General features: G+C 43.0%; 2 protein-coding genes across 4 annotated transcripts in view; one reads left to right on the forward strand and one right to left on the reverse strand.

Annotated features, from left to right (window-relative positions):
• The first annotated feature begins 42119 nt into the window (after positions 1-42119).
• LOC109865365 (calcium-binding protein 39) lies at positions 42120-57010 on the forward strand. Of its 2 annotated transcripts, none has more exons than XM_020453489.2 (8): positions 42120-42334; positions 46464-46641; positions 46940-47104; positions 47339-47457; positions 50583-50751; positions 52566-52691; positions 52867-53010; positions 53362-57010. In XM_020453489.2, exons 2-8 carry the CDS (start codon positions 46525-46527, stop codon positions 53551-53553), a joined length of 1032 nt encoding a protein of 343 aa, XP_020309078.1. In that variant the 5' UTR covers positions 42120-42334; positions 46464-46524; the 3' UTR covers positions 53554-57010. The 2 variants fall into 2 exon arrangements, with proteins under 2 accessions (XP_020309078.1, XP_031649392.1); XM_031793532.1 differs by having other exon boundaries at positions 46502-46641.
• A 14230-nt stretch (positions 57011-71240) lies between these two features.
• The window catches only part of LOC109865378 (protein FAM122A-like), a 13073-nt gene continuing 12224 nt past the window's right edge, over positions 71241-72089 (reverse strand). For both annotated transcript variants that reach the window (XM_020453509.2, XM_020453518.2), the window contains exon 11: positions 71241-72089. This exon is cut by the window's right edge and continues 1257 nt beyond it. The gene's annotated coding sequence lies outside the window, so the exon portion shown is untranslated.

Raw genomic sequence — 72089 nt, forward strand, 5'->3', positions numbered from 1 at the left:
TTACTTTATTACATTGAGTAGCAAGCTACAGTGAGGACGTACTCCATCGACTCCGCGGCTTGAGCATGCCTTGGTGCACAGTCGCTAGCGTGCTGGACCTCGGGCAGAAGGTTGAGGCTTCGAAACCTGCTCCCTGCTTGTTTCATTTGTAGTCTTGCACAATTATAAGTTTATTATTTGGTTCATATTGCCCATTCATTGTCAGTTAGAGACACAGTCGTGCATTGGGACCCAAAAGCATAATCAGTGCTCTAACTCCCCCTTGGTCATTAGGGAAAATCTGGTATGTGATAGGTATGTGAAAAGTTTTTCACACTTAGCTCGGCATTTAGACTATTCTTTAGAAAAGGTTGAATAGTTTATTGTTCAGCTATTATCCCCCCTCCCCATCTTGCAACAAACGGATGTATTTTTGTCGAGAGCAAAACCTTTTTACTTTCAAGTGAAAAAAATCTGAAAGCAACTTTTTTTTCAATCAAAAATAATTGTTCTGAAAGCAAAAACTAGGCTTCAAAGTAAAACACTTTTTTCAATCAAATATTTTGTAATAGAGCACAAAACTTTACGCATTTTATTCCCCAAAAATATTTCAGAACAAATAATGTATTTGAAAACAAAACTCCAATTTAATTACACTATCAACCACCCTCCATTTGGCCATTTTTTGAGTGTCAGTTTGGCTACAACCAATACTGTTCAGCCTTTCTTTCCGACACAAAGGAAGTCATAGCGTACACCAACGAAGAAGGACTGTGTGATGATGGTATCTCAGGTAAACAGCACTGGGCGTTCTTCCGTCCAACTTTTACCAACAATTCAGTGTCGGTTCATAACATTGTACTACAGTGCATTGCGAAAGTATTCAGCCCCCTTGGCATTTTTCCTATTTTGTTGCATTACAACCTGAAATTAAAATATATTTTTTTGGGGGGGGGTTGTATCATTTGATTTACACAACATGACTATCACTTTGAAGATGCAAAATATTTTTTTCTGTGAAGCAAACAAGAAATTGACAAAAAAAATGTTAAACTTGAGCGTGCAAAACTATTCACCCCCCCAGAGTCAATAGTTTGTAGAGCCACCTTTTGCAGCAACTACAGCTGCAAGTATCTTGGGGTATGTCTCTATAAGATTGGCACATCTAGCCACTGGGATTTTTTCCCAATCTTCAAGGCAAACCTGCTCCAGCTCCTTCAAGTTGGATGGGTTCTGCTGGTGTACAGCAATCTCCAAGTCATACCACAGATTCTCAATTGGATTGAGATCTGGGCTTTGACTAGGCCAATCCAAGACATTTAAATGTTTCCCCTTAACCCACTCAAGTGTTGCTTTAGCAGTATGCTTAGGGTCATTGTCCTGCTGGAAGGTGAACCTCCGTCGCAGTCTCAAATCTCTGGAATACTGAAACAGGTTTCCCTCAATAATTTCCCTGTATTTAGCACCATCCATCATTCCTTCAATTCTGACCAGTTTCCCAGTCCCTGCCGATGAAAAACATCCCCATGCTTTAACCACCATGCTTTTCTGTGGAGATGGTATTATCGGTGTGATGAGAGGTGTTGGGTTTGCACCAGACATAGTGTTTTCCTTGATGCCCAAAAAGCTACATTTTAGACTCATCTGAGAGTGCCTTCTTCCATATGTTTGGGGAGTCTCCCACATGCCTTTTGGCGAACACCAAAAGTGTTTGCTTATTTTTTTCTTCAAGCAGTGGCTTTTTTCTGGACACTCTTCCATAAAGCCCAGCTCTGTGCTGTGTATGGCTTAAAGTGGTCCTATGGACAGATTCTCTAATCTCTGCTGTGGAACTCTGCAGCTCCTTTAGAGTTATCTTTGGCTTCTTTGTTGCCTCTCTGATTAATGCCCTTCTTGCCTTGTCTGTGAGTTTTGGTAGGTGGCCCTCTCATAGCAGGTTTGTTGTGATGTCATATTCTTAAAATGTTTTAATAATGGATTTAAAGTTACTCTGTGGGATGTTTAAAGTTTCTGATATTTTTTTATAACCCAACCCTGATCTGTACTTCTCCACATCTTTGTTCCTGACCTGTTTGGAGAGCTCCTTGGTCTTCATGGTGCCGCTTGCTTTGTGATGCCATTTGCTCAGTGGTGTTGCGGACTCTGTGGTCTTTCAGAACAGGTGTATATATATACTGAGATCATGTGACAGATCATCTGACACTTAGATAGCAGAGAGGTAGACTTGATTTAACCTTTGAATGTAATTGGTTGCACCAGATCTTATTTAAGGTCTTCATAACAAAGGGGGTGAATACACATGCACGCACCACTTTTCCGTTAATTTGTTTTTAGATGTTTTTTTCACCATTTGGGACTATTTTGTATATGCCCATTACATGAAATAAAAATAAAAATCAATTTAAATTACAGGTTGTAATGCATAAAAAAATAGGAAAAATGCTAAGGGGCTGAATACTTTTGCAAGGCATTGAATATTACATACATACATACATACATACATACATACATACATACATACATACATACATACATACATACATACATACATACATACAATAGAATGATAAATCATGCAATTATTATTATCAAGCTAACCAATTGCATTTAGCTATGAATGCCTATTCTCTCCATTTTCAGTTGAATTAATCTACATTTATTTCATGGCAACTCATAAGCAGGCCATGTCCTATTTGTTTCATAGTCGATATGTAATCATATTGCATGACAGTGTAACGTTTAGCTTTTTTTACAGAAGAATGGGAAAACACTGTCTGTCTGGGAATGCTTTTCTGATATGTCAGATGAAGAGTTAAGACTAGAAAGTCAGTGCCATTAAGGCAAGCCCATGCGGGCTTTAGAATGGTCAAATTAAAGCAATGGGCCATCGTGTACAATGGTGATGAGTTAGGGAGTCTTTGCAGCGTGTAGATGGTACCAGGTATCATTGCCAGAATGATCCAGCTTCGTTGCGTTGCTTGGCAAAAATACTCTGTTCCTGCTCCCCTGTCTCTCGTCCACATTGATACAAAACATAAATTGATAAGGTACGAAGATGTATAATGTCTCCATCAAATCTAATACGTTTTTAAACTTTTTTATTTGTACTTATTCCTAGACAGATTTTCAACGATAAAACGTATAAAATTGGAGTTGTTCTTCATCAACTGGTAATGCATAAATAATGAAGCAGGGTAATAAGTTAAACATTTAACTTTTAATTCCAATTCTTTTTTTCAAGATACAACAGGTAAGTATATTATTTTGTATAAATATAGCATATTTCCCATCACCTAATGAACAACCACAAGCTTTCTGTGCTGTATTGACATATCCTTAAAATTACATCTGCTGCTTTAGATTGAACGGTCATTTCTCAGTTATTGTTTTCTTAACTACAAAAAAGAAGCTGATCAAGGGGTAGAAAATGTAGATTTTGCCAGATCGGAATGCTCCAAACACCTGTGCACATTTTTGCTTTTGCTTTTCCTTAGCACTACACAGCTGTTTCAAATGATCAAGTCATCATCAAGCGCCAAGTGGTATTTATGTCTAATAATGACATTATCCTTTATTGTTTGTCCTCATGTGTCTGTTTTTCAGCATAAAGTACTTTTTAGCCACTTAGTGTGGATACCAGGTGAGACCACATACACACAATAACAGTCTCTCTCCTTCACTTCATCCCTCTCACCCTTCTCCCTAAATCCTCTAGGTTATATCAGCTGTGTTGGTGAACCCATCCCGCATCTGAACTCGCTGACACAGCATGATCATGGGTGAGAGGTCAGGTCAACAGGAAGTATTATTAAAGAGATGCTTTACATTGAAATACAGAGAGATGTAGTAGTCACAGAGTTAACGTCTTATGGCTGCAATCCCATTAACGGGATAATTTTCATCAACAACCGCTGAATTACATTCAAATAATATTACAAAAAATATTTATATTCATGAAATCACAAGTGCAATATAGCAAAACACAGCTTAGCCTTTTGTTAATCCACCTGTCGTATCAGATTTTGAAAATATGCTTTACAGCGAAAGCAATCCAAGCGTGTGTGTAAGTTTATCGATCGCTCGACAAAACATTATGAACACCTAGCATCAAAGTAGCTTGGTCACGAATATCAGAAAAGCAATCAAATCAATCGTTTACCTTTGATGATCTTCGGATGTTTTCACTCACGAGACTCCCAGTTACACAATAAATGTTCCTTTTGTTCCATAAAGATCATTTTTATATCCAAAATACCTCCGTTTGTTTGGCACGTTATGTTCAGAAATCCACAGCAAAGAGCGGTCACGACAACGCAGACAAATTCCAAATAGTATCCGTAATGTCCACAGAAACATGTCAAATGTTTTTTATAATCAATCCTTAGGTTGTTTTTAAAATATATAATCGATAATATATCAACCGCAACTGTCTTTTTCAGTAGGAGAGGGAAAGGCAATGGCTGCCCAAACTCTGTTGCGCATACAAAATGCTGCTGTCACCCAGCCATACAATGACACAATGTTATCTTTCTCACTCATTTTTCTAAATAAAGCCTGAAGCTATGTCTAAAGACTGTTGACACCTTGAGGAAGCGATAGGAAAAGGAATCTGGTTGATATCCCTTTAAATGGAGCAAAGGCAGGCTATGGAACATGGAGTTTTCAAAATAGAAGCCACTTCCTGGTTTGATTTTCCTCTGTGTTTCGCCTGCAATATCAGTTCTGTTATACTCACAGACAATATTTTGACAGTTTTGGAAAGTTTAGAGTGTTTTCTATCCAATACTAATAATAATATGCATATATTAGCAACTGAGACTGAGGAGCAGGCCGTTTACTTTCGGCAACTTATTCATCCAAGCTACTCAATACTGCCCCCCAGCCAGAATAAGTTAATGATCCATGGTCAGTTTTGCATTTCACCTCCTGATGATTATAATGACTGACCGTTTAATTTTTTTTAAAACAAGGCTTACTCATGTTCTCTCTCTATCCATCTGTCTCTCGTTTGCAGGTATGTTTTGATGTGAGAGAGGAAGCCAGTCCCGCCATCGCCACCTCAGCCGCTCTTAAGATAACCTTCGGGTCAACTTGGGGCCCAAGGCTGGTTAGGAGACACCGCTAGAGACACTGTAATTGTGATGAACTGAGAAAATATTAGAGTAGCACTGTAATTCATTAATCATATGCTGTCTGCATACACATCCAAGTGTATTTGACCCAATTATGAAAGACAAGCATTTTAATTTTGAATTCTGTAAAGTCAGTGTGGAAGAGGTGAAATAAATTGTTATTGTCTATCAACAATGACAATCCACCGGGGTCTGTCAACTTGGATGGAAAATTACTGAGGATAATAGCGGACGATATTGCCGCTCCTATTTGCCATATCTTCAATTTAAGGCTACTAGAAAGTGTCTGCCCTCAGGCCTGTATGGGGGAAAAAAAGTAATTGCCCTATTTTACTTTAAATAAATTGACAACAGACTTTCAACACGCTAATAGGGAAGGACATTCAACAAGCATGGCACTTACTGATGACTGATGATTGGCTGAGAGAAATTGATGATAAAAATATTGTGGGAGCTGTTTTGTTAGACTTCAGTGCGGCTTATGACATTATCTATCATAATCTGCTGCTGGAAAAACGTATGTCTTATGGCTTTACAACTCCTGCTATATTGTGGGTAAAGATTTACCTGTCTAACATTACACAGAGGGTGTTATTTAATGGAAGCCTTTCCAACATAATCCAGGTTGAATCAGGAATTCACCAGGGCAGCTGTATAGGCCACTTACTTTTTTCAATCTTTACTAATGACATGCCCCCGGCTTTGAATGAAGCCAGTGTGTCTATGTATGCAAATTACTTATCACTATACACATCAGCTACTACGGCGAGTGAAATGACTGCAACACTTAACAAAGAGCTGCAGTTAGTTTCAGAATCGGTGGCAAGGAATAAATTTGTCCTAAATTTTTCAAAAACTTAAAGCATTGTATTTGAGACAAATCAATCACTAAACCCTAAACCTGAAAAATGTAGAAATTGAGGAAATTGAGGTGACTAAAATGCTTGGAGTACCCTGGATTGTAATCTGTCATGGTCAAAACATGTTGATACAACAGTAGCTAGGTTGGGGAGAAATCTGTCCATCAAAAAGCGTTGCTCTGCCATTTTAACAACACTATCCACAAGGCAGGTCCTACATGCTCTAGTTTTGTCACTCCTGGACTACTGTTCAGTCATGTGGTCAGGTGCCACAAAGAGGGACCTCGGGAAATTACAATTGGCTCAGAACAGTGCAACACGGTTGGCCCATAAATGTACACGGAGAGCTAACATTGCATACCCCACAAGACATGCCACCAGAGATCTATTCACAATCCTCAAGTCAAGAACAGACTATGGGAGGTGCACAGTACTACATAGAGTTGGAATGTAGTTGAGTTGTAATTATATTCCACATCAGATAACTGATGCAAACAGAAGAACCAGATAAAGAAACATATAAAAAAATACACCTTATGGAACAGCGGGGACTGTGAAGAGATACACAGGAACTGAGACACGCATACGCGCACACTCGATAGCGCTCGCACTATACACACATTGTGATATTGTTGTATGGTGGTAATGTGTGGTGTTAGCCTAATCTGACAAATGTTCAAACTTAGATGTCAAACAGTATCAAGGTTCTGGTCTAATTTAAAAAAAAATGTTAGGCACAACCATGTTCATGGAGCTCTCAACTAGCCTTACACCTCACAGATTAGGATGGTTTTTCTGTTAGTGGTATCGTAGATATGTAGTGGTGTAACAATGTTATTATTTTTATTTATTTAACTAGGCAAGTCAGTTAAGAACAAATTCTTATTTACAATGACTGCTTACCCCAGGCTAACCCAGACGACGCTGGGCCAATTGTACGCCACCCTATGGGACTCCCAATCACGGCTGGTTGTAATACAGACTGCAATCGAACCAGGGTCTGTATTGACACCTCTAGCACTAAGATGCAGTGCCTTAGATCGCTGCGCCACTTGAGAGCCGTGTACTGTTTCTGTCACACCCTGACCTTAGAGAGCCTGTTTATTTCTCTATTTGGTTAGGTCAGGGTGTGATTTGGGTGGGCATTCTAGTTTTCTATTTCTGTGTTGGCCGGGTATGGTTTCCAATCAGAGATCAGAGGCAGCTGTCTATCGTTGTCTCTGATTGGGAATCATACTTAGGCAGCCTGTTTTCCACCTGAGTTTGTGGGATCTTGTTTTTGCACAGTAGCTGTATAGCCCTGCAGAACTGATCTTTTGTTGTTTTTTGTTGTTCATTTTAAATAAAGAAGATGTACACTTTCCACAGTGCGCTTTGGTCTCATTCTGACGACGGACGTAACAGAAGATCCCACCAAAAACGGACCGGATGGAGAAGGACCCTGGACACAGACCAGAGTATCGCCGTCCAAGGTAGCAGATGGAGACAGCGAGAGAGGAACGGCGACAATACGAGGAGTTAAGTCCACGATGCAAGCACAAGAGGCAGCCCCCCCCAAAAGCATTTTTGGGGGACACGGATTTGGCGGCAGCGCCGAGGGGTGAACCAGAGCCAGTCAGGGAGTCGAGTGAGTCGAGTGAGGAGCTCGACGCAAGATTCTGGAGAGAGGTGCTGGCGTTAAGAGCGCTGCAGAGCGGGCATGCTGAGGAGCGTGACACCAGTCTGGTGCGTCCTGTGTCTCCTCAGCGCACTCACCCTAGGGTGTGTGTCACCATTCAGGCACCATGTTATGCAGTTCTACAGTCCGGAACCTCCTGAGGCGGTCCACAGTCCGGAACCTCCTGAGGCGGTCCACAGTCCAGAACCTTCTGAGGCGGTCCACAGTCCGGAACCTCCTGAGGCGGTCCATAGTCCGGAACCTCCTGAGACGGTCCACGGTCCGGAACCTCCTGAGACGATCCACGGCACGAAGCCTGCAGTGACGATCCATGGCATGAAGCCTCCAGAGACGGCCTGCAACGAGGGTGTCCGGTCCGGGGCCCGCAACGAGGGTCCCCGCACAAGAGGTGCCACCAAAGTGGGGTGAGCCAGTGGGGGAGCGGAGCCGCCACCGAGGATAGATGCCAACCCAGACCCTCTCCTATAGGTTCAGGTTTTGCGGCCGGAGTCCGCACCTTTGGGGGGGGGCCCTGATCTTAGAGATCCTTTTTGTCGCGCCCTGACCTTAGAGATCCTTTTTATGTCTCTATTTGGTTTGGTCAGGGTGTGATTTGGGGTGGGTATTCTATGTTCTACTTTTTATATTTCTATGTTTTGGCCAGATAGGATTCTCAATCAGGGACAGCGGTCTATCGTTGTCTCTGATTGAGAACCATACTTAGGTAGTTTGTAGTTTGGCTTTTCTGACACTACAAAAGAGCACATTTCACCAGTCTTAGCAACTTAACTTCATATGGTAGCAGGGGCAGTATTGAGTAGCTTGGATGTCCATTGGATGTCCATTGTGAACGGCCAGCTCCTCAGTCTCAGTTGCTAATATATGCATATTATTCGTAGTATTGGATAGAAAACACTCTAAAGTTTCCAAAACTGTCAAAATACTGTGTGTGAGTATAACAGAACTGATATTGCAGGCGAAACCCTGAGGAAAATCAAAAACAGGAAGTGGCCTCTATTTTGAAAACTCCATGTTCCATAGCCTTCCTTTGCTGGATTTAAAGGGATATGAACCAGATTCCTTTTCCTATCGCTTCCTCAAGGTGTTAACCGTCTTCAGACATAGTTTCAGGCTTTTATTTTGAAAAATGAGCCAGAACGATAACATCGCGTCAAGTGGTCACATGAGTTTTGCTTGCGCAACAGAATTTGGACAGCCATTGTTTTCCCCTCTCCTACTGTGAAAGACATTTGCGGTTGATATATTATCGATTATATATTTTAAAAACAACCTGAGGATTGATTATAAAAAACGTTTGACATTTTCTGTGGACATTATGGAAACTATTTGGAATTTTATCTGCGATGTCATGACCGCTCTTTCCTGTGAATTTCTGAACGTAACGCGACAAAAAAACTGAGGTATTTTGGACATAAAAATCATCTTTATGGAACAAACGGAACATTTGTTGTGTAACTGGGAGTCTTGTGAGTGAAATCATCCGAAGATCAAAGGTAAACGATTAATTTGTTTGCTTTTCTGATTTTCGTGACCTGATGCTAAGTGTACTTAATGTTTTATCGTGCGATCGATAAACTTATACAAACGCTTGGCTTGCTTTCAAAATCTGACTTAACAAAAGGCTAAGCTGTGTTTTGCTATATTGCACTTGTGATTTCATGAATATAAATATTTATAGTAATATTTATTGTATGGAGCGCTATGCTATTCAGCGGTTGTTGATGACACTTTTCCCGATAGGGGTATTGCAGCCATAACAAGTTAAAAGTATCTCATTAATTGTGATTTGAGCCACCAATCTAGAGCCAGCGGCCTTTATTGCCTTGCACAAAGCAGGCAGGGGGAAGGGAGGGGTGTGGTCGACATGAGGCATGGAAATAATCACAGGCATTTCAAGGCACTAAGTGAAGTCTTATCAACACTGTGGCAAAGAGGCACATTCTTCATCTTCCAACCCCCCCCTCCAGCCCAGAAGAGGAAGGCAGGGGGAGAGATTTTAGGGTTCTATTACTGCACTAGACAGGGAAGGTGGCTGGGAGTTACTGTCAGCATCCCAAATGGTACCCTATTCCCTTTATAGTGCATTACTTTAGTGTACTATAGTATTTCACAGATCTCATTGGCTTATACAACCAACTAACTGCTGAGTCAGACTGGGAGAGTACTATTAGAACCCTTGGCTGGTTGTCATGGAAATGGAGGGGCAGTTAGTAAGTGGGGGGCCTTGGCCTTGATGACAGCTGAGACTTAGTAAGTGTGATGAACTGGTCCTGCAGCCCTACACAACAACCCTGATCAACCTCAGAGAGTGCTCTTATCCCTCCCTACACTGTCAGAAAGGTCCAGGCAAGAGGGACCTAATGGATGGTAAGGTGTTTTGTAGCAGGCTTCACCTGGACTATGTTAACACCAGGTGCAGGTAGAACATTTGTTTGCTGTCTCTGTGAAAGTGCGGCTCTACAGTAACCTAAGTCAAAAGAAGAAATCTATGGGCTGAGCTGGCGCTTATAACCTGACAGTGTGTGCAGGCCAGGCCCAGGGGTAGGCCAGTGCCCAACAGCAACAGCCTGTTTTGACTGACCTGAGCATACACATATATATATGAAAGAACACACATGCACGCACGTATGCATACACACACACACAAACTGACACACAAACACACACACCCCACCTGGATGATGTGTTTGAGTTTTTTTTGAAAGAGCTGCCTTGCTCTTTTTGGTGTTTCATAAGCCACATGATTAGTACAGTAAACAGAACATTTGACCACACTCCAGAACCCATCTCCCAATATGAAGCTCTATGGCCATCTAGTGTTAATAAGATGAGCAATCCAATCAGAATGAGTTTTCCCCATAAAAAGGCTTTATTGCAGACATAAATACTCCTCAGCACCACGCCCTCCTCCCTCTGACGATCCTGCAAGGAAAAATGGTTAATTAACATTAAGTTATTTGGAAACGGCTACATGTTGCGTTTATGTTTTTATTCAGCTTAGAAACAAATCACCTATAACTGAATGTTCATAAATTAATAATTGTATATTACGTGTAATATACGATATGATGCATGATCATACTTTATACCTCATACTTCATACCCCAATCTATCATACAGCCAATCCTGCAGAGGTGTAGGTGGTATGTGTAGGAGGGGAAGAGAAAGGCTATCTCTAACAGTCTGGCTGAGGAGTCATAGCTTTGTCCATGCATATGGATGTTTTGGGGAGAGAAGGGGGAGGAGGATGAGGAGTGAATCTCAAGGTTGGAACTCTCACAATTGGCACCCTTTTCCCTTTATAGCGCACTACTTTTGACCATAGGTTATAGAGTAAAAGTGCCAAAAGTGGTGCAATATAGGGAATAGAGTGTAATTTGGGACATAGCCAAGGTTTGAACTCTTCCTCTGTGTTCTATTGTACTGAAACATTCTCCCAGATGCTGCCGTGTTTTCTGCTACACATGGCTTTAACCCTTTATGAGCCAATCTCTGATGCTGTCAGCACGTCAACATGGGAGAATGACTCCACACACGTAACCAGACAGGTATGTTTAGACAGGAAATCAGAGTTGGCGTGTAACAGATTACATGTAATCTGTTACATGTAAGGGATTACAAAAAATGGTAACTTTAATCTGTCATGTTACCAGTAAAATTATTGTAATCAGATCACAGAAACCTTTGAAAAACTAAATGATTACTTCGAGGATTACTTTTCAATTCAGAAAGTTGTTTGCAAAAAAAACTTTGAAACTGCATCGCAGTGCTAGCTGTGCCACCAGAGACTCTGGGTTCGAGCCCAGGCTCTGTCGCAGCCGGCCGCGACCGGGAGGTCCATAGGGCGACGCAGGCTATGGAACATGGACACGTCCGGGTTAGGGAGGGTCTGGCCGGTAGGTATAGCCTTGTCTCATCGTGCACTAGTGACTCCTGTGGCAGTGCATGCTGACCAGGTCGCTAGGTGTACAGTGTTTCCTCCGACACATTGGTGTGCCTGGCTTCCTGGTTGGATGCACGCTGTGTTAACCTGGATGCGCGCTATGATGAAACTGGCTCTCATGAGGATCACCACAGGAACGTAAGACCCAGAGTTACCTCTACTGCAGAGGATAAGTTCATTAGAGGTAACTGCACCTCAGATTGCAGCCCAAATAAATGCTTCACAGAGTTCAAATAACAGACACATCTTAACATCAACTGTTCATAATGAAAATAATGATGACCTCTAAACCTTCAAGCTGCATACTGGACCCTATTCCAACTAAACTACTGAAAGAGCTGCTTCCTGTGCTTGGCCCTCCTATGTTGAACATAATAAACGGCTCTCTATCCACCGGATGTGTACCAAACTCACTAAAAGTGGCAGTAATAAAGCCTCTCTTGAAAAAGCCAATCCTTGACCCAGAAAATATAAAAAACTATCGGCCTATATCGAATCTTCCATTCCTAATTCCAAATTTAGAAAAGGCTGTTGCGCAGCAACTCACTGCCTTCCTGAAGACAAACAATGTATACGAAAAGCTTCAGTCTGGTTTTAGACCCCATCATAGCACTGAGACTGCACTTGTGAAGGTGGTAAATGACCTTTTAATGGCATCAGACCGAGGCTCTGCATCTGTCCTCGTGCTCCTAGACCTTAGTGCTGCTTTTGATACCATCGATCACCACATTCTTTTGGAGAGATTGGAAACCCAAATTGGTCTACACGGACAAGTTCTGGCCTGGTTTAGATCTTATCTGTTGGAAATATATCAGTTTGTCTCTGTGAATGGTTTATCCTCTGACAAATCAACTGTAAATTTCCGTGTTCCTCAAGGTTCCGTTTTAGGACCACTATTGTTTTCACTATATATTTTACATCTTGGGGATGTCATTCGAAAACATAATGTTAACTTTCACTGCTATGCGGATGACACACAGCTGTACATTTCAATGAAACATGGTGAAGCCCCAAAATTGCCCTCGCTAGAAGCCTGTGTTTCAGACATAAGGAAGTGGATGGCTGCAAACGTTCTACTTTTAAACTCAGACAAAACAGAGATGCTTGTTCTAGGTCCCAAGAAACAAAGAGATCTTCTGTTGAATCTGACAATTAATCTTAATGGTTGTACAGTCGTCTCAAATAAAACTGTGAAAGACCTCGGCGTTGCAGAAAAATGAATCCATGCTTTTGTCACTTCTAGGTTAGACTACTGCAATGCTCTACTTTCTGGCTACCCGGATAAAGCACTAAATAAACTTCAGTTAGTGCTAAATACGGCTGCTAGAATCCTGACTAGAACCAAAAAATGTGATCATATTACTCCAGTGCTAGCCTCCCTACACTGGCTTCCTGTCAAGGCAAGGGCTGATTTCAAGGTTTTACTGCTAACCTACAAAGCATTACATGGGCTTGCTCCTACCTATCTCTCTGATTTGGTCCTGCCGTACATACCTACACGTACGCTACGGTCACAAGACGCAGGCCTCCTAATTATCCCTAGAATTTCTAAGCAAACAGCTGGAGGCAGGGCTTTCTCCTATAGAGCTCAATTTTTATGAATGATCTGCCTACCCATGTAAGAGACGCAAACTCGGTCTCAACCTTTAAGTCTTTAAGACTCATCTCTTCAGTGGGTCATATGATTGAGTGTAGTCTGGCCCAGGAGTGGGAAGGTGAACGGAAAGGCTCTGGAGCAACGAACCGCCCTTGCTGTCTCTGCCTGGCCGGTTCCCCTCTTTCCACTGGGATTCTCTGCCTCTAACCCTATTACAGGGGCTGAGTCACTGGCTTACTGGGACTCTTTCATACCGTCCCTAGGAGGGGTGCGTCACTTGAGTGGGTTGAATCACTGATGTGATCTTCCTGTCTGGGTTGGCGCCCACCCTTGGGTTGTGCCGTGGCGGAGATCTTCGTGGGCTATACTCGGCCTTGTCTCAGGATGGTAAGTTGGTGGTTGAAGATATCCCTCTTGTGGTATGCGGGCTGTGCTTTGGCAAAGTGGGTGGGGTTATATCCTTCCTGTTTGGTCCTGTTCGGGGGTATCATCGGATGGGGCCACAGTGTCTCCTGACCCCTCCTGTCTCAGCCTCCAGTATTTATGCTGCAGTAGTTTATGTGTCGGGGGGCTAGGGTCAGTTTGTTATATCTGGAGTACTTCTCCTGTCTTATCCGGTGTCCTGTGTGAATTTAAGTATGCTCTCTCTAATTCTCTCTTTCTCTCTTTCTTTCGCTCTCTCTGAGGACCTGAGCCCTAGGACCATGCCTCAGGACTACCTGGCATGATGACTCCTTGCTGTCCCCAGTCCACCTGGCCGTGCTGCTGCTCCAGTTTCAACTGTTCTGCCTGTGATTATTATTATTTGTCCATGCTGGTAATTTATGAACATTTGAACATCTTGGCCATGTTCTGTTATAATCTCCACCCGGCACAGCCAGAAGAGGACTGGCCACCCCTCATAGCCTGGTACCTCTCTAGGTTTCTTCCTAGGTTTTGGCCTTTCTAGGGAGTTTTTCCTAGCCACTGTGCTTCTACACCTGCATTGCTTGCTGTTTGGGGTTTTAGGCTGGGTTTCTGGACAGCACTTTGAGATATCAGCTGATGTACGAAGGGCTATATAAATACATTTGATTTGATTTGATTCTTGATTCTGATACCCCACGGCTGTCAGCCAATCAGCATTCAGAGCTCGAACCACTCAGTTAATAATAGTGGTATGTATCACAATATCTGCCATGCATGTAGCACCCTTTCAATGCCCCTGGATGCATTTATACAGCCATTGTTGTTGAGATGAAAATATTTGTAATTTTAAGTTACGCATGCGAGAAGGACAAGTTTGAAAGAATCATAAATAAAATAACACAAACCACATTGTAATAATTTTGAAAAGGTCATTTTACAGGGGTGAATACCTGTACAAAAACAAAGTTATGACCCCTCCCTCTTTGCCCCCTCTTTGCCTAATATGAACACGATTTGACTTAGCATTTCAAAACTTACCATAATACAGGGGCTGCCTGACGCCATGTCCGTAACATCGTTTTGACCACGACCCGCTTCTTTCCAGACAAAATTCTTGTTTTTCTGCTTTCTGTCACCGAACAAGTTTCACCTCTTTGACCGCACAGCACCTACCTAGCTATGTACAGTAGATTTTTTGTAAAACCTTTCATAGAGTCAATGATGTATGTTGCGTCCACATCCTAGTTGGATGGGAAATCCTGATGCACCGCCCATTTTCGATAGAGTCTATCATCACCATAAAATCAATGTAGACACTGCATGATATTCCCATATCACTTTGAATATGGACAATGTCAAAGTCGATTGGATTAAGTCAATAAAAATATCGCTGCGAGCAGCAATGAACAGGGTTCATAGGATGACAGAAAGGGCACAAGATCAGTTGGACAACAAAGCAAGCACTCTATAATGGTACCATGGGCCTACATTCCATTACATGTGGTGTCATTTGGTCCTATGGTTCATGAGAAGAATATTTGTCAAGTATTTGTAGTATATTTTAGCATATATTAGCGTTTGTGCTATCTTTGAATGCATCAGTGTTCTTTTTTCAAACTCTTTAGGGACTATTGTGATGAGTCCAAAGACCAAATTTTGGGTAAATCTGACTTTTAGTCCATTAGAAGATTTTTTATTATTATTTTAAGCATTAGTGTTGCATAGTAAAATTTTTTAATTGTTAATAGTTTCCATATTAATATATATCATATATCAATGCCAAACTTAAAGGTAGACTCAGCGAAATGACGTTGCCACGAGCAGCACTGCAAATATTACGATGAGTGAGATGCAAGACTTTGCTCCCACACAGTCATGATTCATGTGGGGGTTTTATGACACCTCACGTCGATTGTAAATTGTAATGCAGCTCCTTTCTGGTCTCTAGTATGGGTGAATGCAATGTCTCTGTGTTACAGAAGAGTTTGCCGCCCAAAACATCAACATCCAACAATGAACACTGGGACAATATATTTCAACATTCAAATGTTGGGAATGATGAGAGATGGAATATGGAAAATGAACGTCTATTTTGTGATGTCATTCAAATTGGTATGAAGACGTTATAACGAAAACATTGTAACATGAAGAGCTCTTACACTGTGTATATCAGGTTTACATCCTTTACATTGTGTAGAAAATATCAAGGATAAAGAGAATGTTTTAGTTCTCTAAGATCACAGTAACCCTAATACCATGCCCAGAACTGCCACTCTTTAGGGTATTTACGTGTTGAAGGTATTCGTCGGGTATCTCTGTTGGGCCCAGGCCTTCATGGAAAGGGTTCCACTTCGTGAGAAGGCTTCGATTGGACCTTCTTTTTCGGATGGCCTTCTCTGATGTAAGTTCTGTTTGTCCACAAGAGGTCACAATGTCCTTCTTCTTAGTTGTGTGTTTACTTTGATTCGTTCTAGAAGAGTGGTCTTCTGAGGACGGCTAATCAGCCATGTTGATGATCCCCAGAGTGGTGATGAGACAGTGTAGACGACGATGATTTGAAGAGAATAACCGGATGGTCCTACTTAAATTCATATTCTTAGATAGGGTACAGCTACTCAACCGTAGCATTGATTGTTAGAGGTTCCTTTGTCTTCTTCAACCATGTGTGGAGTTCCAGGGTCGTGACTAATGTATACCTAGCTGCAGCTTGTGGTCCGTTTAGTCTGATATGTCCATTCTTAACTCAAACTTTTATACCCTCTGATAGAAAGGGGGTGTTTTCGTCATGCTGACACGCTCTATGGGCTCCCTGAGATTAAGAGGCATACCATGGCCCTACTGAACCTGGACTGGTTCATGAGAATTCGTTTTTCAAAGGTTTTCCAAAATGTCCAGGATGGAGTAAAATCTATCCTGATGGACCTTATGGGTCCTTGAGTCAAATTTGCTCAGCATGAGAAAAGACACCTACCTACAACGTTTAAAGTCTCTAGGTCGAATGGGGCTTCAGATATTAAAGTTTAAGTGGGATAACTTATAACAGCCCCACCTATAGGCCAGTCGGTGCCATTCTTTTTGACCAAGTTAGTCATGGCCTTTAGTTTCTGTGTGCCAAATTAGATTTTTTTTTACCAATCTATGCTTGAACATGTGAATAAAACATGCAAGCTTCGCTGTGGACACCTAATTAGCTAGTGGTTTCTTCAAACCATGCATCCGTACGTGTAATGTAGCATACTACCAAATCAAATCAAATCAAATTTTATTTGTCACATACACATGGTTAGCAGATGTTAATGCGAGTGTAGCGAAATGCTTGTGCTTCTAGTTCCGACAATGCAGTAATAACCAACAAGTAATCTAACTAACAATTCCAAAACTACTGTCTTATACACAGTGTAAGGGGATAAAGAATATGTACATAAGGATATATGAATGAGTGATGGTACAGAGCAGGAAAGGCAAGATACAGTAGATGATATCGAGTACAGTACATACATATGAGATGAGTATGTAAACAAAGTGGCATAGTTAAAGTGGCTAGTGATACATGTATTACATAAGGATGCAGTCGATGATATAGAGTACAGTATATACGTATGCATATGAGATGAATAATGTAGGGTAAGTAACATTATATAAGGTAGCATTGTTTAAAGTGGCTAGTGATATATTTACATCATTTCCCATCAATTCCCATTATTAAAGTGGCTGGAGTTGAGTCAGTGTCATTGTCAGTGTGTTGGCAGCAGCCACTCAATGTTAGTGGTGGCTGTTTAACAGTCTGATGGCCTTGAGATAGAAGCTGTTTTTCAGTCTCTCGGTCCCAGCTTTGATGCACCTGTACTGACTTCGCCTTCTGGATGATAGCGGGGTGAACAGGCAGTGGCTCGGGTGGTTGATGTCCTTGATGATCTTTATGGCCTTCCTGTAGCATCGGGTGGTGTAGGTGTCCTGGAGGGCAGGTAGTTTGCCCCCGGTTATGCGTTGTGCAGACCTCACTACCTTCTGGAGAGCCTTATGGTTGAGGGCGGTGCAGTTGCCATACCAGGCGGTGATACAGCCCGCCAGGATGCTCTCGATTGTGCATCTGTAGAAGTTTGTGAGTGCTTTTGGTGACAAGCCGAATTTCTTCAGCCTCCTGAGGTTGAAGAGGCGCTGCTGCGCCTTCTTCACGATGCTGTCTGTGTGAGTGGACCAATTCAGTTTGTCTGTGATGTGTATGCCGAGGAACTTAAAACTTGCTACCCTCTCCACTACTGTTCCATCGATGTGGATAGGGGGGTGTTCCCTCTGCTGTTTCCTGAAGTCCACAATCATCTCCTTAGTTTTGTTGACGTTGAGTGTGAGGTTATTTTCCTGACACCACACTCCGAGGGCCCTCACCTCCTCCCTGTAGGCCGTCTCGGTGTTGTTGGTAATCAAGCCTACCACTGTTGTGTCGTCCGCAAACTTGATGATTGAGTTGGAGGCGTGCGTGGCCACGCAGTCGTGGGTGAACAGGGAGTACAGGAGAGGGCTCAGAACACACCCTTGTGGGGCCCCAGTGTTGAGGATCAGCGGGGAGGAGATGTAGTTGCCTACCCTCACCACCTGGGGGCGGCCCGTCAGGAAGTCCAGTACCCAGTTGCACAGGGCGGGGTCGAGACCCAGGGTCTCGAGCTTGATGACGAGCTTGGAGGGTACTATGGTGTTGAATGCCGAGCTGTAGTCGATGAACAGCATTCTCACATAGGTATTCCTCTTGTCCAGATGGGTTAGGGCAGTGTGCAGTGTGGTTGAGATTGCATCGTCTGTGGACCTATTTGGGCGGTAAGCAAATTGGAGTGGGTCTAGGGTGTCAGGTAGGGTGGAGGTGATATGGTCCTTGACTAGTCTCTCAAAGCACTTCATGATGACGGATGTGAGTGCTACGGGGCGGTAGTCGTTTAGCTCAGTTACCTTAGCTTTCTTGGGAACAGGAACAATGGTGGCCCTCTTGAAGCATGTGGGAACAGCAGACTGGTATAGGGATTGATTGAATATGTCCGTAAACACACCGGCCAGCTGGTCTGCGCATGCTCTGAGGGCGCGGCTGGGGATGCCGTCTGGGCCTGCAGCCTTGCGAGGGTTAACACGTTTAAATGTCTTACTCACCTCGGCTGCAGTGAAGGAGAGACCGCATGTTTTCGTTGCAGGCCGTGTCAGTGGCACTGTATTGTCCTCAAAGCGGGCAAAAAAGTTATTTAGTCTGCCTGGGAGCAGGACATCCTGGTCCGTGACTGGGCTGGATTTCTTCCTGTAGTCCGTGATTGACTGTAGACCCTGCCACATGCCTCTTGTGTCTGAGCCGTTGAATTGAGATTCTACTTTGTCTCTGTACTGACGCTTAGCTTGTTTGATAGCCTTGCGGAGGGAATAGCTGCACTGTTTATCAATATGTTGTTGATCAAGATGAACATTTTAAAGAAATAGTAGCATTTTAAATATAAATACTCCAAAACAATACAATACTACATTTCAAAATATGCAACTGACTGTAGTCCGTTTTATTGCCAATAATAAACATACTTCTAACTTTGACAGGGATCAAGTTTGAACTAAACACAGATGCAACCATTTAGAAGGTTGCCCCCCTGGATTCGTTGTTGATTGGGGTAGTGTTGAAGGAGGCCCCACTTCCTGAGGGCCTTCTCCGTGCTCTGGTCAACATCCAGGTATCTGTGACATTCCTTACACTCTGGCTATGATGCATCTGGCCATAACAAAACTCATCCAACCCCAAAGCTTCCATCAACAACCACAATTTGAGAGGGATCACACATTGATCTGGCACATGTTTAACAGTAAAAAGTCATCTTTGGAAGATCCTAAGAGGAAAAATGAATACTGCCATCTGATGGACAACATCCAAATGTTTTATCTTTTTTTATTTACCCCTTTTTTCTACTCAATTTCGTGATTTCCAATTGGTAGTTACAGTTCATAGGAACAATTAATAAAATGGGACAAGGACAACCCTGCCGGCTAAATCCCCCTGTAACCCAGACGATGCTGGGCCAATAGTGCGTTGCCTCATGGGTCTCCCGGTCATGACCAGCTGTGACACAGCCCGGGATCGAACCCGGATCTTTAGTGACGCCTAGAAGAGCTGCATGAGGCCCCAAATGTTTTTTCTTCATTATTTTGAGCAACAACAAAAGAAATGTCACCAATATAATAAATGTGTTATACATCATGTCTATTGTACACTGAACAAAAATATTAATGTTACATGTAAAGTGTTGGTCCCATGTTTCATGTGCTGAAATAAAATATCCCAGAAATGTTCCATATGCACAAAAAGCTTATTTGTCTCAAATTGTGTGCAGAAATTTGTTTACATCCCTGTTAGTGAGCATTTCTCCTTTGCCAAGATAATCCATCCACCTGACAGGTGGCATATCAAGAAGTTGATTTAAAAGCATGTTCATTACACAGGTGCACCTTGTGCTGGGGACAATAAAAGGAACCTAAAATGTGCCGTTTTGTCACTGAACACAATGCCAAAGATGTCTCAAGTTTTGGGGGAGTGTGCAATTGGCATACTGACTGCAGGAATGTCCACCAGAGCTGTTTCCAGATAGTTTAATGTTCATTTCTCTACCATAACCCGCATCCAATGAAATTTTAGAGAATTTGGCACTGGCCTCACAACAGCAGACCACGTGTATGGCATCGTATGGGTGAGCGGTTTGCTGATATCAACATGTGAACCGAGTGCCCCATGGCGGTGGAGTTATGGTATGAGCAGGAATAAGCAATGGACAATGAATACATTTGCATTTTTTCGATGGCAATTTGAATGCAGAGAAATACAATGACGAGATCCTGAGGCCCATTGTCAGGCCCATTTATTTTAAGGTATCTGTGACCACCTGTATTCCCAGTCATGTTAAATCCATATATTGGGATCTAATGAATTTATTTACATTGACTGATTTCCTAATATGAACTTGAATGCACTGACTGTAATTCGCTTTGGATAAGATCGTTCGCTAAATGACAAATGTGAATGTGAAAGTATACTGAGCAAAAAATATAAAAGCAACATGCAACAATTTCTAAGATTTTACTGAGTAAAACTAAGGAAGATACCGAGTGGCGCAGCGGTCTAAGGCACTGCATCTCAGTGCAAGCGGCGTTACTACAGTCCTGGTTTCGAATCCAGGCTGTATCACATCCGGCCGGGATTGGGAGTCCCATAGGCCCAGCGTCGTCCGGGTTAGGCCATCGTCATTGTAAATTAGAATTTGTTCTTAACCCCCAGGATGGTTGAGCTAATGTGATTAGCATGACATTTTAAGTAACAAGAAGGTCATAGACATATCTGATATGGGAAGAAAGCTTAAAGTCTTGTTAATCTAACTGTCCAATTACAAGTTGTTATTACAGTGAAATAATACCATGTTTTTGTTTGAGGAGAGTGCACAGTTATGCACTTGAAAATGTATCAATAAACCAATTAGGCACATTTGGGCAGACTTGATACAACATTTTTGAACAGTAATGTAATGGTTCATTGGATCAGCCTAAAACTTTGCACATACACTGCTGCCCTCTAGTGGCCAACATCTAAATTGTGCCAAAACTACAAAAATACATTTTGGCCTTTCTCTTGCATTTCAAAATTGATGAAAAAAATGCATGTTTTTTTCTTTGTATTATCTTTTACCAGATCTAATCTGTTATATTCTCCTAAATTCACATGTAACATTTCCACAAACTTCAAAGTGTTTCCTTTCCAATGGTACCAAGAATATGCTTATCCTTGCTTCAGGGCCTGAGCTACAGGAAGGTAGATTTGGGTATATCATTTTAGGCGAAAATTGAAAAAAGGGTCCGATTCTTAATACTAAGTTAACTGACTTAAATAAATAAATTTTTAAAAAATTACAAAATAAAATTATCTGACTGATAAGACGAGAACAGGTCTCTGACATGGCATTGGTGACTTTCTGTAGAAATTCATAAAATTCTCTGCAAATAACATCTAATTCGTTTTTTTTTTGTAACAGTATTTTTTATTGAAATTTCACATTTTTCACCCATATTAAGAGATACAACAACAGAGACAAAGTAACAAAAAAACAGCACACATACCTGCGTATATATATATATATATATATATATATATATATACAGTGGGGAAAACAAGTATTTGATACACTGCCGATTTTGCAGGTTTTCCTACTTACAAAGCCTGTAGAGGTCTGTAACTTTAATCATAGGTACACTTCAAAAATCCTGAAAATCACATTGTATGATTTTTAAGTAATTAATTTGCATTTTATTGCATGACATAAGTGTTTGATCACCTAACAACCAGTAAGAATTCCGACTCTCACAGACCTGTTAGTTTTTCTTTAAGAAGCCCTCCTGTTCTGCACTCATTACCTGAATTAACTGCACCTGTTTGAACTTGTTACCTGTATAAAAGACACCTGTCCACACACTCAATCAAACAGACTCCAACCTCTCCACAATGGCCAAGACCAGAGAGCTGTGTAAGGACATCAGAGCTGGGACCACAGTCTCAAAGAAAACCATTAATAACACACTATGCCGTCATGGATAAAAATCCTGCAGCGCACGCAAGGTTCCTGCTCAAGCCAGCGCATGTCCAGACCCATCTGAAGTTTGCCAATGACCATCTGGATGATCCAGAGGAGGAATGGGAGAAGGTCATGTGGTCTGATAAGACAAAAATAGAGCTTTTTGGTCTAAACTCCACTCACCGTGTTTGGAGGAAGAAGAAGGATGAGTACAACCCCAAGAACTCCAACCCAACCGTGAAGCATGGAGGTGGAAACATCATTCTTTGGGGATGCTTTTCTGCAAAGGGGACAGGACGACTGCACCGTATTGAGGGGAGGATGGATGGGGCCATGTATCGCGAGATCTTGGCCAACAACCTCCTTCCCTCAGTAAGAGCATTGAAGATGGGTCGTGGATGGGTCTTCCAGCATGACAATGACCCAAAACACACAGTCAGGGCAACTAAGGAATGGCTCCGTAAGAAGCATCTCAAGATCCTGGAGTGGCCTAGCCAGTCAAGAACTACAGGAAACGTATGATCTCTGTAATTGCAAACAAAGGTTTCTGTACCTTATGTCATGCAATAAAATGTAAATTAATCACTTAAAAATCATACAATGTCTTCTGGATTTTTGTTTTAGATTCCGTCTCTCACAGTTGAAGTGTACCTATGCTAAAAATTACAGACCTCTACATGCTTTGTAAGTAGGAAAACCTGCAAAATCGACAGTGTATCAAATACTTGTTCTCCCCACTGTATATAATATATATATACAGTACATACATACATAACACATATAACACAGATAATATATATATATAATACATATATAATATATACATACATATACATAACATACACACAACACACATAATATATATATAGTACATATATAATATATACATATACATATAAATAACATACACACAACACACATAATATATATATAATACATATATAATATATACATACATATACATAACATACACACAACATACATAATATATATATATATAAACATACATACATGTATATATATAATACATATATAATATATACATACATATACATAACATACACACAACACACATAATATATATATTTAATACATATATATAAATAACATACACACTACACACATAATATATATATATATAATACATATATAATATATACATACATATACATAACATACACCCACACACATAATATATATATATAATACATATATAATATATACTTACATATACATAACATACACACAACACACATAATATATATATAAACATACATACATACATACATACATACATACATACATACATACATACATACATACATACATACATACATACATACATACATACATACATACATACATACATACATACATACATACATACATACATACATACATACATACATACATACATATACACCTACCCATACTTACATACGTAGACCATTTTCCTCTTCCCGCTCGGCACTTCTCTCACCCCATCCCCATCATTGCGTCTCTTACAAACAGAAATTAAACAAAAAAGCTCAGTTTAAACCAAGAAGTTAGGTTCCACACATGGAACGTACAGTGTAATTCTGAAATATATAGATCACCAGCATTCTAAGAGAATCCTTGCAGCATAATAGCTGATACCTCAGGTTCTAGGTAATTTAGATAAGGTTCCCATACTTTGTAGAATTGATCTGTTTTAGAATGCAATGTACATGTCAGATATTCCAGAGGCACCCATTCTAATAGTATCTTATGCCAATCTTTAATAGAAGGAACCTTATCACTAATCCACTGTAAAAGGATGTTTTTCCTCGCTGCGAAGGTATGGATGTTGTAAAGCCTCCTCTTACCCACAGAAGCAACATGCCTACTAGGGAGACCAAACAGTAAAGAAACTGGGTCTATTCTAGATCAACCCCTAGGATCTTTTCAATTTCTTGCAGAACACCAGACCAGTATCTTTGTATTTGGTACATGACCCTAAACAATGTGTTAGGGTGCCTGTATCAGTTTTGCATTTAAGACACTGAGGAGAAGAGGAAGAGGGGCTAAAAGCATGTCTGCGATTTGGGGATATATGCAATCTGTGTATTATTCTTAATTGGATTGCTCTAGTACGATTACATATAGATATTGTTTTTGCATATCTCCAAATGTCCTCCCACATCTCTTCATCAATAGTAACAGACAATTCTTTCTCCCACACTTGTTTCACCCTCTGTGTGTTGACAGCAGAAAAGGACCTTAAAGCATCATACAACCAACTTACAGACATTTTCCTTTGTGGGAAAAAAAAGCATTCTTTCAATGACAGACATATCAGGGTTACCAATTATTTTTAAGGTGGTGGTCTTCAGAATATAATGTCTTACTTGCAGGAAGCGGAAAAAGTCCTGCTTTGAGAGTCGATATTTCTTGACCATCTGCTAAAATGACAATAAAATCTTATCAGCAAATAAATCATTTAGTCTGCATATGCCCTTATTAAGCCAAAAGTTAAAGCCAGCATCCAGCAATCCTAAGAATTTGGGTAAGAGCGGAGGTTAGTTTGGACCTTCCCAGGAAGCATTGAACTGACCTCCATACTTTGAGTGTGTTAAGTGTAATGGGATTATTGCAGTGATCTTCTACTGACTTGAAACTTCTGAAAAATAAAATATCCTGTAAGGGGTATTTTGAAAGAGAAGTCTCAATGTCTAACCAATTAGAGGAGTCATCGTTTGTGATCCAGTCAGAAATATAACATAGGTGGGCACACCACTGATAGAGCCTGATATTGGGCAGATCCAAGCCACCCATAGAATTTGGCAGCTGCAATATTGCCATCTGAAGTCTTGGCTTGCGTTTACTCCATATAAAGGAACTTAGCCATCCGTTTACATCCTTCATTAGCTTATTGGAGAGTAATACTATTAAACTAATATTTGGATTGGGTAAAGTAGTCTAGGTAAAATGGTCATTTTCAATAGGGATATTCTACCCAACCAAAATATCAGGAGAGAGTTCCAGCGCTCCAGATCCTGTCATATTGTATCAAACAAGGGAACAAAATTGGCTTTGTACATTTGCTGGAATTTAGGAGTTACAAATATACCCAGATACATAAAACCTGAGGGAGACCATTTAAAAGGGAAGGGGGGTATTAGGTACAGAATGAAGGTTACCAAGTGGCATAGCCTCTGATTTAGTTCCGTTAATCTTGAAGCCTGAGAATTTGCTGAATAATTCAATAATATTAATAAGAGATGTAATTGAAGTCTCGGGACTAGAGATGAATATCAGGACATCATCAGCATACAAGCTTATTTTATGGTGAACATCACCAATGAGCAGTCCCTGTATAGCACGCGTTACCCTGATGGCCTCGGCCAGTGGTTCCATAATGAGTGCAAATAGGAGAGGGGACAAAGGACAGCACTGTCTGGTACCTCTGTATATAAATCAAATAAAATCAAATGTATTTATATAGCCCTTCGTACATCAGCTGATATCTCAAAGTGCTGTACAGAAACCCAGCCTAAAACCCCAAACAGCAAGCAATGCAGGTGTTGAAGCGCGTTGGCTAGGAAAAACTCCCTGGAAAGGCCAAAACCTAGGAAGAAACCTAGAGAGAAACCAGGCTATGAGGGGTGGCCAGTCCTCTTATATAACAGAACATGGCTAAGATGTTCAAATGTTCAAAAATGCATCAAATAATAGGTCTGGGACAGGTAGCACGTCCGGTGAACAGGTCAGATTCCATAGCCGCAGGCAAAACAGTTGAAACTGGAGCAGCAGCACGGCCAGGTGGGCTGGGGACAGCAAGGAGTCATCATGCCAGGTAGTCCTGAGGCATGGTCCTAGGGCTCAGGTCCTCCGAGAGAGAGAAAGAAAAAGAGAAAGAGAGAATTAGAGAGAGCATACTTAAATTCACACAGGACACCGGATAAGACAGGAGAAGTACTCCAGATTTAACAAACTGACCCTAGCCCCCCGACACAGCCCCCCGACCCCGAACTACTGCAGCATAAATACTGGAGGCTGAGACAGGAGGGGTCAGGAGACAATGTGGCCCCATCCGATGATACCCCCGGACAGGGCCAAACAGGAAGGATATAACCCCACCCACTTTGCCAAAGCACAGCCCCCACACCACTAGAGGGATATCTTCAACCACCAACTTACCATCCTGAGACAAGGCCGAGTATAGCCCACAAAGATCTCCGCCACTGCACAACCCAAGGGGGGGCGCCAACCCAGACAGGAAGATCACATCAGTGACTCAACCAACTCAAGTGACGCACCCCTCCTAGGGACGGCATGAAAGAGCACCAGTAAGCCAGTGACTCTGCCCCTGTAATAGGGTTAGAGGCAGAGAATCCCAGTGGAAAGAGGGGAACCGGCCAGGCAGAGACAGCAAGGGCGGTTCGTTGCTCCAGAGCCTTTCCGTTCACCTTCACACTCCTGGGCCACTCTACACTCAATCATATGACCCACTGAAGAGATGAGTCTTCAGTAAAGACTTAAAGGTTGAGACCGAGTTTGCGTCTCTCACATGGGTAGGCAGACCATTCCATAAAAATTGAGCTCTATAGGAGAAAGCCCTGCCTCCAGCTGTTTGCTTAGAAATTCTAGGGACAATTAGGAGGCCTGCGTTTTGTGACCGTAGCGTACGTATAGGTATGTACGGCAGGACCAAATCAGAGAGATAGGTAGGAGCAAGCCCATGTAGGTTAGCAGTAAAACCAGAAAGTGGACAGAAAGTTTCAGATTTTTGCAATGTTACGTAGATGGAAAAAAGCTGTCCTTGAAACAGTCTTGATATGTTCGTCAAAAGAGAGATCAGGGTCCAGAGTAACGCCGAGGTCCTTCACAGTTTTATTTGAGACGACTGTACAACCATTAAGATTAATTGTTAGATTCAACAGAATATGTATTTGTTTCTTGGGACCTAGAACAAGCATCTCTGTTTTGTCCGAGTTTAAAAAGTAGAAAGTTTGCAGCCATCCATTTCCTTATGTCTGAAACACAGGCTTCTAGCGAGGGCAATTTTTGGGCTTCACCATGTTTAATTGAAATGTACAGCTGTGTGTCATCCACATAGCAGTGAAAGTTAACATTATGTTTTCGAATGACATCCCCAAGATGTAAAATATATAGTGAAAACAATATTGGTCCTAAAACGGAACCTTGAGGAACACCGGAATTTACAGTTGATTTGTCAGAGGACAAACCATTCACAGAGACAAACTGATATATTTCCAACAGATAAGATCTAAACCAGGCCAGAACTTGTCCGTGTAGACCAATTTGGGTTTCCAATCTCTCCAAAAGAATGTGGTGATCGATGGTATCAAAAGCAGTACTAAGGTCTAGGAGCACGAGGACAGATGCAGAGCCTCGGTCTGATGCCATTAAAAGGTCATTTACCACCTTCACAAGTGCAGTCTCAGTGCTATGATGGGGTCTAAAACCAGACTGAAGCTTTTCGTATACATTGTTTGTCTTCAGGAAGGCAGTGAGTTGCTGCGCAACAGCCTTTTCTAAAAATGTCAATAGTTTTTTATATTTTCTGGGTCAAGGATTGGCTTTTTCAAGAGAGGCTTTATTACTGCCACTTTTAGTGAGTTTGGTACACATCCGGTGGATAGAGAGCCGTTTATTATGTTCAACATAGGAGGGCCAAGCACAGGAAGAAGCTCTTTCAGTCAATTAGTTGGAATAGGGTCCAGTATGCAGGTATAGAGAAGTGTCACGGGATTCTTCTGTTGAAGGAGAGGCGGACCAAAATGCAGCATGGTTATTTAGATACATCTTTAATAAAGATGAAAATAGAACAATATACAAAAACAAGAACCGTGAAAAACCGAAAACAGCCCTATCTGGTGTAACAAATACAAAGACAGGAACAATCACCCACAAACCCCAACACCAAACAGGATACCTAAATATGGTTCCCAATCAGAGACAATGTCTAACACCTGCCTCTGATTGAGAACCAAATCAGGCCAAACACAGAAACAGACAAACTAGACACACAAACATAGAATGCCCACTCAGATCACACCCTAACCAAACAAAACATAGAAACATACAAAGCAAACTATGGTCAGGGTGTGACAGTACCCCCCCCCCCCCAAGGTGCGGACTCCGGCCGCAAAACCTGAACCTATTGGGGAGGGCCTGGGTGGGCATTTGTCCGCGGTGGCGGCTCTGGTGCTGGACGTGGCCCCCACTTCACCATAGTCTTAATCCACCCCGTTGTCCGCTTCCGTGGCCTCCTAACCACGGCGACCCTTCTAAATGAACCCACTGGACAGAGGGGCAGCTCGGGACAGAGGGGCAGCTCGGGACAGAGGGGCAGCTCGGGACAGAGGGGCAGCTCCATACTGGCTGACGACTCTGGCAGATCCTGGCTGACTGGCGGCTCCTGGCCGACTGGCGGCACTGGCGGCTCCTTGCAGACTGGCGGCACTGGCAGCTCCTTGCAGACTGGCGGCACTGGCGGCTCCTTGCAGACTGGCGGCACTGGCGGCACTGGGCAGATGGGTGGCTCAGGCGGCGCTGGGCAGATGGGTAGCTCAGGCGGCGCTGGGCAGACTGGCGACTCTGATGACACTGGGCAGACGGGTAGCTCAGGCGGCGCTGGGCAGACTGCCGACTCTGATGGCACTGGGCAGATGGGTAGCTCATGTGGCGCTGGGCAGACTGGGGTACCAGCCAGAACCGGCTGGTACCCCAACACACACTGAAACGGTGACATGTTGGTGGAGGAGTGGCTTAGTGAGTTCTGGGCCAATTCAGCCCAGGGGATGTATCTCGCCAACTCCCCTGGCCGGTCCTGGCAATACGACCGCAGAAACATACCCACCTCCTGGTTCACTCTCTCCACCTGCCCATTACTCTCCGGGTGAAACCCCGAGGTCAGGCTGACCGAGACCCCAGACGTTCCATAATCGCCCTCCACACACGGGATGTAAACTAGGGACCCCGATCAGAAACGATGTCTTTTGGCACCCCGTAGTGCCAGAAGACATGGGTGAACAGAGCCTTCGCAGTCTGTAGGGCCGTAGGGAGACCGGGCAACGGGATAAGACAGCAGGACTTCGAGAACCGATCCACAACGACCAGGATCGTCGTGTTTCCCTGAGACGGGGGAAGATCAGTGAGAAAATCCACCGATAGATGGGACCACGGCCATTGTGGAATGGGGAGGGGTTGTAAATTCCCTTGTGGCAAGTGCCTAGGAGCCTTACTCTGGGCGCACACCGAACAGGAAGAGACATAGAATTGCACGTCCCTCACTAAGGTGGGCCACCAGTACTTCCACCTAAGACCTCGCACTGTCCTCAAAATACCCGGGTGACCTGACGAGGGTAGACTATGAGCCCACCGAATGAATTGATCACGAACAGTGAGCGGCACGTACCTCTGACCCTCCGGGCACTGTGGAGGCGCAGGTTCCTCCCTTAGCACCCACTTGATGTCCGCATCCACCTCCCATACTACCGGTGCTACCAGCATAGCCGGCAGAATGATGGGAGTAGGATCGATGGATCGGTCCTCAGTGTCGTAGAGGCGGGACAGTGCGTCGGCCTTAGTGTTGAGGGAACCTGGTTGATACGAGATCGTAAATCGAAATCTGGTGAAATACATGGCCCACCTTGCCTGACGAGGATTCAGTCTCCTAGCTGCTCGGATGTACTCCAGGTTACGGTGGTCAGTCCAGATGAGGAAAGGGTGCTTAGCCCCCTCAAGCCAGTGTCTCCACACCTTCAGGGCCTTAACCTTTTGCGACGAGCAAACCTGTATCCGGGAGCGTAATCATAGCCTCAAATGCATTAGCATAACGCAACGGACATAAATACCCGTATAAACTTTTCCTATTCCTGAAAATTGCAAATTAAGTTAAATAAATATATTCAAACACAAGCTTAGCCTTTTGTGAACAACACTGTCATCTCAGATTTTCTAAATATGCGTTACAGCCAACGCTAGACAAGCATTTGTGTAAGTTTATCATGGCATAATGCTATGATAGGCTCTGCTGGCAGCAGGCAACATTTTCAAAAATATAATTTTTGTAGGCGAAATAGCTCCCGTTTGTTCATCATGCTTGGCTGAGAAATCGACCCTAAAATACAACTATAACGCCAAACTTTTTGCTCCATAATATCGACAGAAACACGGCAAACGTTGCTTAGGATCCATCCTCAAGGTGTTTTTAACAAATATATTCGATAATATATCCGTTGAGGCAGTTGGTTTCTCATAAGAAGCGATTGGAAAAATGGCAACCTCAGTATTTTACACCAGGTTTTCTGCGGGAGACACCATGTGACCACAAATGCATAAAAAGACGTCACAATGCTGTAGACACCTTGGGGAAAACGTGGAAAATGTCAGCTCATTCGTAGCTCATTCACAGCCATATAAGGAGTCATTGGCATGAGGCGGTTTCAAAAAATGCGGCACTTCCTGGTTGGATTTTTATCTGGGTTTCGCCTGTAACATCAGTTCTGTGGCACTCACAGACAATATCTTTGCCGTTTTGGAAACGTCAGAGTGTCTTCTTTCCAAAGCTGTCAATTATATGCATAGTCGAGCATCTTGTTTAAAACGGGAACGTTTTTCATCCAAAAATTTAAATAGCGCCCTCTAAATCCAACTGGTTAACCACAGGCAACAACTCCCTGTCCCCCACATCATAGTTTTGCTTCTGCCGGCCCGAGCTTCTTCGGGGAAAAAAGCACAGGGGCGGATCTTCGGTGGCGTACCCGAGCGCTGTGAGAGCACGGCTCCGACCCCAGCCTCGGATGCATCCACCTCTACTATGAACGCCAAAGAAGGATGCGGATGCGCTCAGCGGGAGTGCACACGGTGGAAACCTGGTCTGGACTCTCCACCGTTGTCGCACCGATGGAAACTACTACACACCTGCCTGAACACTCATCATCACTCAATGGTCGACTATGTAAGGAGTGCATGGGGAAGGGGGGGTCTACCTTTACTAACGGAATCCTCAACCTCTTGGCGAGTCCGCGATCAATAACGTTCCCTGCTGCGCCTGAATCGACTAGCGCCTTATGCTGGAAAGAAGGAGAAAACATAAGGAAACAAATTAATAAAAACGTGACCAACAGGATGCTCTGGGTGAGTGTGGTGCTGACTCACCTGGGGTGACCGAGGAGTGTTCTGCCTGCCCTCTCGACTCCCAGATGGACTCCTCCAGCACCGACCGGAAGTTTGCCCTCTCCGGCCACAGCTGGTACAGGAGGAGCCTCCCCCTCCAGTCTCCCTAGATGCAGCCCCCCCTATCTCCATAGGTATGGGAGCGGGAGGACCAGGAGGTGGAACAGACAGGACCCTTTCAGAACGTCCGCGAGCAGCCAGCAGATGGTCTAGCCGGATCGACATGTCTGTGAGCTCGTCCAGGCTGAGCGTAGTGTCCCGACAAGCCAGCCCGCTGCGGACGTCCTCTCTCAGGCTACACCTGTAATGGTCTATCAGGGCCCTGTCGTTCCACCCCGCTCCAGCGGCCAAGGTCCGGAATTCCAGCGCAAAGTCCTGCGCACTCCTCATCCCCTGCCTGAGATGGAACAATCTCTCACCCGCCGCTTGGCCCTCCGGAGGGTTATCAAACACGGCCCGGAAACTGCGGGTGAACTCTGGTTAGTGGCCCCTCGCCGAGTCTGGCCCTTTCCAGACGGCATTGGCCCACTCCAGGGCTCTACCCGTCAGGCAAGAAACGAGGACACTCACGCTGTCCTCGTCCGAGGGAGCCGGCCGAACGGTGGCCAGGTAGAGCTCTAGTTGAAGCAGGACTCCCTGGCACCCCGCCGCCACTCCATCGTACTCCCTCGGAGGCGTAATACGCAGAGCGCTGGTACTGGATCCCGCTGGAGGAGATGGTAGCGTTGCCGGTGGGAGGGTTGGAGGGGTAGTAGGGCGACCACTCCACTCCCAGTGGTCCATCCTCTCCATCATCTGATCAATCACTGATCCGATGCGATGGAGGATGGATGTGTGATGAAGGACTCGCTCCTCCATCGTGGGGAGAGGGGTGGTCGCTGCTCCTGCTGACTCCATACTTGTTGGTGAGGGCTTCTGTAACGTCCAAAGAGTGAATGGGTGTGGAGTCAGGCGCAGAGAGCCAAGGATACGGGAAAAAACACGCTTTAATGTCCAACCAGAAACTGTACAAATAGGTGACACCGAAACACAGGCGTAAATACACTCCACCTAAAATACACACTGGTATCAAACCGGACAGTGGAAACCCCACAATATAATGAACACCTTTACATAACAGAAACAAGCCCGCACAAACACAAGCGGGCTAATCGAACTTAAATAACACCAACCCAAAAACCCCAACAAGGAACAGGTGAAAACAATTAGACAAAACCAAACGAAAAGGGAAAAAGGATCGGTGGCAGCTAGTAGACCGGCGACGACGACCGCTGAGCGCCACCCGAACGGGAAGGGTAGCCACCTTCGGTGATATTCATGACAGTGAGGCATCTGTTTCGCAAAGTAGACACTCTAATGTACTTGTCCTCTTTCTCAGTTGTGCACCGGGGCCTCCCACTCCTCTTTCTATTCTGGTTAGAGTCCGTTTGTGCTGTTCTGTGAAGGGAGTAGTATACAGCGTTGTACGAGATCTTCAGTTTCTTGAAATTTCTCACATGGAATAGCCTTCATTTCTCAGAACAAGAATAGACCGACGAGTTTCAGAAGAAAGGTCTTTGTTTCTTTCTTTCTTTCTTTTATTTTATTGATCTTTAATCAGGACAACAGTTTTCAACTGTGTTAATTAACATAATTGCAAAAGGGTTTTCTAATGATCAATTAGCCTTTTAAAATGCTAAACTTGGATTAGCTAACACAATGTTCCATTGGAACACAGGAGTGATGGTTGCTGATAATGGACCTCTGTACACCTATGTAGATATTCCATTAAAAATCAGCTGTTTCCATCTACAATAGTCATTTACAATATTGACAATGTCTACACTATTTCTGATCAATTTGATGTTATTTTAATGGACAAAAAAATGTGCTTTTCTTTCAAAAACATAGAAGTCATGGAACATTCTAAGTGACCCCAAACTTTTGGAAGATAGTGTACATCAGGGAAGGATGGCCTGCTATGGTGGACGGAGAACTGCTGCCATTCTACAGGGTGAGAGATGAGCTCTCATGCTGGAAGTGTGCATCGCCAGAGGACATCGCACACTGATTCCAGAGGACATTGCACACAGATTTGAGAGGTGCATGGGACATAAGGGGCACTTGGGCATTGTTAAGGTGAAGCAACGATACAGGGACACGGTCTGGTGGCAAAATATTGACAGAGACATTGAGTCCCTTGTGAAGGACTGCACAGCATGCCCGATGAGTTGGAAATCAGGCAGACCCACTCCTGCACCCCTGACACCAGTGGAATGGCTAAAGCTTCCCTAAGACCACCTGGAGGTGGATATCTGTGGAGAGTTGCACTGAGCCGCAGCACACGCAAGATACCTACTGGTCATTCATGACTTGCATTTAAAATGGGAAGAAGTGATGCCATTGTCCACTTCCACCTCACAGATGATCATCCAAACACTAGATTAGCTTTTCTGTCACTGGGGGTTGGCCAGCACAATTACGACAGACAATGGCCCCCAGTTTGTTTTGAATGATCTGTCTGTCTACTGTGGCAGACCAGATGGTTTGGTCAAGACGTTTACACAGATCAGACACAGACAGAGTAGGATTAGCTCGGTTGCAAGGGTGTTTATTTAAATAATAAATCAAAAAGAAAATGATAGGTCTCTCCCATGAGACCCTCTCCGGGATACCGTCTTCTGGGCTCCGGGTCTTGCTGTATCCTGTCGGGATCAAAACTGCACTCACTCCTGTTACCTCTGTAACCTTCCCCAGCTATACGGGAGTACTTTCGTTCCCCACTCACCCTGTGTGCTGCCCTTCTGGCAGCTTTATGGGCCTTGCACAGCTGGTGAGCAATCAGCGCTTGATTACTCACCAACTCCCAATCAGCCGCAATTAGTCCTGGTCGGTGAACCCGTCGAGACATTGCATGTCCAGCAGATAAAGCCATCGCCTTGTGATGTATACACTGTCTGTCACCAGGCCTTGACGAGTCTCCCCCTGGTGGTGGACCTGCTGTTTGCCACAGTACCTTGCAAAGCAATCTTTCAACCGGACCGGCTGTGTACCACCGTCAAGCAAATGGGGGGAGGGGGGTGGAATGCTTGATCAGGACCCTGAAGGAAGGAATACGGGCCTATTTGGCTAAGAGACAACCTTTGGAAGTGCCTTACATTACTCCACATCAAGGCTACCAAGCACTCCACAACTGGGATGTCTGCTGCCTCCCTGATGTTTGGCAGGGAACTGAAACTCCCTTTGGACTTCCTCTGCCCAAAACAAAAGAACAAGCTTGCTGCAGCAAGGCAAGCCTATGTTGGAGCGGCACAGCAATTGATGAAACAACATTATGTGACATCTCATAGAGTGAAACAACTAAGCCTGAAGGCCCAGGACTGGGTGCGGATCAGGACTGACAACCGTCGGAACAAGCTCTCCTCATTTTTGTCCAAGCCCCTGATAGTCGAAAGACAGCTCAAATCAAATCAACTTGTATTTGTCACATACACATGATTAGCAGATGTTAATGCAAGTGTAGCGAAATGCTTGTGCTTCTAGTTCCGACAATGCAGTAATAACCAATAAGTAATCTAACCTAACAATTTCACAACAACTACCTTATACACAAGTGTAAAGGTATGAAAAATATGTACATAAAGATATATGAATGAGTGATGGTACAGAACGGCATAGGCAAGATGCAGTAGATGGTATCGAGTACAGTATATACATATGAGATGAGTAATGTGGGGTATGTAAACATATAAAAGTGCCATTGTTTAAAGTGGCAAGTGATACATATATTACTTAAATATGGCAAGATGCAGTAGATGGTATAGAGTACAGTATATACATCTGAGATGAGTAATGTAGGGTATGTAAACATTATATTAAATGGCATTGTTTAAAGTGGCTAGCACCCATCCCATTAGCGGGATCATTTTCATCAATATCCACTGAATTCATTTTCGTCAGAGCACCAAATTCAAATTAAACTTCTTGCGACTCTCAAACCCGGATCTGGGAGCGTAATCATCGCCTCAAACTAATTAGCATAACGCAGCGGACATAAATCTTCCTAGAAAATCTTCCTATTCATGAAAATCACAAATGAAATATATTGAGACACAGCTTAGCCTTTTGTTAATCACACTGTCATCTCAGATTTTCAAAATTTGCTTTACAGCCAATGCTAGACAAGCATTTGTGTAAGTTTATCATAGCCTAGCATAGCATTATGCCCTGCTAGCAGCAGGCAACATTTTCACAAAAATAAGAAAAGCAATCAAATTAAATAATTTACCTTTGAAGAACTTCGGATGTTTTCACTCAGGAGACTCCCAGTTAGATAGCAAATGTTCCTTTTTTCCAAAAATATTATTTTTGTAGGCGAAATAGCTCCCGTTTGTTCTTCACGTTTGGCTGAGAAATCGACCGGAAAATGCGGTCACTACAACGCCAAACTTTTTGCAAAATTAGCTCCATAATATCGACAGAAACATGGCAAACGTTGTTTAGAATCAATCCTCAAGGAGTTTTTCACATATCTATTCGATAATATATCCATCGGGACAATTGGTTTCTCATAAGAAGCGTTTGGAATAATGGATACCTCAGTACTTTACTCAAGATTTTCTGCGGGAGCCATCATGTGACCACTTGCTCAATGTGGTCCCTTACGGCTATTCTTCAAAATAAATGCGTAAAAAGACGTCACAATGCTGTAGAGACCTTGGGGAATATGTAGAACGCGTAAGCTCATTCGTAGCCCATTCACAGCCATATGAGGAGTCATTGGCATGCAGGGCTTTCAAAATATGGGGCACCTCCTGGTTGGATTTTTATCTGGGTTTCGCCTGTAACATCAGTTCTGTTGCACTCACAGACAATATCTTTGCAGTTTTGGAAACGTCAAAGTGTTTTCTATCCAAAGCTGTCAATTATATGCATTGTCAAGCATCTTGTCGTGACAAAATATCCCGTTTAAAACGGGAACGTTTTTTATCCAAAAATGAAAATACTGCCCCCTAGTTACAAAAGGTTAATAAAAATATTTAATTTTCATGAAATCACAAGTGCAATATAGCAAAACACAGCTTAGCTTGTTGTTAATCCACCTGGCGTGTCAGATGTCAAAAAAACTTTCCGGCGAAAGCGTACAAAGCGTTTATGTACGGACATCTCTCTCAGCAGACAAAACATTACAAACAGCTAGCAGCAAAGTAGATTGGTCACGAAAGTCAGAAAAGTAATAAAATGAATCGCTTACCTTTGATGATCTTCGGATGTTTGCACTCACGAGACTCCTAGTTACACAATCAATGTTCCTTTTGTTCCATAAAGATTATTTTTATATCCAAAATACCTCCATTTGGTTGGCGGGTTACATTCAGAAATCCACAGGCTCGAGCGGTCACGACGGGGCAGACGAAAATTCCAAATAGTATCCGTAAAGTTTGTAGAAACATGTCAAACATTTTTTTAGAATCAATCCTCAGGTTGTTTTTACAATAAATAAACGATAATATTTCAACAGGACTGTAGCTTCTTCAATAGGAGAGAGAGAGAAAATGTCTGCTCCACTCTGTTGGCGCATGCAAAACGCTGCTGGCACCCAGCCATCCACTGATGCTAATTTTTCAGAATAAAAGCCTGAAAATATGTCCAAAGGTTGTGTACACCATGTGGAAGCCATAGGAAAATGAATCTGGTTGATATCCCTTTAAATGGAGGGAAGGCATGCAATGGAACAGAGAGCTTTCAGGAAAAAACAGTACTTCCTGGTTGGATTTTCCTCAGGTTATCGCCTGCAATATCAGTTCTGATACTCACAGACAATATTTTGACAGTTTTGGAAACTTTAGAGTGTTTTCTATCCTAATCTGACAATTATATGCATATTCTAGAATCTGGGCCTGAGAAATAGGCAGTTTCATTTGGGTATGTTTTTCATCCAAACATCAAAATACTGCCCCCTACACTCAGCAAGTTAAAATAGCTAGTGATACATTTTTTTACATCAAGAGACTACAACTTTCCAACTTCAGGATGGATCCTGCTGGCATGCACATTGCCTCAGAAAGGTCCATTTGCCAGTGGGGGATCCTTCCCTGACCCGTCTGTCCACAACTCACCATGGGCAGGAACAAGTTCAAGGGGCTCATGCACCTCCACCCCTTCACCAGGCTCAGTTCAGGGCCCTTCCACCAGTCAGGCCTCAAATGCCTGCAGTTCCCCTGCCACCAGCCACACCTTTGAACACTGGGAGACCCCAACGGGTCATAGCTCCCCCCTCGTGGCTTAAAGAATATGTGAACTAGAGCAGGAGGGTTGGGGGGGGGGGTGTTGTGCTCAGTAATATGGTGTTGTAGCTTAGTTGAATATTGAATACTGTTGCTTTAAGAATGTATCAAGTACGTTGTGTGTAGACGGAGATGTGATGATTGGATGAGTGAGTGGTCAACGAGATGTGATGATTGGATGAGTGAGTGGGAGATGTGATGATTGGATGAGTGAGTGGTCAACTTTGGAAGTGAAGACGTTCAGTTTAATTGCACAACAAGCCTCCTTGCAGTTGTAACAGAGACGGCACCTGGGTATATGCTCCTAAGAACCAATGAGGAGATGGGAGAGGCCGGAGTTGCAGCGCGTTGAGCGTCACAAATAGAACAAATTTCTATTTTAGCGCCTGGCAACGCAGACACTCGCTGATGTGTGCGCAGTGTGGGTGCAATGATTGAATAACATGCATGTGTATATTTATTTTGCAATGCTCGCGCACGCGATGCAAGCGGTGTGGTCAGCATACACCACTAAACTATGCAAGCACATTTTGGTACAAATAATGTACAAAGATAGCACTGATGCCATCGAACAAATAATATTTTGCTCTCTATGAGGCCTACAACAAATAATGCTCATATCTCGCATCAACACCATCGGTTCTACATATAGGCCTAGTCTGTTAGTATGAAGGTGGCATAATTTGGAAGTATTTGATTTCTGAAATATTTGGGATCAAGCCAGGACTAGGCTTGCACATTTTGGGGAATATTCAAAGGTGAAAACTTTCCGTGGGAATTAACTGGAATATATGGAAATTAACGGGAATTAATGGAAATATATGCAAATTATTCATGAATACAATTTAAATGTAGATGGTTTTGCATTGGATATATTTACCATATCATATGGAGACAGAAACCTAAACCTTTTAACCTTATAAGTAGACATAATTGCAAATGATTAAATCATTCCAATATACATTTTAAAAAACTATTTAGTTGCGAATTGAACTTTAATTAAATTGAGTTGACTCTTCACATATGATGATGTCACTGAACAACAAAAGAAAAATAATATTGAATGAGCCCCAATGATCCATCGCATCTGTCAAGGTATTCGTCGTCGGAAGATGAGGAATCATCGGACCAAAGCGCAGTGTGGTAAGTGTTCATGCTTTCTTTATTAAAACTGAACACTAATAACAAAAATAACAAAGAGAATAACCGAAACAGTCCTGTAAGGAGCAAACACTAAACAGAAATTAACTAGCCACAAAAACTCTGTGGGACAAAGCTACCTAAGTATGGTTCCAAATCAGAGACAATGATAGACAGCTGTCCCTGATTGAGAACCATACCCGGCCAAAACAAAGAAATACCATAACATAGAAAAAGGAACATATAATGCCCACCCAAATCACACCCAGACCAAACCAAAATAGAGGGTCTAAGGTCAGGGCGTGACAGTATCTCCCAAAAACGTTTTCAACATAAAATGTAAAATGATAGACTAGAAACTAAAGCTTTGGTTTTCTTCCTCTCAGGCTTCCATGCCACCTCCTCAATGTCCACCTCTTGAACATCAGACTCTGAGTCCTCATCTTCACTGTCACTTTCCAACCTTGTTGAGGATGGCTCGTTGTCAGGCTCAAAATGCCTCAAATTTGCCCAGATGGCCACCAATTTTTCAACCCTTGTATTGGTCAGCCTGTTGCGTGCTTTGGTGTGTGTGTTCCCAAAAAAAGACCAGCGCTCTGAGGCGGCTGATGTTGGTGAGATTTGGAGGACGATGGAAGCAAAAGGGGAAAGAGCCTCAGATCCACAAAGTCCGTTCCACCAGGTGGCTGATGAGATAAGTTGGCACGACATATTGCCTCTCCATCCCAAGCCCTTGCTTGGAAGTGTACTTCGCCAGACTTACAAGAACCTTGCCCTCATCCAGGCCAAGGTGGCGAGACACGGTAATGATGACACCATAGGCCTTGTTGATCTCTGCACCAGACAGAATGTTCTTGCCAGCATATTTGGGGTCCAACATGTACACTGCGGCATGTATAGGCTTCAGGCAGAAGTCTTCACGCTTTTTGATGTCTTTCAGAACTGCAGTTTCCTCTGCTTTGAGCAACAGTGAAGTGGGCAGTACGGATTTCTTCTCTTACATCTGCAAGCAGAGTCTGAACATCCGACAGGATGGCTTTGTCTCCCTCAATCCATGCGATGGTTACTGCTATAGGTTTCAGGAGTTTCAGGCTGCTTACCACTCTCTCCCAAAATACATCATCCAGGAGGATCCTCTTGATGGGGCTGTCCACTTCGGCAGACTGTGATATGACCATTTCTTGGAGACTCCTTCCCCTTCAGGAGACTGTCAAAGATGATGACAACACCACCCCAACAGGTGTTGCTGGGCAGCTTCAATGTGGTGCTCTTATTCTTCTCACATTGCTTGGTGAGGTAGATTGCTACCATAACTTGATGACCCTTCACATACCTAACCATTTCCTTGGCTCTCTTGTAGAGTGTATCCATTGTTTTTAGTGTAATGATGTCCTTGAGGAGCAGATTCAAAGTATGAGCAGCACAGCCAATGGGTGTGACGTGAAGGTAGGACTCCCCCACTTTAGACCAAACAGCCTTCATGTTCTCAGCATTGTCTGTCACCGGTGCAAATACCTTCTGTGGTCCAAGGTCATTCATGACTGCCTTCAGCTCATCTGCAATGTAGAGACTGGTGTGTGTCTGTTGTCTCTTGTGTCTGTGCTCTTGTGGAATACTGGTTAAGGGGTGGAGATGATGTAGTTAATTATTCCTTGCCCATGAACATTCGACCCCCCATCAGAGATGATTGCAATACAGTCTGCTTTCTCTATGATTTGCTTGACCTTCACTTGAACTCTGTTGAACTCTGCATCCAGCAAATGAGTAGATAAAGCATGTCTGGTTGGAGGGTTGTATGCTGGGCAAAGACAATTCAGAAATCTCTTCCAATACACATTGCCTGTGAGCATCAGAGGGGAACCAGTTGCATACACAGCTCGAGCAAGACATTCCTTAGCATTTCTCTGACTACGTTCCTCCATTGAGTCCAAAAACGTCTGATTCCAGGAAGACCATGAGCCGTTGCTATCGATAAGGTGTCTGATTCATCATTTTCACCTTGAATAGAAGTAGAGGGACTTTTGTTAGAGGTTGCTTGTGAGCGCTGAGGGAACTTTATGCACTTGGCCAGATGATTCTGCATCTTTGTTGCATTCTTCACATATAATTTGGAACAGTATTTGCAAATGTACACAACTTTTCCTTCTATATTAACTGCAGTGAAATGTCTCCACACATCAGATAGTGCCTGTGGCATTTTCCAGTAAAGATTATAATTTTTGGGGTAAAAAAACAACAAATACAATTCCATGTACAGATAAATAGTTAAGAAGTTAGATTAAACAACTCCTTTGTAAGACAAATGTTTTAAAATGAAACATGAATGGAAACAGGTGAATTAACACTCCTCAGTTAGCAGGCTCAAGAAAGCTAACACCCACATGGTAGCAAAAACTAACTTGCAGAAATTGTTAACAAGTTAGAAATTATTTAAACACACTTTGCTGTAGGCTACTAATTTACTAGTTAACAAAAAATAATGTTTGTCATATAAAATATATTCACCCCACCCAGTATTGTACTCAAAACTTACCAGACAGCATGTAGTCCTTGGCTCAGACAGTGCAGTGGTGTGGGCTCAATAGCATATCACTAGTGTGCAAGATCTTGAGAATCAGCTGTACATGTGATGGAAGAGTGCACTGTGCATGCAGAGGGTTGCAATTCCATTGAATTGGGGATAGTTTAACCAAAATATGCTACACGATCTAGAATTGCCTTATGTGTATCCTACAAAAAATGTTCACTGTTATAAGCACATTTTTTAAAATGAATTTAAGCAAAATTCCCAGGCTTACCTTCCCATGGAAAATTTCCGGAAAATTTTCAGAAGTTTACCAGAAAGTTTCCGACCCTTTGCAACCTTAGCCAGGTCTATGGCTATTCATTCTTCATTATGGCCATTTGCCTAATTTGCAAAAAAAATCTTAATATTACTTTTTTTTTTACAATTAGCATTTAAACCATGTTGACCTTATTAGGAAATATAGGGCCTACATGTACAACCTGTCAACCTGGCTGGTGCATCTGAGAAAAAGTAACTGTAAATGTTTTGTCAATATGTAGGCCTATAATAGCTGGAAAGACTATGTTATGGTACTTAAAGGTCTACTGTTAGATGCAGTATTTTGATGAGCATTTCAAATAAGTTTCCAAGTTGATTGAAACCGGTACACAGGGTTTGCTACAATGTATCCTCAAATAGCTACATCTGTTACTGTAATCTGTAGAAATTATATTTTTAATAGATTTAATCATAATGTATCAATGCAACATTGTTGCAATTTTTGAGTTCAGGGGCGGGGATTAGGGCCGTGTCGTTCCATCATTTAAGTTTGATTGGTTTAAAAATGATGTCAATCGAACATCTCAAACGTAACATACCCGCCCTGTTCTCCAGAACGAGGAGTTAGGGGAAATTAAGTTGTTTGACAACAACTAGCCAGTAGAAATACTTTTTAGATCACGAGAAAATAATTTTGCACGATAGTGATGAAGTTCGTTAATAGGTGTGGTGTATAGGGTTAGTATAAGTATTACACTTCCCAAAGGATATTTTGTAAACATTTCGAAGTTACCTTCTGAGCTTGGTGAGTTAAAAAAAGCTACTGTAGCGTGCTAAAAGAGCTAGCTAGCTAGCCAGTTGTGAGTTTGCTAATCGTTCGTTGTTTTTAACTAATAGCTACTTTTCGCTTGCTACTAAGATAGCTAGCAACTTTCTGGAAATTGTATTTGACTGTGTTCTCGTGGTTACTTAGTGTGTTGTCGCAATTTGATTTAGCCAGCCAAGTTAGCGAGACAAGATGAACATTTGGCTGGCTAGCTAGCTAGCTAGCTGTCAGTGTCCTACAGGTTCATGTACAATGTCAACAAACTAAGCTATCGAGCAAGCCAAAATAAAAGTAGCTAGCTAATCAATCATCAGTCCTAACTAATCCTCAACAAACTCATTGCCACGGTCTAACTGAAAGGTAGCATACAATAATAGCGATTTAATCAGCACGTTTGAGTGACATCCGGATATTCCTTTGGAAAATCACCAGTAACTCATAAAAGAGTTTACCATTTGGCTATGGGTGGGGATGGCCCAATACAGATAGACACCTAGCTAACTTCCTAACATGTAGCTCCCAGGGTCCCTGCATTAGATTTGACCCAGTTGATTTCTATGATCTGATCATTCTGTTTTCTATTGTCTGATCACAAATATTTATATTTTACCTTTATTTAACCAGGTAGGCCAGTTGAAAACAAGTTATCATTTACAATTGTGACCTGGCCAAGATAAAGCAAAGCAGTGGGACAAAAACAACACAGAGTTGTAAACAAACGTACAGGCAATAACAATAGAAAAATCTATGTACAGTGTGTTCAAATGTAGAAGATTAGGGAGGTAAGGCAATAAATAGGCCATAGAGGTGAAATAATGACAATTTAGCATGAACACTGGAGTGATCGATGTGCAGATGATGATGTGCAAGTAGAGATACTGGGGTGCAAAAGACCAAAAAGATAAATAACATGTGTAGCTGTCAATGTAGCCTACAGCTTAGGCTAATTATGGTGATGAGCAATATGCCATTGTCAGGACATGATTTGATTTGTTAGTCAGAGCCATATATTAATACACTACATGACCAAAAGTATGTGGACACCTGCTCATTGAACATCTCATTCCAAAATTCTGGGCATTAATATAGAGTTGCCCCCCGCCCCCCCCCCCCCCCCTCCTTTGCTGCTATAACAGCCTTCACTCTCCTTGGAAGGCTTTCCACTAGATGTTGGAACATTGCTGCGGGGACTTTCTTCCATTCAGCCACAAGTGCATTATTGAGGTCGGACAATGATGTTGGGTGATTAGGCCTGGCACGCAGTCGGAGTTCCAATTCATCACGAAGCTGTTTGATGGTTTGGGCTCTGTGCAGGCCAGTCAAGTTCTTCCCCACCGATCTCAACAAACCATTTTCTGTATGGACCTCGCTTTGTGCATGGGGTCATTGTTATGCTGAAACAGGAAAGGGCCTTCCCCAAACTGTTGCCACAAAGTTGGAATCAAAGAATTGTTTAGAATGTATGCTGTAGTGTTAAGATTTCCCTTCACTGGAAATAAGGGGCCTAGCCCAAACCATAAACAGCCCCAGACCATTATTCCTCCTCCACCAAACTTTACAGTTGGCACTGCATTGGGGCAGGTAGCGATCTACTGGCATCTGCCAAACCCAGATTAGTCTGTCGAACTGCCCGATGGTGAAGCGTGATTCATCACTCTAGAGAACGTGTTTCCACTGCTTCAGAGTATTTGTATTTATTAAGGATCCCCATTAGCTGTTACTCTTCTTAGGCTCCAGCAACATTAAGGCAGTTATTTACAATTCAAAATATTAGATGACATTTCATAACACTTTTCACAACACATTAAGTATGTTCCCTCAGGCCACTTCTCTACTATCACATATCTACAATACAAAATCCATGTGTACTTGTCTGTAGAGTGTGTGTCTCTTCACAGTCCCCCCTGTTACATAAGTTTATTTTTTATTTTTATCTGATTCTACTGCATCAGTTACAAAAACAAGTAGTCAAATGGTGGCGAGCTTTACACCACTCCAGCCACTCTTGACATTGCACATGGTGATCTTAGGCTTGTGTGCAGCTGCTCAGCCATGGAAACCCATTTCATGAAGCTCCCGACAAGAAGTTATTGTGCTGACGTTGCTTCCAGAGGCAGTTTGGAACTCTGGTATTGAGTGTTGCAATCGAGGACAGATGTTTTTTACTCGCTTCAGCACTCGGCGGTCCCTTTCTGTGAGCTTATGTGGCCAATCACTTCACGGCTGAGCTGTTGTTGCTCCAAAACGTTTCTACTTCACAATAACAGCACTTACAGTGGACCAGGGAAGCTCTAGCAGGTCATAAATTTGAATTAAAAAGCCGAATCCACTCATTTGAAGGGGTGTCCACATACTTTCTTTGTATGTACAGTTGAAGTCGGAAGTTTACATACACCTTAGCCAAATACATTTAAACTCAGTTTTTCACAATTTCTGACATTTAATACTAGTAAGAATTCACTGTTTTAGGTCAGTTAGGAGCACCACTGTTTTAAGAAAGTGAAATGTCAGAATAATAGTAGAATGATTTATTTCAGCGTTTATTTATTTTATCACATTCCCAGTGGGTCATAAGTTTACATATATACACTCAATTAGTATTTGATAGCATTCCCTTTAAATTGTTTAACTTGGGTCAAACGTTTCGGGGTGCCTTCCGCAAGCTTCCCACAATAAATTGGGTGAATTTTGGCCCATTCCTCCTGACAGAGCTGATGTAACGGAGTCAGGTTTGTAGGCCTCCTTGCTCGCACATGCTTTTTCAGTTCTGCCCACAAATGTTCTATAGGATGAGGTCAGGACTTTGTGATGACTCCAATACCTTGACTTTGTTGTCCTTAAGCCGTTTTGCCTAGACTTTGGAAGTATGCTTGGGGTCAATGTCCATTTTAGAAGACCCATTTGCGACCAAGCTTTAACTTCCTGACTAATGTCTTGAGACGTTGCTTCAATATATCCACATCATTTTCCACATCATTTTCCCCCTCATGATGCCATCTATTTTGTGAAGTGCACCAGTCCCTCCTGCATCAAAGCACCCCCACAACATGATGCTGCCATCCCGGTTGGGATGGTATTCTTCGGCCTGCAAGCCTCCCCCTTTTCCCTCCAAACATAACGATGGTCATTATGGCCAAACAGTTTTTTTCATCAGACTAGAGGCCATTTCTCAAAAAAGTACGATCTTTGTCCCCATGTGGGGTTGAAAATCGTAGTCTGGCAGTTCTGGAGCAGTGGCTTCTTCCTTGCTGAGCGGCCTTTCAGGTTATGTTGATATAGGACTTGTTTTACTGTGGATATTGATACTTTTGTACCGGTTTCCTTCAGCATCTTCACAAGGTCCTTTTCTGTTGTTCTGCGATTGATTTGCACTTTTCCACCAAAGTACTTTAGTTTCTAGGAGACAGAACGCGTCTCCTTCTTGAGCGGTATGACCGCTGCTTGGTCCCATGGTGTTTATACCTGTGTACTATTGTTTGTACAGATGAACATGGTACCTTCAGGTATTTGGAAATTGCACCCAATGATGAACCAGTCTTGTGGAGGTCTACAAAAAAACACAATTCTGAGGTCTTGGCTGAATTCTTTTGATTTTCCCATGATGGCACTGAGTTTGAAGGTGGGCCTTGAAATACATCTACATGTACACCTCCAATTGACTGAAATGATGTCAATAAGCCTCTCAGAAGCTTGTAAAGCCAAGACATCGTTTTCTGGAATTATCCAATCTGTTTAAAGGCACAGTCAACTTAGTGTATGTACACTTCTGACCCACTAGAATTGTGATAGTGAATTATAAGTGAAATCATCTGTAAACAATTGCTGGAAAAATGACTTGTCACGCACAAAGTAGATGTCCTAACCGACTTGCCAAAACTAGTTTGTTAACAAGAAATTTGTGGAGTGGTTGAAAAATGATTTTTAATGACTCCAACCTAAGTGTATGTAAACTTCCAACTTCAGCTGTATGTGTGGCTCTGGTTACCATAGTGTACTGTAATGTGCATTTTTCAGTGACTGCATAGGCCATGATCTCAGTCAGATCATGTGTGCTGCAGTTTGTTTACGTAATAGCTCATCATTCGTCTGCAATACATTTTATCCAAAGGGAAAGCGGTGCATTTTTTTCCCCCGTTCTACATCCAGACTCAACTCATCACCTTCTCATCATGCCTTTCCCCTTCGGGAAGTCTCAGAAGAGCCCAGCAGAGATTGTTAAGAGTCTGAAGGAGAACGTGGCTTACTTGGAAAAGCTGGATGCGGCAGAAAGCAAAAAATGTGAAAAGGTCAGGTGGTACTTGAGAGCTGTTTTGAGAGCACGCTAGAAATTGTCTGTTGGCATTTGTTAGTTAGTTGGTCTCTAACGTTTGAGCATCAAGGCAGCAGCATCATATAGAAATGGCGCGAGAGTTATTGGATGCGTCTGAAATGGCACCCTAATCCCTATATAGTGCATTACTTTTGACCAGAGCCATATATGGGGTTTGGTTAATAGTGCTCTATATTATAGGGAATAGGGTGCCATTTCAGATGCAGCCCCTGATTTTAACTAAGTGCTGTTCCCTCATATCTTCTTGTCACCAGGTTGCAGAAGAGGTGTCGAAGAACCTGTCATCTCTGAAAGAGGTGCTGTGTGGTACAGGGGACAAGGAGCCCCAAACGGAGGCAGTTGCCCAACTGGCCCAGGAACTCTACAACACCAACCTCCTTATTGCTCTCATTGCAAACCTGCAAAGGATTGATTTTGAGGTGGGGAAATGTTCTACCCATTAGTTTTGTGTGTGGGGGAAATATATTCAGGATACAACGGTAGTCCATAGTGGATGTATGAATCAATACAGAAGAGGGAGGAGCATAAAGCACTGGGGAGTGACTGTTCTGTGGGCCTCTCATTCCTTTATCTCAGTATGTTTTTAACATGCGCATTGGGTATCACCCTCCTATTCTTCAGTGATTGTAATATTTATCATCATCGTCCACCAGGGAAAGAAGGATGTGGTCCAGCTGTTCAGCAACATTGTACGGCGTCAGATTGGCACCCGTACGCCCACGGTTGAGTATATCTCCTCACACCCACAGATCCTCTTCATGCTGCTGAAAGGGTGAGTCTCAAAGCTGCCCATTTGCCATCTGTTAGATCAGTAGACATGATAAGCAAGAGGCATCTATTTATCTATTTTAGTTAGGTTTGTCCCCATTTTCATTGCCGTTTTAGGCATTTAACTCCCCTGTTTGTTCACTTACAGATAGGGCTGTTGCGGTGACCGTGTTACCGCGGACCGGCAGTCATGAGTCATGACCACAGTAAATTTCCACGTGACCGTTGTCACAGTAATCTCCTCTTATGCACTCTGGACATGCGTTGGTAGTACCCAACTCGCTCACGACCATCAGGTCGCTAATGGCCTGGTACTCGGCTCTCTATTTTCCCTCTAACCACTGATATTAATAGAAATGCAATCGAAAATGACATCAAAACAGTATCATGCTTTGAAAACTCACCTCACTGTGATCGATCAATTTGAGGAAAGAAGTTCAACAACAGGTTGGAACTGAGCCAATTCTGTCGAATCAAAAGAATTTGCAAAAAACAATCCGATTTCGACAGAAATATGGCTGAGACGCAAAGAGAGTTCAAGGAGAGGGGCTACAAGAATGATCAGATTAATATTGCCATTGAGAAAATTCAAAACAAAACGAGACATGACCTTTTTCAAGGTCAGTCTCGCAAAAAGACGCATTCTTGCGTTCTAACTACCCGCTATTCAAAATGCTCTGAACAAATTAAGGGAATTGTTCACAAACATTGGCACATCCTAAAATCCGATGATAGTCTTGGTAATGTGTTTTCGGACCTTCCCTTGGTCGTATTCTCGCGGGGCAGAAATCTCAGAGACCAATTGGTAAACTCTGATTTACCACCCCAAGATATTCCTGAACAACGTCTATTTGCGCCCCTACTGGATGGAAATTGTAAATGTAATGGCTGTGCTCAATGCAATGTCACTTATAAATGTAGATCCTTCAAACACCCACAAACAGGGAAATCGATCCCAATAAAAGGTGTTACTACGTGCTCCACTAAGGCAGTTATTTATCTTATAACTTGTCCTTGTGGTAAAAATTATGTAGGTAAAACAAAGCGCGAATTAAGAGTACGTATCTCAGAGCATCGTAGCACCATTAGGTGTAAAAACTTTACTTATCCAGTTGCGGCCCACTTCTTGGAGGCAGGCCACTCGATTTCGTCTCTGCGTTATATTGGCATCGAACATGTCACCCTCCCTAGGAGAGGGGGTGACCTTGATAATTTATTGTTAAAACGAGAGGCTGCCTGGATCTTTAATTTAAAGACCCTTGCGCCCTTCGGTCTCAACGTAGACTTTGATCTGAAGCCATTCTTGTGATTATTGTGACTTTGCCATTGTAATTGTTTGTAAACCTGTGTAGTCAGATTAATCTATCATCGTATGCTATTAATTTGTTGTTTGTATGCTGTTCTTTGTATGACATTTTCATATTTGATTATTAACCAATGATATTAGGCCACTCTTGTCCATGATTACAGACACCTGTTTATATAGTGTCAAAAGACACGAGTCATCCCGCAGTGTTTGTGATTATACCCTGATGAAGACAGCTTGGCTGTCGAAACGTTGGTAATTACATTTTTGCATCTGAGCTCCTAGAGTGTGCGGCTCTCTTTTATTTTCATGGAACTGAGTGGAAAACATTGGTCGTTGTGGATGTTTTTTCAAAGCTGAACACAACAAAATGGACAGCGCTTTCTAAGGTGATGATTCATTCAAAACGCCAATATTATTAGAGCTTACGCATAGGCCTATAGAAGAGCCCAAGCTAAAAAATAAATAACTGAATGATAAATAATTTGGCCTTTATATGTATATTACGCACAGCATAAAATATAAAGATTTAAGATGGCTTTTTTACATAATTGGTCTAGCCTATACTAAAAAAAAAATACAAATACTAGTAATCGCCTTTGAGTGTGCACTGTATAATGCATACATGATGGACTGGTTAACGTATGCTACGCTCCAAACTTTCTATCAATGAGTTTGGGAGAGAACGTATAGGCCTAGGCAATGCTATTGGTTCATTGGCTTACAGAGTTAGCCAAGAATTTAGTGAATTCAATTTTGAATAGCCTTGTAATAGGGCATTAAATAAAATAACAATTTAGGCTGACATTACTTTTAGCTACAGAATATCTCACCACTTTGCGTTTCCTTTTTCTCCTTCATTCCTTTCTCAAGTATGCAGAGAGGGGGGCTTTCAACAGTTTAATTAAATATGTTTAGTTGTGAACCTATTACTATCGATGTTCCTAAACAGATTTCACTTAAGTTTCCCAAATGAAGCACTGGGTAGTTGCAGGAACAGGGTTGGAGAGCTCCCTTGGGGTGGCAGGGTAGCCTAGCTCCTCAAACAGTGGTTGATGCGTGGAGTGAAATGTGTTCTTATAAGCCCAGACATTTCTATATGCAATCCTGTGAAAGCAGAGTTTTGATGGTTGCCACTAAAAAGAGGATCCCAGCTGCAACTATATTTATTTCTCAGCTGCTCATATTAAGCACATGATTGGAAAAACGAGTGCAGACTTTTTTTGTGAGTTTCTCACATCATCAATAGGCTATAGTTGCATCATGCAGCCCATATTTGTTTTGATTTATCTTTCATAACTAAAGTTGCCAAATAACTCAAAAAAAGTCCTATAGACTAGATTTATTCAAATGATCACTTTTATGCTCAACATAGCCTCTTCATTTGTGCACTCACTCCGGATGGGAAAAATGTCCTTTCTATAAAATAATGGCACTTATTAGCACATTGTGTCTGCTAAATGAACTAGCTTATGGAATGGTGCATAGCCAGATAGCATACAGTTGGCCAACTCATTCTGTTCTTCTGAAATACATTTTCTTCATATAATGTTTATTTATTTATTTTAGGCAGGTTTAATGCATTTGTGATGGTGTATATAAAATGGATTTATTAGACTTCAAAAAACAAAACAAAACGATCAATTGCCGTGTGACCAGCAGTCAATTTCATGACAGTCATCTGACAAAATTTCATGACCGCCACATCCCTATTTACAGAGCCACGTGCATACAATCGCAAGAGATCCTAAATGAATAATCACCAACAAAACACACCCATGTACTAGTGTTGAGCACTACTGACATGAATCCCACCTTTGCAGGTACGAGAGTGCGGAAGTGGCTCTGAACTGTGGGATGATGCTAAGGGAGTGCCTGCGTCATGAGCCCCTGGCGCGCAGCGTTCTTTTCTCTGAAGACTTCTACTGCTTCTTCCGCTATGTAGAGCTGTCAACCTTCGACATCGCCTCAGATGCTTTCGCTTCATTCAAGGTACACTGCTGCTTTTCTCACTTCTTTATGGCCTATGTGCTTACTATAACTAAGCCTTGTCCAAGCCAGAAAGGCTCCTGCCCTATGTCCAACCTCCTGTATCGTGAGGCAGCTTGATGCACAAGTACAGTGGGGCAAAAAAGTATTTAGTCAGCCACCAATTGTGCAAGTTCTCCCACTTAAAAAGATGATAGAGGCCTGTAATTTTCATCATAGGTACAGTTCAACTATGACAGACAAAATGAGAAAAAAAATCCAGAAAATCACATTGTAGGATATTTAATGAATTTATTTGCAAATTATGGTGGAAAATAAGTATTTGGTCAATAACAAAAGTTTATCAATACTTTGTTATACACCCTTTGTTGGCAATGACAGAGGCCAAACGTTTTCTGTAAGGCTTCACAAGGTTTTCACACACTGTTGCTGGTATTTTGGCCCATTCCTCCATGCAGATCTCCTCTAGAGCAGTGATGTTTTGGGGCTTTTGCTCGACAACACAGACTTTCAACTCCCTCCAAAGATTTTCTATGGGGTTGAGATCTGGAGACTGACTAGGCCACTCCAGGACCTTGAAATGCTTCTTACGAAGCCACTCCTTCGTTGCCCGGGCGGTGTGTTTGGGATCATTGTCATGCTGAAAGACCCAGCCACGTTTCATCTTCAATGCCCTTGCTGATGGAAGGAGGTTTTCACTCAAAATCTCACGATACATGGCACCATTCATTCTTTCCTTTACACGGATCAGTCGTCCTGGTCCCTTTGCAGAAAAACAGCCCCAAAGCATGATGTTTCCACCCCCATGCTTCACAGTAGGTATGGTGTTCTTTGGATGCAACTCAGCATTCTTTGTCCTCCAAACACAACGAGTTGAGTTTTTACCAAAAAGTTATATTTTGGTTTCATCTGACCATATGACATTCTCCCAATCTTCTTCTGGATCATCCAAATGCTCTCTAGCAAACTTCAGCCGTGCCTGGACATGTACTGGCTTAAGCCGGGGGACACGTCTGGCACTGCAGGATTTGAGTCCCTGGCGGCGTAGTGTGTTACTGATGGTAGGCTTTGTTACTTTGGTCCCAGCTCTCTGCAGGTCATTCACTAGGTCCCCCCGTGTGGTTCCGGGATTTTTGCTCACCGTTCTTGTGATAATTCTGACCCCACGGGGTGAGATCTTGCGTGGAGCCCCAGATCGAGGGAGATTATCAGTGGTCTTGTATGTCTTCCATTTCCTAATAATTGCTCCCACAGTTGATTTCTTCAAACCAAGCTGCTTACCTATTGCAGATTCAGTCTTCCCAGCCTGGTGCAGGTCTACAATTTTGTTTCTGGTGTCCTTTAACAGATCATTGGTCTTGGCCATAGTGGAGTTTGGAGTGTGACTGTTTGAGATTGTGGACAGGTTTATTTTATACTGATAACAAGTTCAAACAGGTGCCATTAATACAGGTAATGAGTGGAGGACAGAGGAGCCTCTTAAAGAAGAAGTTACAGGTCTGTGAGAGCCAGAAATCTTGCTTATTTGTAGGTGACCAAATACTTACTTTCCACCATGATTTGCAAATAAATTCATAAAAAATCCTACAATGTGATTTTCTGGATTTTGTCTGTCATAGTTGAAGTGTACCTATGATGAAAATTACAGGCCTCTCTCATCTTTTTAAATGGGAGAACTTTCACAATTGGTGGCTGACTAAATACTTTTTTGCCCCACTGTACATCCTCTGGACAGGACGTTAAGCACTCGTGTCCTTAGTATGATCTGTTATTTCTTTATCTAATATCCTGTTCTTTTCTCTCAAATGTGTTGCTAGGATCTTCTCACGAGACATAAGATTATGTGCGCAGATTTTCTGGAGACCAATTATGACAGGGTGTTTACAGAATATGAGAAGCTACTGCATTCCGAGAATTATGTCACCAAACGGCAGTCCCTGAAGGTACTCTATATCACGTTTGATGCTTCATGGTATCACTTTGTCATAAAACACAACATTTTAAAGTTTTTACCTCCCACGTGACTCAATTATTTATTCTGTTACTGAAATATCTTACTAACTTATCCTAAAAGCAATGATGACCCTCCTTTATATTACTAACCAAACTGTTTTGTAGCTCCTGGGAGAGCTTCTTCTGGACAGACATAACTTCACTGTGATGACCAAGTACATCAGTCGTGCAGAGAACTTGAAGATGATGATGAACATGCTGCGAGACAACAGCCGCAACATCCAGTTTGAGGCCTTCCATGTCTTCAAGGTGTGTAGAAATCTTTTATTAAGGGATCGGCCAAGGCTGAGGGTACAGATTCTGGCCTCATTCTCTGCTTGTCCTACTTTCCACCGTTTTGGGTTACTTGACCTAAAATACATGTTATTCACATTTTCATCCCCTAATCTATCATTCTCAGTCTTTATAGAGGATGCATAAATATTAATGCTGTCTTAAAAGTTAGTTATAACTTCATACTGTTGTATTATTCTAAATAAATGATTCCATTAACATATACTAAGGTATACATTTACCAGTTAACCAACTAGAATAGATGTCAGGCTATGGCACTCACGCTGTAGCACTATTCAATTCAAAGACTCTCCGCTCTGGTCCTAGGTGTTTGTGGCCAACCCCAACAAGACTCAGCCTGTTCTGGACATTCTGCTGAAGAACCAGGCCAAGCTGGTGGACTTCCTGAGCCACTTCCAGACAGATCGCTCTGAGGACGAACAGTTCTGTGATGAGAAGAACTACCTGATCAAGCAGATCCGCGACCTGAAGAGGCCCCCGCCACCAGAGGAGGCGTGAGGGGACAGGCAGGGGGACGCCAGTTCAGAGGTAGAGGGTGAGAATGATGGTGAGAGCGAGCGAGGGAGTCATGCTTGACTAGAATCTATTACTCTTCCCTTCTCTTAACTTCAAACATAGGAAAAATATATTGTACAAACTCCCTCCTCATCCCTTTTTAAGTTTCTAATGCTCATGTGGGAACGGAGGTAATTTTTAAGGCACACACAACAAGAGTGACCCAAGAACAGTTATTTAAACCCAAGAACAGCGATTTCAACCAATTCGTATGAATCAATGCACTTTGTCAGATGTTATATTGGACCTTAAACACGCCATTATTCTCTTAAGCACAGTAGCACACCTGAGCAATTTCCTGGGAAATTAGGATACGTGGTCAACATAAAACGGAATAAACTCTTGACAAGAGGCAAAGTCTCACCAAACTTTACAGGAAATGTAAAATGGATTTGCAAGCTTTAGCGATTTCAACCAATTCGTATGAATCAATGCACTTTGTCAGATGATGTTATATTGGACCTTAAACACGCCATTATTCTCTTAAGCACAGTAGCACACCTGAGCAATTTCCTGGGAAATTAGGATACGTGGTCAACATAAAACGGAATAAACTCTTGACAAGAGGCAAAGTCTCACCAAACTTTACAGGAAATGTAAAATGGATTTGCAAGCTTTTAAAAGGCTATCTGATCAAATATGATATTTTAGGACCTAGAATTTTTAAATCAAGATATTCTTTTGCTGGCGTTATTCTATAATAGTTAACATTTTATTTTGTAACTAACACCACACTTAACAAATTCCATAATATCTTGGTTTATTGCTTTATTTAAGAGCTCTTTGATTGATCTGGAACTTTTAATATGTGGATGACCTTAGTGGTATTATTCTTTGCTTGGGATAGACACTTGGGTTGAAGTAGGTCTTTAGTTGATAACTACGTAATTATCTTCAGTCCAGCTCCTAACAGCATACATAGTAACAATAGAAAGCTCAAAGATGCGAGTCCTCTGCATCAGTTGTCCTAATAGAATCCATCAGAGATGGCAGTAAAAAAAATATGAAACCTGAATCGATGACATTTGTGAGGTAGGAGCCAGGCTGGTAGGAGCCAGGCTGGTAGGAGCCAGGCTGGTAGGAGCCAGGCTGGTAGGAGCCAGGCTGGTAGGAGCCAGGCTGGTAGGAGCCAGGCTGGTAGGAGCCAGGCTGGTAGGAGCCAGGCTGGTAGGAGCCAGGCTGGTAGGAGCCAGGCTGGTAGGAGCCAGGCTAGTAGACTAAAATAGACTGTCAGATAACGCTGCAGGGTGACCATAGGCAGCCATCCATTCTTTACTCTGATTGATCCCAATGTTGGCACTCTCTTTTTCCCTGCCCAGATGCTCGCCAGTTTTCATATGCAGTTAGGAACTGGTGTGAGATAGGAAGATGTTTTTTCTTTCAGAAATTATGACTTAATAATATTGCTTTGCAGACAACTGATAAGATGTATCCTCCCAATAATATTACTAACACATATCTTATCGGACAACAATAATGCAACACAAAAGTAACACTGTAATGTTGCAGTGCAACAGAATCTGCCCGAGCTCTGATACTCCTAAGATGCTTGTAAGCGTGGGCTTCCATGAGCTGCATGCTGTGTTTCAGGCCTCACTCTCATGCAGTTAGATGCACTGGTCAGGAAGCCATTGCAGAGGCCTGTGATTGGACCCTTTTTTTCAATTTTCGCCTAAAATGACCTGTAGTGCATGACCTGAAGCAAGGATATGCATATTCTTGATACCATTTGAAAGGAAACACTTTGAAGTTTGTGAAAATGTGAAATTAATGTAGGAGAATAACACATTTAGATATGGTAGAAGATAATACAAAGAAAAAAAAACATGCGCTTTTGTTCCATCTTCGAAATGCAAGAGAAAGGCCATAATGTACTATTCCAGGTTAGGCACAATTTAGATTTGGCCACTAGATGGCAGCAGTGTATGTGCAAAGTTTTAGACTGATTCAATGAAACATTTCATTTCTGTTCAAAATGTTGTATCAAGACTGCCCAAATGTGCCTAATTGGTTTATTAATACATTTTCAAGTTCATAACTGTGCACTCTCCTCAAACAATAGCATGGTATTCATTCAAGATGAAGCTTTCTGCCCATATCTGATATGTCTACTGTATGTCCTGGGAAATCTTCTTGTTACTTACAACCTCATGCTAATCACATTAGCCTACGTTAGCTCAAGCGTCCCGTGGTGGTGGGGGGGGGCACTGATCCCGTAGAAGTTAAACACATTAAATGTTCCATATAATGACCTGCATTGTCAAACTTGAAGCCAATTGGGATGATTTATGTTGAATCCATAGCACCAAATTGGCCACATTCTCTTAATGGGTGTTCGACTCTATCAATAATTACTTTGTAAATTGCCCAGATGAACAAAAAAAAGAGTATCTTGAAATGACAGCATTTTTACCTTACCTGGTGTCACTTAAATTGCATAATAACAGATTACAAAAATATATGGTGTCTGTTTTGCACAATTCTTGTATATACCTCATGGGGTTTTGAGTTCATAAGTGCTGTGTTCTCTACTTTCCTTGACAAGATATTTGATTTGATATTTTGGATGAACAGCATTGGTTTGTATTATGCATGCTAAATAAATCAATGTTTTTGTTTGAACTTAAGCAGGGAGTGGGACCTGGTTTTCTCTTAGGGGAAAGACTTCAACTAAATGTATTTGTTGGGTGCCTCATGTCAATTCATAATGAATTACAGGATTGGCCCCACAAAAGTATGAATGTTGCCTTACTTTCAGAATTTTTATTTGATTGTTAAGACCATGTATGTGCTCAATTTTCTTAACCAAAGGTAATTTGAGGTGGAAAATAATGCATTTCAAGTCCCAAACATAATGCCAACTTCACAGGCCCAGATAAAATTAATTTTAATTGGTAAATAATTAACTGCAAATGTGATAAACCATGAATGGAATACTTCTGGACTAGAGACGGTATTCTAGGACTTTTGGAAAAAGTGCAGTTTAGTACTGTAGGCTTAATCTGGGTCACTATAATCAGCCCACATACTATTATTTATTGGAATTTCAGATCACCTGTTTTGTGGTACACCAAGCATTAATCAAAATGTTTTATCACAACTTCAAACTGAATAATTTCTTAGAGGAAATCAAATATAAAGCTAAATGTTTCAGATCATTTTCAGACCTCTGGTTACTTGGCTAGTATAATAACTCAATGGCAATCTAAAATTATCAAGGCTAAATAATTGTTGGGTGATTCAGAATTTTCATTTTGAACTTTAAAATGTTTATGCTTTACTGTTTCCCATAGGCTTTGTGTATCTGATTTATTTTTTACTGTGGGAAAAGATTAAATGTGTACATAGCTTTATTTTAAAAGGTGAATGTGTGGAAACATTAAAAAAAATTAAGACGCCACTTTGTGTTTTTATTACAAGGTCTCCTCTAGGTCTCTGTAGAGCTATAGCATGCTCCAACAGAGTCCTCTCCTTGCCTCTGTATTTTAATTGTAAGCTGATTTCCAAGCCTCTTGATATCCAATGTTAGCCTCATTCTCTCTCCTGGCTTCCTGTGCTTCTTTCAACACTTTCTTTTCAGTTTCTCACATAGCATCCTCTTCTCCATGGTGTCTTTGGCCTCGGTTGCTTGTGCTTGAAGCTGGACAGATATCTTGTGTTCCTCTGCCTGCAGTGCATCCTTATGCAGCAGCCTCCTGCCTGGCCAGGCCCAGCTGCTCTTCTAGCAGGCCTAGCAGATACTTCCTCTCCTCCCCTTTCCTCTTGGCCTCCGCCACTGCTTCTCTCAGCCTAGCCCTCATCCTGTATCTGTCCTACTCCACCTCGTGGACCCCAATGTCATGATTGTTCCAGATACACCTACTGCTCTCCGCCTTTCCGTCCCTGCTTGTGGCCCTCATGCTCAAAGCCGCACTCTCCAAGTCTTCTTTGATGATCCTCTGAAACAGTGCCTCCTTTCTCCTCTGTTTTACCCGCTGTAGAGTAGCCTTGTAGATGTCCTGTCTATAGAGACTCCTCTGTGTGTGGAAAAGGACAATAATGGCTCTGTTACCTTGAGCGCTCCAGCCTTCCCAGACCAACAGATATTGTTCTCCACCAGAGTCAACAAGGATGGCCCCCTGATTCACAATACATTTTCTATCAGTTGTCTCCCCTTTCTCAACCTTGGCCTCTAATCATTAGGATTGAAAGATTTATCATATAACTTAGGCTTCCTTTCTTGGATGAAATAGCCTATTTATTGGGATGCATTTAAAGTTAAGTTAGCTAAAAAGCCTACATTTGTCTAAATGATTAAGGCAAAGTGCTAGCTTACTTGAGCTATAATTATTTCCTTAAGTTATGTACTGATTATTCAATACAAGATGCAAGGTAATGTTCATAATGTCTACTTCAGCTTGCTTACAGCTTCATTCAGTGCATATAGTGGTTCTTCCTGTAAAAGTTGTACGTCGTACTGCAGCACACCTTGCGGGCTGCCGCAGAATTCTGTGGCGCGTTATTTGTCAGCAATAGTTTCCATTAATGCCATTTACAAGCATTTTGCTACACCTGCAATAACATCTGCTAATCACGTGTATGCGACCAATAAACATTTTATTTAATGCTAGTTTGACCACCAGAGGGCATATTTGAGAAGTATTTGACTGTTTTAAATAGTGGCTGCACTAGAGAATATGAAATGTAGCTTAATTAATTTGATTAATATGGTGTTTCTATTCCAACTTTTTTAAATGAAAACCTCAGGGGTTTCGTTAAGAAAATATGGCGCTGCACAACGTGACCGGTAGGGAGTAGGCTACAGTACAAATGATTTATCAAGACCAGTCCCCATGTTTGTCTCAGCAGCATGAAACAGAGCTGAAATAGTTGACCACACGCGGGTAGGCTATTGCTTCAAATCCTAATGCTTCCATCTTCAATAAGCTTTAAATTCACAATGTCACATAATTGAACACACACAATTCTTAAAACTCTGAGAAGGGTAATAGGAGGTGATCTGCACTGCATATTAAACTTCCATTCTTATTGCTATATCCACGTGTTACTGTGTGTGTTCGATCCTCTCTCTCGCTCCCACGCACATGCTGTCTTGACCTCTGAATGCTATGAAAAGCCAACTGGCATTTACTCCGAAGGTGCTGACCGGTTGCACCCTCTTATAACCACTGTTTATATTATATGACCCTGCTGGTCATCTATGAATGTTTTAACAGCTTGAAAAATGATCTATCCTTTATGTCCATGTACTCTAATCTCCAACCAGTTTGGATTTAAGTATAACTTTTGTATGACTGACGCCTTTAGTGAGATGTCTAATGCTTTAATAATTTCTGCCCTCAGATTTCATATTCATTATATAAATAGGCCCATGTGCACCTTCATCAGTTGAACTGCAACATGTCGGCAAAAGCGATTTTAATTCATGGATGCATTTCAAAGTTTTAATATTGTGATGGTGATCTGTTATCCAATGATTGTTATTATTAACCCTGCATTTTAATTATATAAAAGGCATTTTGTTTATCACAAGCGTAGCAGGCTGTGAATTCTGCAAACAAGCCAACCTAACTAAGAAATACATTTCGTTGGTTGCCATGGTGAATAATACATTGATATATTTCAAATGTATTTATATGTACTTACATCAGCTGATATCTCAAAGTGCTGTACAGAAACCCAGCCTAAAACCCCAAACGGCAAGCAATGCAGGTGTAGAAGCACGGTGGCTAGGAAAAACTCCCTAGAAAGACCAAAACCTAGGAAGACCCAGTCCTCTTCTGGCTGTGCCGGGTGGAGATTATAACAGAACATGGCCAATATGTTCAAATGTTCATAAATGACCAGCATGGTCAAGTAATAATAATCACAGTAGTTGTTGAGGGTGCAACAAGTCAGCACCTCAGGAGTAAATGTCAGTTGGCTTTTCATAGCCGATCATTAAGAGTATCTCTACTGCTCCTGCTGTCTCGAGAGAGTTGAAAACAGCAGGTCTGGGACAGGTAGCACATCCGGTGAACAGGTCAGGGTTCCATAGCCGCAAGCAGAACAGTTGAAACTGGAGCAGCAGCACTGCCAGTTGGACTGGGGACAGCAAGGAGTCATCATGCCAGGTAGTCCTGAGGCATGGTCCTAGGGCTCAGGTCCTCTGAGAGAAAGAAAGAGAGAGAATTAGAGAGTATACTTAAATTCACACAGGACACTGGATAAGACAGGAGAAGTACTTCAGATATAACAGACTGACCCTAATCCCCTGACACAAACTACTGCAGCATAAATACTGGAGGCTGAGACAGGAGGGGTCAGGAGACACTGTGGCACCATCCGATGATACCCCCGGACAGGGCCAAACAGGCAAGATATAACCACACCCACTTGGGGCGCCAACCCAGACAGGAATATCACGTCAGTGACTCAACCTACTCAAGTGACAAACCCCTCCTAGGGACAGCATGGAAGAGCACAAGTAAGCCAGTCACTCAGCCCCTGTAATAGGGTTAGAGGCAGAGAATCCCAGTGGAGAGAGGGGAACCAAGCCCTATATTTGCATTTTTTTTGAATTTTTTTGTTGGGGCAAATCTGCTTTTAGAGTACTTAACAATGCACTTGGTGGACTTGGTATGATGGACTCACTGATGGTTGAAGATGATGAGCGATCGGCAAAGGCAATCAACATCGCTCTAATCACAGTCAGACGACAGTTGAAACTTGAATGGACTTATGGAAAGGCTCTAAGACTATAGATATAAATAATATATTCGTTTTTTTCCCCAGAACATTAACCATGTGTGTTCTCTTGTCCTGTACTGTTCTGTATTTGTTTCGACCCAATGATTCGGCTGACAAACAAAGAACCTTGCAGGCCCAGGCATGGATCAAAGCTGGCGAGACATTCAAATGAGATATGCTGTACCCTATGTCAGAGAGGTGTTTTTGGGACCACATCGTGTCTATTGTCCTGCTAATAGCCTTTGTGGAAAAACAAGTGTTTGAAATATTTTTTTCCACTTCCACTTGCCTCATAAATTTTTGCAGTAATGCTGCAATTAGTTGGTTGTAATTTTGTGTATAGCTGACATTTCCATATTTATGTTAGCTGCATGTGTGACCGGTCCACCAGTCCTATTTATGATGTAATTTACAAAGTTTTACCTTTTCTAAAAAAATCAAGTAAAAAAAAAAAGTAATATTTGATGTTAAACCACAATATTTGTTGTATTATTTGTTCTGTCTTCTGGTGGATTAAACTGACATTGGAACCAACTTTCTATGGCTTGTTTAAAAAATGATGATGTTTTCGAGATTTCGATTTCAAAGACCCGGTTCACCAGCAACCCCTGATCCCCTTCGGACGCGGCCGTGCCTAACGGGGAAAGGGGGTTCGCCATGCGGCCGTGCCTTATGGTCAAAGGGGGTGCCTCATGCGGCCGTGTCTAACGGGGAGAGGGGAAATGGAGCCGGTCGGGCGCAACCCAGGCAACATAGAGATGCGGGGAACCGAGCTCAGGTGAGAGCCGAAGAACCCCACGCAGAGGGAAGGTAGAAGCTTATAGTGTCTGCGCCATCTGTGGCCGCAGAGGACACACTGCCGGTCGGTGCCGTGTTGGTTCCTCTGGGAGTCGAGGCAACAGGCAGGCCACTCTGGCATCACCCTAGGTGAGTTTGCACCACAATCATCCAGAGTCCTCTGTTGTTGTTTGTGCCTGTTTGTTTCCCTGAGTTTTCCCCACATTCCCAGCATAAGGCGCTCGTCGATTCAGGCGCAGCTGGGAATTTTATCGACAGAGCATTAGCCATTAGCCATTTTTCCTATAGTTAGACCCTTCCTGGTACACGCTCTAGATAGTCGACCATTAGGGTCCATTAGGGCTAATTAGGAAGGCCACCATCTCCTTGGCCATGGTTATGCAGGGGAATCATGAGGAGAGAATCAGTCTCTTTCTCATTGACTCACCTGCATTTTCTGTGGTAGTAGGCCTTCCCTGGTTAGCTCTGCATAACCCTTCTATTTCCTGGAAACATAGGGCTCTCACGGGGTGGTCGCGACAGTGCTCAGGGAGGTGTGTAGGGGTTTCCGTTGGTGCTACCACGATGGAATGTCCAGATCAGGTCTCCACCGTGCACATCCCCCCAGAATATGCCAATTTGGTTCTCGCCTTCTGTAAATAGAAGGCGACTCAATTACCACCTCATCGACGGATGGATTGTGCAATAAATCTCCTGGCAGATGCTGTGCTTCCCAGGAGTCATGTGTATCCCCTGTCGCAAGCAGAGACGGTGGCTATGGATACATATGTCTCTGAATCCCTGCATCAGGGGTACATTCGGCCCTCTACTTCACCTGCCTCCCCGAGTTTCTTTTTTGTGAAGAAGGATGGAGGTTTACGCCTGTACATTAACTATCGAGGTCTCAATCAAATCACGGTGGGGTACAGTTACCCGCTACCTCTTATAGCTACGACGATTGAGTCAATGCATGGGGCACGCTTCTTCATGAAACTGGATCTCAGGAGTGCGTATAACCTGGTGCGTATCCGGTAGGGAAACGAGTGGAAGACAGCATTCAGTGCCACCACAGGGCATTATGAGTACCTCGTCACGGGTTGAAGAATATTCTATCAGTTTTCCAATCCTTTGTAGACAAGATTTTCAGGGACCTGCACGGGCAGGGTGTAGTGGTGTATATTGATGACATTCTGATTTATTCCGCTACATGCGCCGAGTATGTGTCCTTGGTGGGCAAGGTACTTGGACGACTGTTGGAGCATGACCTGTATGTCAAGGCTGAGAAATGCCTGTTCTTTCAGCAGGCCGTCTCCTTCCTAGGGTATCACATTTCCACATCAGGGGTGGAGATAGAGTGACCGCATTTCAGCCTTACGTAATTGTCCGACTCCCACCACGGTAAAGGAGGTACAGTGATATTTAGGGTTTGCCAATTACTACCGGAGATTTATCCGTGGTTTTGGCCAGGTTGCTGCGCCCATTACCTCATTGCTGAAGGGGGGGTACTGTAAGGTTGCAGTGATTGGCTGAGGCGGACAGGGCCTTTGGGCAGCTAAGAGCTCTGTTTACTTCAGCTCCGGTGGGCAGCGTTCGTGCCCTGGGCCGAGATGGCACAGAACTCGCTTCGCCACTCCTCTACTAACCTCTCCCCCTTTCAGTGTGTATTGGGGTACCGGCCCATCCGGATCCCTCTTTGGCATTCATAGTGGAGGTGGACGCGTCCGAGGCTGGGATAGGAGTTGTGCTCTCATAGCGCTCGGGCACGCCACCAAAACTCCGCCCCTGTGCTTTATTCTCGAAGAAGCTCAGTCCAGCGGAGTGTAACTATGATGTGGGGGACCCTGGAGTTGTTGGCTTTGGTTAAAGCGTTGAAAGCGTGGAGATATTGGCTTGAGGGGGCTAAACACCCTTTCCTCATCTGGACTAACCACCGCAACCTGGAGTACAACCGGACCGCGAGGAGACTGAATCCTTGTCAGGCAAGGTGGGCCATGTTTTTTACTCGTTTTGTGTTTACCTTATCCTACAGACCAGGTTCCCAGAATAAGAAGGCAGACGCACTGTCCAGACTTTATGACATGGATCAGACTCCCGGCCTCCTGCCTGGTAGCGCCGGTCATGTGGGATCTGGATGCGGACATTGAGCAGGCGTTGTTAACGGAGCCCGCTCCCCTCCAGTGTCCTGTTGGGCGTAAGTACGTTCCGTCCGCTGTCCATGACCAGTTGATCTCTTGGGTCCACACGTCTGCCTCCTCTGGTCATCTGGGGATCGGTCCTACGGTGCGCTGTCTTACTGGGAAGTACTGTTGGCCCACTTTGGCAAAGGACGTGAGAGTTTGTTTACTCCTGCTCTGTGTGTGCCCAGTGTAAGGCTCCGAGACACCTGCCCAGAGGTAAGTTACATCCCTTACCCGTTCCACAACGACCTTGGTCACATCTGTCAGTGGTTTTCTTAACAGATCTTCCTCTCTCACAGGGAAATACCATGATCCTGGTCGTTGTGGATCGTTTTTCTATGTTCTGTCGTCTCCTCCCTCAGCCTGGTCTCCCTACGGCCCTACACACTGCGGAGGCCCTGTTTACACATGTCTTCTGGCACTACGGGGTGCCTGAGGATATAGTGTCGGATCGGGGTCCCCAGTTCACGTCGAGAGTTTGGAGGGTGTTCATGGAACATCTGGGGGTCTCGATCAGCCTTACCTCAGGTTTTCACCCCGAGAGTAATGGGCAGGTAGAGAGAGTCAACCAGGATGTGGGCAGGTTTCTGCGGTCCTATTGCCTGGACCGGCCTGGGGAATTGGGCAGTGTTTGTGCCCTGGGCCGAGATGGCATAGAACTCGCTTCGTCACTCCTCCACTAACCTCTCCCCCTTTCAGTGTGTATTGGGGTACCAGCCGGTTCTGGCACCGTGGTATCAGGGTCAGACCGATACTCCTGCGGTGGATGACTGGTTTAGGCGCGCAGAGGAACATGGGAGGCCGCTCGTGTCCATCACCAGCGAGCCGCGCGTCGTCACCACAGTGAGACCCCTGTGTTCGCACCGGAGGACCGGGTCTGGCTCTCGACCCGTAACCTGCCCCTCTGCCTGCCCTGCCGGAAACTGGGTCCACGATTTGTGGGGCCATTTAAAGTCCTTAGGAGGGTGAACGAGGTATGTTACAGATTACAACTTCCCCCTGATTATCGTATTAACCCCTAATTCCATGTGTCTCTCCTCAGGCCGGTGGTGGCTGATCCGCTCCAGGATTCTGAGGTGCGGGAGGTCCCTCCGCCCCCGTTGGACATCGAGGGGGCCCTGGCGTACATCTTTCGTTCCATCCTGGATTCGAGGCGTCGGGTAGGGGGCCTTCAGTAACTCGTGGAGTGGGAGGGGTGCGGACCGGAGGAGAGGTGCTGGGTTCCGGTTGCCGATATTTTGGATCCTGAACTGCTGCGGGAGTTTCACCGTCGGCGTGCCGCTGGAGCCGCACGTCAAAGGGGGGGTACTGTCACGACTTCCGCCGAAGTTGGCTCCTCTCCTTGTTCGGGCGGCATTCAGCGACCGACGTCACCGGCTTTCTAGCCTTCGCCGCTCCATTTTTCATATATCCATTTGTCTTGTCTTGTTTTCAAACACACCTGGTTTGCATTTCCCCAATCAATCTACTTGTATTTAACCCTCTGTTTCCCATCATGTTTTGTGTGTAATTATTTTCATGTTATGTTGTGGTTGTTAAGCGCTTTACTTTATTGTTCCATTCTTTTTGAGCGCGTTTGTTTTCGTTGTGCTCCCTGTTTGGAACTATAATAAAGTGCGCTTTATTTAATCATACTCTGCTCTCCTGCACCTGACTTCACCTTCATACACAGCCTGACAGTCGCTCTAATCACAGTCAGAAGACAGTTGAAGAAACTTGAATAGACTTATGAAAAGGCTCTGTAAGACATACATGTGAAATGGCACCGGAGCAGAAGGCAGACGTTTTAAGTGCCCCCAACCGATGGTGTTTTTTTGTTTGTTTATCTGCGTTGTTTTGTAACTTTTAGATTTTATTTACTATTTTTGTGCATAATGTTGCCGCTACCGTCTGACTGAAAATAACTTCTAGACATCAGGACTGTGATTAATCACCACGGACTAGCAGAATCCTTTTTCTTCTTTCCCGACTCTGACGAGCCCGAGGCGAAGGATATACAGCTCCCTCGGGAACAGGCCCAGTCATCTGCATTTAGAGGAGGCGGAGAAAGAGAGGCCGGAGAGCGGGCTGCCTTCTGAGGAGTAGGAGGCGATCAAATAAACCCCACTCGCCTCAATTCTGCTTGCAAACATGCAATCTTTGGACAATAAATGGATGAGTTATTGGGAAGATTTAACGGGACATTAAAAATCTAACATCTAACATCCTATCTTATGCTTCACGGAGTCGTGGCTGAACGACGACAATGTCAACATACAGCTGGCTGGTTATACGATGTACCGGCAGGATAGAATAGTGGCTTCTGGTAAGACAAGGGGCAGCGGTCTATGTATTTTTGTAAACAGCTGGTGCATGATATCTAAGGAAGTCTCGAGCTACTGCTTGCTTGAGGTAGAGTTTCTCATGATAAGCTGCAGACCACATTACCTACCGAGAGAGTTTTCATCGATATTCTTTGTAGCTGTTTACATACCACCACAGTCAGAGGCTGGCACTAAAATAGCATTGAATGAGCTGTATTCCGCCATATGCAAACAAGAAAATGCTAACCCAGAGGTGGCGCTCCAACTAGCTGGGGACTTTAATGCAGGGAAACTTAAATCAGTTTTACCTCATTTCTATCAACATGTTAAATGTGCAACCAGAGGGAAAAGAACTCTGGACCAACTATACTCCACACACAGAGATGCATACAAAGCTCTCCCTCGCCCTCCATTTGGCAAATCTGACCATAATTCTATCCTCCTGATTCCTGCTTACAAGCAAAAATGTAAGCAGGAAGCACCAGTGACTAGATCAACAAAAGAAGTGGTCAGATGAAGCAGATGTTAAACTACAGGTCTGTTTTGCTATCACAGACTGGAATATGTTCCGGGATTCCTCCAATGGCATTGAGGAGTACACCACATCAGTCATTGGCTTCATCAATAAGTGCATCGATGATGTCGTTCCCACAGTGACTGTATGTACATACCAGAACCAGAAGCCATGGATTACAGTCAGCATTCACAGCCGAGAGCTGCCCAGTGACACCAACCTACCGGACGAGCTACTTCTATGAGGCAAATAACACTGAAACATGCATGAGAGCACCAGCTGTACCGGAAGACTGTGTGATCGCGCTCTCCGCAGCCGACTTAAGACCTTTAGACAGGTCAACATTCACAAGGCCGCAGGGCCAGACGGATTACCAGGACTTGTACTGCGAGCATGCGTTGACCAACTAGCAAGTGTCTTCACTGACATTTTCAATCTCTCCGTGTCTGTAATACCAACATGTTTTAAGCAGACCACCATTGTCCCTGTGCCCAAGAACACTAAGATAACCTGCCTAAATGATTACTGGCCTGTAGCACTCACGTCTGTAGACATTAAGTGCTTTGAAAGGCTGGTCATGGCTCACATCAACACCATTATCCCAGAAACCCTAGACCCACTCCAATTTGAATACCGCCCCAACAGATTCACAGATTATGCAATCTCTATTGACTCCACACTGCCCTTTCCCACTCCCACACTGCCCTTTCCCTGGACAAAAGAAACACCTATGTGAGAATGCTATTCATTGACGACAGCTCAGTGTTCAACACCATAGTGCCCTCAAAGCTCATCATTAATCTAAGGAACCTGGGACTAAACACCTCCCTCTGCAACTGGATCCTGGACTTCCTGACAGGCCGCCCCCAAGTGGTAAGGGTATGTAACAACACATCTGCCATGCTGATCCTCAACTCAGGGGTGTGTGCTCTGTCCCCTCCTGTACTCCCGGTTCACTCATGACTGCACGGCCAGGCACAACTGCAACACCATCATTAAGTTTGCCGAGGACACAACAGTGGTAGGCCTGATCACCGACAACGATGTGACACCCTATAGGGAGGAGGTCAGTGACCTGGCCGTGTGGTGCCAGGACAACAACCTATCCCTTAACTTGAGCAAGACAAAGGAGATGATTGTGGACTATAGGAAAAAGAGGACCGAGCATACCCCAATTTTCATTGACAGCGCTGAAGTGGAGCAGGTTGAGAGCTTCAAGTTCCTTGGTGTCCACATCACCAACAAACTAACATGGTCCAAGCACACCAAGACAGTTGTGAAGTGGGCACGACAAAACCTATTCCCCCTCAGGAGACTGAAAAAAATTGGAATGGGTCCTCAGATCCTCAAAAGGTTCTACAGCTGCACCATCGAGAGCATCCTGACTTGTTGCATCACTGCCTGGTATGGCAACTGTTCGGCCTCGGACCGCAAGGCACTACAGAGGGTAGTGCGAACGGTCCAGTACATCATTGGGGCCAAGCTTCATGCCATCCAGGACAAGCGGAACCCCACGACAACATTCTGCTGAAAAATATTTTTCAGAAAAATGTAACTTTCACACATTAACAAATCCAATACAGCAAATGAAAGATAAACGTCTTGTTAATCTACCCATTGTGTCTGATTTCAAAAATGCTTTACAGCTAAAGCACAACATATGATTATGTTAGGTCAGAGTGAAGTCACACCCATTTTCCAGCCAAAGATTGGAGTCACAAAAAGCAGAAATATAGATCAAATTAATCACTAACCTTTAATGATCTTCATCAGATGACACTCATAGGACATCATGTTACACAATACATGTATGTTTTGTTCAATAATGTGCAAATTTCTATCCAGAAATCTCAGTTTACATTGGCACGTTACGTGCAGTAATGTTTTGATTCCAAAACATCCGGTGATTTTGCAGAAATACTCATAATAAACATTGATAAAAGATACACGTGTTATTCACAGAATTAAAGATAGACTTAAGGACAACAAAGTCAAGGTATTGGAGTGGCTATCACAAAGCCCTGACCTCAATCCTATAGAAAATGTGTGGGTAGAACTGAAAAAGCGTGTGCGAGCAAGGATGCCTACAAACCTGACTCAGTTACACATGCTCTGTCAGGAGGAATGGGCCAAAATTCACCCAACTTATTGTGGGTTAGCTTGTGGAAGGCTACTCGAAATGTTTGACCCAAGTTAAACAATTTAAAGACAATGCTACCAAATACTAATTGAGTGTATGTAAACTTCTGACCCACTGGGAATGTGATTAAAGAAATAAAAAGCTGAAATAAATCATTCTCTCTACTATTATTCTAGCATTTCACATTCTTAAAATAAAGTGGTGATCCTAACTGACCTAAAACAGGGCATTTTTACTCTGATTAAATGTCAGAAATTGTGATTTGGCTAAGGTGTATGTAAACTTCCAACTTCAACTGTACATGTCAATCTCTCCTGGCTGAAAGTGGAGGAGAGACTGACTTCATCACTACTTGTATTTATGAGAGGTATTGGCATGTTGAATGCACCGACCTGTCTATCTAAACGACTAGCACACAGCTCGGACACCCATGCATACCCCACAAGACATGCCACAAGAGGTCTCTTCACAGTCCCCAAGTCCAGAACAGAATATGGGAGGCATAGAGCCATGACTACATGGAACTCTATTCCACATCAAGTAACTGACGCAAGCAGTAAAATTAGATTTAAAAAACAGATAAAACAAACACCTTATGGAACAGCGGTGGCTGTGAAGCAACACAAACATTGGCACAGACACATGCATACACACACACACATACGCACTATACATACACATGGATTTAGTACTGTAGATATGTGGTAGTGGGAGAGTAGACCTGAGGGCACACATTGTAATGTTTTAAAATTGTATAAACTGCCTTAATTTTGCTGGACCCCAGGAAGAGTAATGGGGTCCATAATAAATACAAAATACAAATACTTGAACTCTGAAGCATTTATTTGGGAGGCTGGTAATTCTAATGAACTTATCCTCTGCAGCAGAGGTAACTCTGGGTGTTCCTTTTCTGTGGTGGTCCTCATGAGAGCTTGATGGTTTTTGCGACTGCACTTGAAGAAACCTTCAAAGTTCTTGAAATGTTCCGGATTGACTGACCTTCATGTCTTAAAATAATGATGGACTGTTGTTTCTCTTTACTTCGCTGGTCATGGCAGAACACTGACATTCCTGTTTTGCAAAAAAATCACATACAGAATGAGCAGTATGGCTGGTGACATTGTCATGACAGGATGAGCCTGCAGGAAGGGTACCACATGAGGGAGGAGGATGTCTTCCCTGTAAGATTGCCTGCATTGACAACAAGCTCAGTCCGATGAGGCTGTGACACACCACCCCAGACTATAACGGACCCTCCACCTCCAAATCAATCCCGCTCCAGAGTACAGGCCTCGGTGTAACGCTCATTCCTTCGACGATAGACGGAGTCTGACCATCACCCCGGTGAGACAAAACTGTAACTCGTCAGTGAAGAGCACTTTTTGCCAGTCCTGTCTGGTCCAGCGACGGTGGATTTGTGCCCACAGGCGACGTTGTTGCCAGTAATGTCTGGTGAGAACCTGCCTTACAACAGGCCTACAAGCCCTCAGCCTATTGCAGCCTCTCTCAGCCTATTGCGGAGTCTTGAGCACTGATGGAGGGATTGTGCGTTCCTGATGTAACTTGGGCAGTTGTTGTTGCCATCCTGTACCTGTCCCGCAGGTGTGATGTTCGGATGTACCAATCCTGTGCAGGTATTGTTACACGTGGTCTGCCACTGTGAGGACGATCAGCTGTCCGTCTTGTCTCCCTGTAGCGCTGTCTTAGGCGTCTCACAGTACGGACATTGCAATTTATTGCCCTGGCCACATCTGCAGTCCTCATGCCTCCTTGCAGCATGCCTAAGGCATGTTCACACAGATCAGCAGGGACCCTGGGCATCTTTCTTTTGGTGTTTTTCAGTCAGTAGAAAGGCCTCTTTAGTGTCCTAAGTTTTCATAACTGTGACCTTAGTTGCCTACCGTCTGTAAGCTGTTCGTGACTTAACGACCGTTCCATAGGTTCCATCATTGGTTCATTGAACAAGCACGGGAAACAGTGCTTAAACCCTTTACAATGAAGATCTGTGAAGTTATTTGGATTTTTACAAATTATCTTTGAAAGACAGGGTCCTGAAAAAGGGACGTTTCTTTTTTTGAGTTTACAATAATACAAGGTTTGACATCTGACCAAAAGAAAATGTCCTCTTCCCATGAAAGACAATGGTTTACTTGCTGTACAATGTCAATGTTGTTCCATCAAATCAGCACAATATCAGTAGTAAGGCCATCTCCTTTATACTATTCTAGATAGTGATCAGTTCACCTACTCAGCATTTTCCGCAAGCCCAAGATGATGTTCAGTATATTGAGAAAGTATTCAGACCCCTTCACTTTTTCCACATTTTGTTACGTTAGTCTTTTAAAAGGTATTCAATTGTTTATTTTCCTCATAAATTGTCAGATAGTCAGAATATGAATGTCATCTGTTACTAGCAAATTATTGATTTTATGAACCTTGTTTCTTAAGCTGCCTGTTAACATGGGCTGTTTTTAACACTTTTCTTCAAGGATGCTTCATTGCTTTAGTGGGAAGCTTAGCCGAAGTAGATATGCTAATGTTATGTATGTTAGTGCAGGGTGAGCTGCACACAGTGGACTTCCTACTAGGGCACACCACCTCTGTGCTAACAGTATAAATCTGGTTTATAGACACATGATTACTGCATACAATAGAGTCATTCAGGGCAGTTAGAGGGTGTGGGACCTTATATAGACAGGTGTGTGCTCCTTTCCAAATCATGTACAACAAAGTTGTAGAAACATCAAGGATGTTCAATGGAAACAGGATGCAGCGGAGCTCAATTTAGAGTCTCATAGCAAAGGGTCTGAATACTTTAATACAACAATTTAATACATTTTAGAATAAGGCTGTAAGGTAACAAAATGTGGAAAAAATGAAGGGGTCTGAATACTTTCCGATTGTACTGTGTTGCCAGTTGAGTTGGGACTTGCTACAAGGCCATCAAATGCATTATGACTACATGGGCAGAAACTTCTCCACTCTTCCGACCAATTGTCAATCCAATGGTTTATTAAGAGGGGGAGAAATATATATATATATAAAAAAACATTTAAAGTCTATCAACAACAAAGCAGAACACCAGTCATTGAATGGAAATATAGATGTCTTTGATATGAAAGGATCACAGGGGAAATGTTTCAGTCCAGCAAGGGACACGAGCAAAGGGTTGGTCTAACTAGTCTACCACCCTCCCATCACGAACATAAACACTTTGATTTACTCTGCCCATCTCATGCCTTAGACATATTGCAGACATTGAAAAATGAACAGGACAAAATAAAACATGGACCAAAATAAATCACACCAATCATATTGACAGCAGGGCAAGCAGACCTGAACGACCGGCTTGCCATTTTTGTATTCAAAACTTAATAATTTCAGAAAAAAAATTGATGACTTACTTCCATAAAAAGGATTTACAATCACTCTTGCTTACTTATGACAAAGTGGAGTTTCACACTCCCTTCGTAAGATGGCACACCTTGAAATAAAACAGGAAAAATAACTAAGAAATCAATTTAAGAGACCATTCGAACAGGATTAACTGAAATGACTAGCCCCCAAATGTTTTACAATGGTCTAAAATCACATTTGTGAATCAGTGTACAACTGGATTTTCAGAGAAAAACAAAGTCTGCCTTTACATTTCCCCTGGTCAATCTTTGGTATTGCTTACGAATGTTCATTGCACATTTTATTCATAAACAACACATCCAGTGAAACATCTTGCACTAAAAGCTATGCCATATGTTGACCACAGTATATGGATACAACACATGTCCCTTTTTTTTTCTTTTTATATAATGGCATGATTTTGTTCCATGCACTACAGTGTG

This window comes from Oncorhynchus kisutch, linkage group LG2 (genome assembly GCF_002021735.2).
Source record: "Oncorhynchus kisutch isolate 150728-3 linkage group LG2, Okis_V2, whole genome shotgun sequence".
NCBI lineage: Eukaryota > Metazoa > Chordata > Actinopteri > Salmoniformes > Salmonidae > Oncorhynchus > Oncorhynchus kisutch.

Bases quoted from the DNA above. Each gene is read 5' to 3' on its own strand.
- LOC109865365 (XM_020453489.2), top strand. From the start codon at position 46,525: ATGCCTTTCCCCTTCGGGAAGTCTCAGAAGAGCCCAGCAGAGATTGTT. The intron at 46,642-46,939 runs GTCAGGTGGTAC...TCTTGTCACCAG, and splicing joins AAAGCAAAAAATGTGAAAAG to GTTGCAGAAGAGGTGTCGAA. The intron at 53,011-53,361 runs GTGTGTAGAAAT...CTCTGGTCCTAG, and splicing joins AGGCCTTCCATGTCTTCAAG to GTGTTTGTGGCCAACCCCAA.